This window comes from Cupressus sempervirens, chromosome 2 (assembly GCF_028749045.1).
Source record: "Cupressus sempervirens isolate cs-2001-9-10 chromosome 2, ASM2874904v1, whole genome shotgun sequence".
Lineage (NCBI taxonomy): Eukaryota > Viridiplantae > Streptophyta > Pinopsida > Cupressales > Cupressaceae > Cupressus > Cupressus sempervirens.
Genome location: NC_143119.1, coordinates 635,655,064 through 635,727,152, shown reverse-complemented (window position 1 = coordinate 635,727,152; position 72,089 = coordinate 635,655,064). Strand labels below are relative to the sequence as shown.

The following is a 72,089-nucleotide window of genomic DNA, read 5'->3' as shown; positions in this document are numbered from 1 at the left end:
GAAAAAAATTAGAACAAGAAGTCAGAAGTGTTTCATTAATTACAAATGAATAGATTTACAATATAGAAAGCAGGCACATAAACTTACCAAGGCTGTCTCCAATTTCAAAGGTGTTATTGCCCACCCAGCTAGTGTAGAGAGTATTGCGCGAGGGAATAGTCCACCCGGAAGCGCCTCCCACAGTATGACTGACCGCAGCAGCGCAATGGAGGGCGACCGCCATGGAAACCCCCAAAACCAGCAAAGCCCTTGTGCAAAGAAAGGCCATGTTCCCAGGTCGACCCACTTCACAAAACAAGTTTCATATGGCTAAAAAAACGCACTTCAGCCAGAACACACAAACGAAAATGTGGTTTTTTGGGAAACTGAAGAACAAATCTTGTGCTTATATCAAGAAAGCCTGGGGTTATAAATATAAACTTTGTGGAAGAGCTTGGTCAAGCAAAATTCGACTTTTGATGGCAAATTTCAGTCAGTGCATTGCCGTATATTTTCGTCTTTCATCCCCACTTCCCCTTCGGAATCGCAGGGGTCCCAAGTGCATTGACTTCAACGTATGCTTGTGGAAAACACAATCGGGCATGGTGACAATGGAATACCGCGGTAAGTGTATATTTATACACATATACTGCTTGCGATTTGAAGTTGCCGATTTGTAGAAGAATATGCATCAATTGATTTCGATACATACGTCTTAGATTCAGTCCATATTTTTATTACGCCGTAGGCGTTTCCTTATTTGAATTCAAAATCAAGGAGCTGTATTTTTCATCAGACGGTGGGCAATGGTGGGCAATGGTGGAGAGAGAGACTACTAATGAGAAGATTTGAAAGGTAGATCTATTATTAGCAATGGTACTTTGGGGTGCAACAGGTACGCTGAAGATATATTGAAATCAATGATGAAAAATATGTAAAGAGAAAAGGGTAAATAGAAAAGAATTGCATTATGATTTATGAATAACTTTATGAACCTTTATTTGAGTAACTCTTTGTAGTTCTATTTACCTCTCTTTAGTTCTCTTTATTCCTCTATCTCTAGCGACATCTTTGTAGCTTTTTCTACCTATATCTCTCTAGCTCTATCTACCTCTATCTATTTCCATCACTCTCTATTCATCTTCATCTCTTTATATCTCTATCTATTGATGTTATTTCCTCCTCCTTCTCTCATTCACTCCATCTCTACTATGTATATGTGTCTTTATTTCTCTTTGTATCTCCCTTGTACTCCTCTTTATATCTCCTTCTATATGAATCTTTGTCTGCAACTATTTCCTGATGTTTATATCTCTCTGTATAAATTTATGATCATTCATTTTAGAGACGTTGATGTGATCGAATGGAAACAATAGTATGAGATATGTGGTGAGAAAGGAGGTAAAGATTTTCCAAATTGATTCTTTTATTTTCTCAAAGGATGATCTTTGATCAATTTGTATTATGATTTTGATCAACTATTGTGTTGAACTTATCAATTGGTGTTCCTTTATTTGTTGATTTTGTGTATTTTGGTGACAATTCTTAGGGATTTAACATAGAGAACAAGGTAAATCATCTTGCTAGCTGAAAAACATTGGGGGTTTCATCAAGTTGTATGTGCTAGTATATTTCTTCAATGGGAGTTTTAATGGTGATATTTTGTCTATGTTCAAAAACTCACTTGGCTTCAAAGTATCTAATATGAAGTTCTTGCCACGAGAAGTGAATTACATCAATGACTGAAATTTCTTGGCCAAGATCAATGATCTGCTATTCGATGATGGGGATTTGATGGAAGTGGTGTACACTAATCTATTGGTGACTAAATTATATCAATTTCAATGCTGGTTTCTTCCAATTCCGACACCAATCTTAATTCAACTATTAGTTGAAAAAAAATCTATTATTAATAATAAAATTAAAAATTATAGAAATATTAATTATTATTTACATTATATTTATAATATAATATAATTATTATTAAAATTTTATAAAAACGATTTTAAAAAATTGAAATATATAGCTATCACATATCATAATGAAAAAACTAAAAGTCTAATTCTTAAATAATTTTATAAAAAATTATACATATTAAAAATATCAATACTCAATAATAAGTAAAACTTTAAGTATACACTATAATATGATAACTCAAATTTAAAATTCTAGAGTTTAAAAGTTTAAAATAAATAAATTTCAAAATTTATAATTTGATAAAATATAGTAAGTAAAATCTCATGTTGCTATTTTTTAGTTTTTCTAAATGTTTTTTTTTTTCCCAATCTAACTCTCTAGACATAAATTTCCACCTTTTCATTCCTTTAGTCAACCTTTGAATATATAATACCATAAAATTATTGATTATAATTTTTTAAGTAGGAGAAAATTCTAGAGAGAGGAGGGGGGAATAAGAAACAATGAGTTAGAGAGGTTGAGGGATATAAAGTGAGTGGAACAGTGGAGGAGTTGTTTAAAGACAAATAGAAAAAGAGAATAAGGTAGTTTTGTCTTAAGCATGAATCTTCAAGCATAGAAGTCATCCTTAAATTGTTAGAAATTATATTTTCCTTTCCATATATCTATTATTTCATTTACAAAGACATTACAAGAGACTCATTGTCTTCAATATTGGGAATATTAGTTGTTTAGAATATTAGATGTTTAGAGATATAAAGCAAGAAGCGAGAGAGCCTATTTGCACTCCCATGAGAGTGTTGCAAACTTTATGTTCTTGAGCATCATCCTCAATCTTAAATTTTACTCTTGTGTTACTTTATAATGAATTAAGATTCATTGTTTTTTTTTTCCAATCTATTAATCTACATTAAAGATAAAATATTTTGTTGCTTTAATTTTAGTTCATTCATATTATTTTATTGTTACAAAAATATTATATATTGAAACATATACACTATATAGATAGATAGATAGATAGAGCTTTGTTTCTTTCACTATTTTAAATGTGTTATCATAAGCTAAGTGTCTACATGAATTGGAGACCCACCAAAAAAAATACTTACTATTGAATTGCATAGAATGAACATTATTTCTCTTTCAATAGGTTGTGTATGTCTAATATTGAAAATAAGAAGAGCTTTGTGAGAGCAAGAGTCCCAATATTGTGATGAAGGAGATAAATTATGTTTAAAATATATTTATTAAGAGTATATAAAGATTAAATTTTATAATAATGTGGGGGTAAAAATACATTAGGAAGTATTGGTATATATTAGGAGAATGTGTAATTTGGAATGAAGAAAACATGATGGAGAATTATTAAGGAATCAAACAAATAGTAAGCCAATATGAATAGAACAATAATATTTTGACTACTCAATTAACCAAATTGTTGCAAATTTTACTTATTTTGGCGGTAAAAATATAGTTTTAATTATTTACTCATAATCACGATTACCAACTTCTGAAGAAGGCATTATAAGGATAATTAATAATCTAATTTGTTCACATTAGATTATATTTGTTAGATACATTGTTGTTTTTTCATATTATTCTTTTGTATTTCTCTTATTAAATTTTCATAATAGAATTTTTTATGGGTTTTTTAAAATGATTATTTTTTCCATATTTGATAAATTGAATTTAAATAAATAATATTTAATAATCTATTTAAAAGATTTTAGCAAATAGTATATTATTTAAATTGAAAATGATTAATAATCTAATTTGTTCACATTAGATTATATTTTGAATCTTCACCTTTTATTATTATTTTTCTTTTTCTATTTATTTTTAAAAAAGTACTTGTCATCTCCACATTGGCTCACCTTGTGATCTCTATTTATTTAACTTTTAATTTTTAAAATTGATTTAGGTTTTAGCTTTTTCTTTAAATATTATTTTTTAGTATCTATAATTTATTTAGTCAATCGAATATTTGATAAGTAGGAGATGATTTCCACAGCTAGTCAAATTGTGATGTGAATATCAGGATTTAACTGTGTGATTTTTGAGTCAAACTCGATGACCCATGTTTCATGAGTAGTGATTCAACATGAATCCATCTCTCATGAGAATAAATGGAACACTTAGCACTCATTGGATCTAGGTGATGCTCACAGGGGTGAAGCACCGAGACTTCTCGAGAGGTCACCCATCCCAGTACTACTCTAGCCTGAGTGTGCTTAACTACGGAGTTTCCTCCACAGTTAAACCCAAAGCTTGCAACCCCATTTGCAAAACCTTCACCAAGTGTTGTGCCTTATGAACCATTCATTAGAAAGCCCCTTAAGCTCATCAATTGATAAGTAGGAGATGATTTCCACAGCTAGTCAAATTGTGATGTGAATATCAGGATTTAACTATGTGATTTTTGAGTCAAACTCGATGACCCATGTTTCATGAGTAGTGATTCAACATGAATCCATCTCTCATGAGAATAAATGGAACACTTAGCACTCATTGGATCTAGGTGATGCTCACAGGGGTGAAGCACCGGGACTTCCCGGGAGGTCACCCATCCCAGTACTACTCCAGCCTGAGCGTGCTTAACTACGAAGTTTCCTCCACAGTTAAACCCAAAGCTTGCAACCCCATTTGCAAAACCTTCACCAAGTGTTGTGCCTTATGAACCATTCATTAGAAAGCCCCTTAAGCTCATCAATTGATAAGTAGGAGATGATTTTCACAGCTAGTCAAATTGTGATGTAAAAATCACACAGTTAAATCCTAATATTCACATCACAAATCAAATATTTGTTAGAGATGTTATTTTTTATATTATTATTTTTTATTTCACTTATTAATTTTTCATAATAGATTTTTTATGGGGTTTTTTTAAATGATATTTTTTGATGAATAGTCATTTTCTATTAATAAATAATATACTAAGATTAGAATTCACAAAAAAGGGTCGAGGATACAAGATCACCCTACGAAAGTTCACACGGCTGAAGCTAGAATCAATAATTATTCATTAAAAAAAAACATAAATTGAATTTAAATAAATAATATTTATTAATCTATTTAAAATATTAGTAAATATTATGTTATTTAAATAAAAAAATTATAAATACTCTAATTTGTTCACATAAGATTACATTTTAATAAAAAAAAGTTATCGTGCATCTATTAGCTTATCATTGCAAGCACAAAAGCATTTAACTGCTAGTGGTAGGTAAGGTGGAAATGACAATGTCTCATCTCCACTCATTTTTAGTACTACAAACCCTAACCATGAAGGGAACCCTAGGATCCCATGGCTTCTAGGTCTCTACAGTCTTCTCCCAACTAGTCATCACAGTGTGACTACCATTGTACGATTGACTCATCATTCTACTGGCTTGTCGACTGATAAAACAAGGTAGCTAAATCACAATATTCTAGAGAATTGGTATTAGCTACGACATTTCAACATTCTCAATGATAGTAGCGGGTTTTGTGAAAATAAAGAGACAAAATTTCATGCTAAGGAATAACATAGTGGACGATTCACATTGCTACAATAGTAGTCATTTCGTCTACATGATTTACCATCATTAGATTCAAATTTTAGCTTCTAACATTCAAATAGGGCAATGCCTTAGGCATAATTACCTTTTCATTGTTGCTCATACATCATGACAAGCTAAGGTCGACCCATTTGTGTTGTAGATTGTGCTTTGTTCATGTTGAGCACATCACCACCTGTATAGTAATTCCTTTTGACTATTAGGTGCTAGCTAATCTCTAGACAAAATGCAGTGAAGACCAAAAAAGAGTCTTAATTTTATTTTATTTTTAGATTCACAAAAACACAATATTTTTTCCCAAATTTTTTGTTGTTTTTTATCACAAAATATTAGATCATCAAAATCAAATGGTGAAAAATTAAAAAAAATCAATGTATTTTCAATATTTTGAAATTTGGTCAACGATACATTTTGTACAAAGGATAGCCGCATCCTTAAAAACATACCCAAAGTTTCCACACTACATGTTTGAAAATGGCACACATGCAATCTGAGCTTGATAATATAGACAACAACAACACCCATAGAATTGTAGAGGCCTCTATCGATCCACTTGAAGCAGTGAGAGTTTGACAATTTCCCTCAAACCAATGAAGTAGGGATTGGTCATTCACTATTGGTCAAATTGTTTCAATGGCTTGGTTAGTTTCATGAGGTGAGGCAAGGGAATAGGGCTACCCTTAAACATCACACACTAAGGAAAAAATCAATCTCGGAAAAAATAAGTCAACTTTGACTATTTAACACATTTAGCATAAGAATCAAACTTAATGTTTGATGTTTAAATCATCCTAAGAAATAGAAATGATTGAAATTTGGAAGTCTCTCACCATTTCCCCTACCTAAACCAATAAATTGATTTTCGACTCAACATCAACGGTGTCAATTCTAGCAATAAGAATTTATGCTCTAATGTAACATAAATAGAAGGAACCTCACTTTGATCTTCAAGCTTTCTTCCTTCTCTCGGTGTGGTGGAGGGCACCAAGGACAATCAGTCAAAACAAAAAGGAGAGTCAAAACCAACATGAATATCATAAAAGCCAATGAAGATCAATGGATGAAGAAACACCATAAATACTCTAAGGAGGTCAATTGGACCATATTGAAGCCTATAATGGCTTTTGATAATATGTAACAAGAAAAAGCTCTATAAGTTGGCAAAGTAACCTTCAAAGAATAAACATGATTTGTAATGGATCAATAGCATCCAATTGATAAATTTGAGTATTTAAAAGGTCTAGGAGTCTTTTGAGAAATTCAATAGGTTATTACATCAATAAAATAAGTAAGTGGTCATTGAATTAATAAATTATAAGGTTGCAAATTCAAATATTTGAAAAGCCATGGTTAGATTATAAATTTGGAATGAGTTAGATTTGTTAGTGTCTAAAGTCTTAAATAAACTTTCCAACCATTCAAATATGGTTGTGGAAGTTAGGAATGGTCTTGTTGGTAATATAAGAGGAGTAACTAAGAGGGGAGGGGTGAATCAGTTACTACTAAAATAAATCCTTGATCCCTTAGATGTCAATACAAAATGCAAACTAAAAATTGAATATTGTTGGAGCTCGGTAAACATATACAGAATGTTGTAACTTAGTAAATGCCTAACATATAAACTTTAGATGGTATCTGTGATTACCACTACTTTAACTTAATTGTAAACACATAAAAGAAAATAGCTTGAACACATTTGACACAAAGATTTAACATGGAAACCCAATTCGGGAAAAACCACCAATTGCAACTAGTTATTGTTTTTAGTCTTCTGAAGTGAGCCCTATTAGGAGCCAACCCTATTAAAGGTTACAAAAAAAACGGTTAGGTGTGACCTTGTTAAAAGATTTAATCACCCTGTTAGGAGTGGCCTTGTTAGAGGTCTTTAGACAATTCAATGGAACTACCACCTTGTTAGAGGATTTGCAAATAGTTGTTAAGCCAACTCTATTAGGAGATTTAGATCACTACTACAATGGTTAGAGAGTAACAATGAAATGACCTAATTTGAATGCAACTAAATTGTTGATTACAGATCTTTGTTCTGGCTTGTACTTGATCCTTCTTGATCGAATATAGCTTTTCTGCTCCACAAGGATATTCTGCTTATCCTTCAAATTCGCTTCCTCTTCTCATCATTAAATCTTCAATACATCTTCATACTTACATCCACCTCATATTTTGAAATCACAAACTTGACCTTATACTTATATCTTCTACTTTGTCAAGTTGGCTCAAATACAACTTAGAATAATTAATATTCATCACCTCAGTTGGTTGGAATCAATAGATAAATCAATTAAGCTTATTGTGCCAAAATAAGAAAATCCTTTGGTAGCTAACCCAACTCAGTAGAAATTAACTCAAAAACGATTTCCTTTGTTAACCAGTAGAAGCTTGGTTAACACTGCAACCTTGTGAAAATCCTTTGGCAACCAAGTGAGCTCGATTAGCACTGGTTCCATCCAACTTTCCTTCATTAACTGAGTGGGCTCGATTAACACTCACTTTCTACATGCTTTTCTTCGACACTTGAGTGAACTTGGTAGACACTACCTTTTGAACTAAGCAATCATAGGAATGCTTGGTAGACACAAAAAACTATCTTTACTGCCCAAATGAGCTCGACATACACTGATTGATAATGATATGACATTTGTGTAACATCAAAGACAACACACAATTAATCAATTGTATCCAACAATCTCCCTCTTTGGCATTGATAGCAACATAACATGCTTGAGTGGCTAGGCGAGAACCTCCACAATGCCATAGTATGTATAATCGCTCTAAATAGTGTGTCGTGACTGATTCGATAGTGTTGAATCCCAATAGTGGGAGATGCTCATAAATGTGTGGGAAACAAAGAAAACATAGTCTTCAATGGGAACCTCAAAATAGAAAGATGCATTAAGTTGTGCCGTGTGACTGATCTAGTGATGGCTTACGCTTCTAAATGTACTGAGAGCTATTAGAACATATTCGATTGAACAGGAGGCAAAAGGTACTATGATCAATATAAATATGGCATGCACAACAAATAAAGAGAGCAATACATGAAACCATGAAGATTTATGGACTATGAGTACATACCCAAAAGCTGAAACAAGCTCTAGTGGTATGTGCATGACAGTCCACTTAGACTTTCAAAATATTGGATCGTGCTTACAAAAAATTGGATCATGCTTGCACTCACGTTGAAGCTAAGAGCTATATGCTTACTAAAACAACCATTTAACCAACAAAAAGTGAAAAATATACAATATATAATACCTGCTCAATATGACCCTAGGGGAAGTAAAACACCCACTCTCCAATCCTTGGCACGGTAACAAGAGGACTAGCGTAGGCATGCCAAAGCTCTTCATAGAGAGTATCGTTGGCATCTATAACAAAAATTGAAGTAGCAAACAACAAAATAACATCAGAAGATCAAAAAGAAGCATTCTAAATGCATTGTGTAGAAACCCCATGTGTCCCTAGGCCTACCCTACTAAAAAATAGTAGTAGCAACAAAGATCTTGTAACACCAAACCTAGCTTTCTAAATGGGGTTACTACAACAACAACAACAAAGATCCTAACATACCTCAAAACCACCAATTGCAACTAGCTACTGTTTTCAATCTTCTGAAGTGAGACCTGTTAGGAGCCAACCCGATTAAAGGTTACAAAACACAATATTAGGTGTGACCCTATTAAAGGATTTAATCACCGTATTAGCAGTGGCCTTGTTAGAGGTCTTTAGACAATTTAATGGAATTACCACCTTGTTAGAGGATTTGCAAATAGTTGTTAAGCCAACTCTATTAGGAGATTTAGATCACTACTACAATGGTTAGAGAGTAATAATGAGATGACCTAATTTGAATGCAACTAAATTGTTGATTACAAATCTTTGTTCTGGCTTGTACTTGATCCTTCTTGATCGAATATAATTTTTCTACTCCACAAGGATATTCTGCTTATCCTTCAAATTCGCTTCCTCTTCTCATCATTAAATCTTCAATACATCTTCATACTTACATCCACCTCATATTTTGAAATCACAAACTTGACCTTATACTTATATCTTCTATTTTGTCAAATTGGCTCAAATACAAATTAGAATAATTAATATTCATCACCTCAGTTGGTTGGAATCAATAGATTATTCAATTAAGCTTATTGTGCCAAAATAAGAAAATCCTTCGATAGCTGACCCAGCTCAGTAGAAATTAACTCAGAAACGATTTCCTTTGTTAACCAGTAGAAGCTTGGTTAACATTGCAAACTTGTGAAAATACTTTGGCAACTGAGTGAGCTCAATTAGCACTGGTTCCATCCAACTTTCCTTCATTAACTGAGTGGGCTCGGTTAACACTCACTTTCTGCATGCTTTTCTTCAACACCGGAGTGAACTCAGTAGACACTACCTTTTGAACTAGGCAATCACACGAATGCTTGGTAGACACAGAAAACTATCTTTACTGCCCAAGTGAGCTCATCATACACTGATTGATAATGATATGACATTTGTGTAACATCAAAGACAACACAGAATTAATCAATTGTATCTAACAATCTCCCTCTTTGGCATTGATGGCAACACAACATGTCATAGCACAATGAAACAGACTACATGAAGAAGCACAATCTAGAAGGAAGTAAATGGTCGCTAGTTTTAATGTTTAGTATGACTGAATAGAAGCTTTTGAAGGAGCTCAAAGTTTTTGAATGGATTTATTTATCCTCATTTAAAATCATTCAAATTAACAAGAGAGCTCATCTCAGAACCTTCAATGCATCCTAGTGGCATTTGTGTAAAGAGGCAAGATCCCTAACAATGAGAGTCCATGATCAGAAAAAAAAAAAAACTCATTGCTAAACCCCTCCCTCTATCAAAACTAAACATATATAATAATATTTTGCACCCACCTTAGCAGAAATAAATTATATACAAAAAATTCATTATGGAACAATGCCATAAGAGAAGCAAAATGCTTAACAGTTACTAGATTATATAGAACCCTTATAAGGAAGCTCGTATTTTTAAAGGATTTATTTATCCTCATTGACATTTTTTGCATTAACGAGAAAAATCATCATACCAACATCAATACATCCATCAGACTTAAAATATATACAGTGGTCTAACTTTGATCGCACAAATCCCAAACTCAATACATATGTATCAAACTTCTAGTACCACATCCTAGGACTTTGTTTTAAACCATACAAGGATTTCTTTAACTTACAAACCAAATGACTTTTACCTTTTACCACATAGTGCTCTGGTTGTGTTATATAAATTTCTTCCTCCAAATCTCCATGAAGGAATGTTGTTTTCACATCCATCTGCTCAATCTCTAGATCATATGTGGCTACAATAGAAAGTAAGGATTGAATGGATGTCATTTTTGCTACAAGGGAAAAAATTTCACCATAATCAACTCCCGCAATCTAGGAGTAACCTTTTGCAACCAATCGTGCTTTATACTTCTCAATGCTTCCATCTAAAGCCATCTTCCTTTTGAACACCCATTTGCAACCAACAGGCTTTCATCCTTCTAGCAATGATACAAGATCCCATGTGTCATTTCTCTTAAGAGCTACCATCTCTTCATCCATGGCTACTTTCCAGGACTCTAAATCATTCATTCCAAGATCCTCTTCCACAGATCTCGGCTCATCAATATTAGCATTCAAAGCAAATATACACCTCCAATCATCAGGAGAATAACCATACCTTTCTAGTGCTTTCCTCTAACTACTAGACCCTCGAAAAAGATCTGGTTCAGGTTCAAGTTCATGTTCACCTTCTCCCTCTGATGATTCTAAACTTGTAGAGCTCTCCTCAGCTTCTTCTCTTTCTAAGGACCTCAATTCAACTTTCTCAGGTGTAGTAGACAGTTGAATCACATCTTTTTCTTTTGTTTGTTTTGGTTGTACTGAAGCAAAAGAAGACTTAGTTTCTCTAAATATAACATTTCTAGAATGAAATACCTTTTGTTCAATAGGATCCCAAAGCTTGTATCCTTTCACACCATTGAAGATACATTTGACAGCTTTTTTATCCAATTTTGTTCACTTCTCCTTTCGCACATGAGCATATGCCTCGCAACCAAACACTCTTAGATGTCTAAGTGAAGGCTTGTGGCTCGACCATGCTTCCATTAGTGTCTTATCAACAATAGCTGATGTAGGAGATCTATTTATCAAGTAACACGCAATAGCTATAGCTTCAACCTAGAAATTTTGTTCCAATCTAGGTCCACTCAACATACTCCTAGCTTTCTCCATCAAGATCATGTTCATTCTTTTTGCAACTCCATTCTGTTGTGGAGAATATAGAGTTGTCTTCTCTCATTTAATACCACAATCTTTACAAAATGAGTCAAAAACATTTGAGCAATATTCACCACCATTGTCAGTTCTCAAACATTTTATCTTCTTTCTAGTTTGCAACTCAACCATTGCTTTAAATTCTTTGAACCGACTAAAAATTTTAGCTTTACTTTTAAGAAAATAAACCCATGTTCTTCCACTAAAATCATCTATAAAAGAAACATAATAAACTGATCTACCAATAGAAGGAACATCAATTGTACTAAATACATTTGAATGAATTAGATCCAAAATGCATGAAGACTTATGAGAACTTGAGTAAAATTGAATGCGGTTTTCCTTGCCATAGATACAATGCTCACAAAAATCAAACTCAAGATTGCAGTCATTCAAACCATCAACAAGATTTTTTTTTTTCAAGGTCCTTAGACCCTTCTCACCTATGTGGCCAGGTCTCTGGTGCCATAACATCATCTTCTCCGCAAGTAGTTTTGATTCAATAGATAGAGCACCCTTGGGTACCCAAAAACCATGACCATCTATTGAAGGAGAGACCCTCTCCTTTTCCAACAAAGTGGTCCTTGTTACAAACTCATTAGAAGTGCTATTGCACTCAATAGTGCATGCATCAATCTGGTACAATGTACCCAATCTGCTTCCTCTAGCTATCACCATAGCACCTCTAACCATTTTCACACCTACTTCAGAAAATTGTACATGCGCACCTACATCTATTAGTTTGCTAATAGATAACAGACATCATGCTAGTCCTGGGATATGCAAGACACCATCAAATCTTCTAACTCTACCATCAGAAAATTTCACACGAATACTTCCACGACCAACTATATCAAGAACTGAATTATCACCCAAATACACCTTACCACCATTGAAATTTTCATACTTACTAAACCAATTTCTATTAGAAGTCATGTGGAAAGATGCACCTGAGTCTATCAACCATGCATTGTCCCCTGCACGAGTGGCCAAGGCTGCGATAAAAGCATCTCCATCTTCCTTCTTGAACTTAGAATTAGAATCTTGCTTCTTCTTCTTTTTCTTTTCCTCCTTATAGTCCTTTTGGAAGTGACTGACTTTTCCACAATTCTAATAGATCACCTTGGACTTGCCACGAGATTTTGATATCCCCTTATTCTTGGACTTAGAACGACCATGCTACTTTTTGTTCTTGCCTCTTTCTTTTGTTCTTCCTCAAACACTCAAAGCCTCTTTGGCATTTAGAGAGACCTTCCTTCTCATCTCTTCAGAAAGTAGAGAACCAACGACATCCTCCATCTTCAAGACAATTGAAGTGCTCCCTATAGCCATCACAAGGTTGTCCCATGAGTTTGGCAACAAACATTGCAATATTTGGCACCTTTCTTCTTCATCCATTGGAACACCTACCGAGGTCAACTAAGTTGCCAACATGTTAAAGCTTTCCAGATGCTCAAAAATTCATCCACCTCCTTCCATGCTCAAGGAATATAATTTCTTCCTCAAGAAAATTTTGTTCACAAGTGATTTTGCTTGATAAATCTCACTTAGCTTTTTCCAAAGCTTCTTTGCAGTAGGTTCTTCATGGACATTTATCATAATTGAGTCTACAAGACACAATTTGATGAGACCTTTAGCTTTTCTATCTATCACATCATATTGTGTTGCTAAAGCTGGATCTGCGGGCCTATGTGTTTTCTTGTCCACCGCATTCCACAAATCTCAATCATTCAATAGATCCTCCATCTTCAACTTCCACATTTCAAAATTGGTGCCAAAAAAATTCTCTACATCAATCCTCCCTGATATGCTTGCCATCTTTACAATCCTGCAATACACTAATGAAATATACTACACAAGCTCCCACTCAAAACTTTATTAGCTCAAAAAGCCTTGTACCCAACAATTAGAACCAAAATTGGCTAGGCTCTGATACCACTTGAAAGGAAGTAGAGGTAAGTGGAAACACTTCCTACACTAATCTTGAGAGGATGACTTGTGCAATTTTCAACTTAAGTATTACAAAGATGAAGTACATAAAAAAAATGAATCACATAACATAGTAATTACTGTGGGGAAACCTTTTCGGGAGGAAAACCCCACCCTCCAAAACCTGCACAATGTATTATCAAACCAAGAAGATTACAATACACTTGCAATGCAAGTTCTTACAGGAGCATCACCACAAATTTTGGTTAGAAAGTCTTCTTCTAGCACCCAGTCTTGCAAACAGAACTCAATATCTCATCTCCTCTCCAAGCCCTCATTATGTTAGAGTTGTATTGTGTTGTGTTTCAATGCAAGGTATGAACATCCTTATAAAGGATTTTACCCCCACACCAAAGTGGTATGATTCATCCACTCATAAGGTGGAGTGAGTCATCCACTCACAAGGTGGAGTAACTCATCCAACCACAAGGTGGAATGAGTCATCCACTCACACGATGGATTGACTCATCCACTCATAGAGTGGACACATTTAATAATGCAACTTGGCATTATTAAATGTTGAGGGAAACCCTTTCAGGAGAAAAACCTCACCCTCCAAAACTTGCACAATGTATTATCAAACCAAGAAGATTACAATACACTTACAATGCAAGTTCTTACAGGAGCATCACCACAACTTGAGCTTGGAGAGTCTCCTTCTAGCACCGAGTCTTGCAAACAGAACTCAATATCTCATCTCTTCTCCAAGCCCTCATTATGTTAGTGTTGTGTTGTATTGTAATGCAAGGTATGAAAATCCTTATAAAGGATTTCACCCCCACACCAAAGTGGTGTGATTCATCCACTCACAAGGTGGAGTGAGTCATCCACTCACAAGGTGGAAGGAGTCATCCACACATAGAGTGGACACATTTAATAATGCAACTTGGCATTATTAAATATTGAGTGACAATTCACTATGCAGATAGTGAAACCTTAAGAGGTAAAGGTGAAATAGCCTTTTACTTTACCATAAGGAAAAAGGTGGTAACACCTTTACCTTTAGTGGAGACTTGCAAGTATGAGACACATTTCTCAACAAAGATCTTGAAAATGAATCAAAACTATATATTACAAGGTTTACTTTAGAACTCTCATACTAGACTTTCTATTTGTGAATGAATCTTTTGTGCTTCACAGATCTTGTTTTCATTTTTCTTAGTGACTACCATTTCTTCCTTTTACAGTTTCTTTTAGAACAATCAAATTCCAATACCAATAATCAAAATTGCAGAGCTTGAATAGATTTGCTCTATATTACTGAGCTAAGATCCAAAGGTCTTCAGATCAATAACATATTTTGATAGAGGAATCTATTGCATGTGACATGGACCTCATTGACATATTTTGTACTGAGAGTAGATATAATTTATAATTTTAAAAGCACCATGCATTGTATTGTGATGGCATGTTCTTTGTTGTTTTGTAGATGTTTGTTGTCTTGCTGAATTCTTTTTTCTTTATCTTTTTTTGTGTACATGAATGCATACGCTTTAAAATTCCATGCTTCTCTAATAAAAATCATCATCTATAAAAAATTTCAATGCAGTTTACCTATAATAAGAAAGCTCCAAGCTGCTTTGATTAATGGATGATCTAATACCTGCCAGTCTTCATTTTTGCTATTTTGTGCATTTTTAGTTTGTAATTGTGGAATTTAGATGTTTCTATTTTTGGCTTGTTCTTTCCTTTTGTGGGATTATAGATGGCTTTTGGGGGAGAGTTTTTAATTTGGGAGTATCTTTGATTTGGAGAAAAAGTGTTGTGCAGAAGTTTGGGTTATAAACTGTTTTCCTAAAAATGAAAGAATGGACATTCTAGTGTTTATGTTTCTCTCTTGTTTATTATTTATCCATTTCTAATTCAATGAAATTGGGGTATTTTATTAATATAATATCTTATACTTTCTATAATGGTCAACTACTTGTCTGTAGTCCATCTTTTAGACTAGATAGGAATGTTTCCTATCATGTCTCTTTTGTCTTCAGTCCAGATAGGAATGTTTCCTATCACGTCTTCAGTTTTATTTCTAATTTCGTCTTCAGTCTATGTTGTTTCTTTTAGAAACAACGTCCTTGTAATTCTTTATAAGGAACACATTTGTTTCTCTATTAATCAATCAATCATCCAGAAATCCGTTAATCTGCCAAATTCTTGAATCTTGTAACATGGTATCTGAGCCATTATAAGAAATTTTTCGAAAAATTTATAATTTCTTTCAAAATTATCTGCTAAATTTTTTGAAATTATTTCTAAGGATTTCTCTATAGCTTGTCCAAGATTTCTTCTTCTTTGAGAAATTTATCTGTGCACATCTGAGTTTCGACTAGGGTTTATGAACCTGCAAATCGCGTCCATGCAAAATGAAAGTCATTTTTATCTGCTCACACTTGCGTCTAGGGTTCTAATCATGATCCTGTTATTATCATGACTTGTCTTCATTCTTGCCCACACTTGGCATTGTGTTTGCGCCTGCGCCTGGTTTTCATTTCTGCCCGCACCTGGTATTCTGCTCATGACTGGTATTTCCACCCGTGCCTAGTATCCTTTTTTCTCTACAAATCAAGACGGGAAGTTGCATATTTCCTTTTGTGTCTGCCTGCATCTGCAAATTGCTCCATATCCATCTATAAACTTGCGATTTTTGGAGGTCATTTTTGGCATTTTTTGTGCAAACGTATTTTTTTACGACCTACAACCTGTAATCTCGACCATTTGTGGAGTTAAACTCCAATCTTCAGTGCAACCTTTGCCTCTAATAGAACTCTATAACAAAAATGACCATTTATTTTCAAGAAATTGCCATTTTCTCTGCTTATTCAACTCCCTGGCCGCCAACTGTTATTCTACTCGAAACCCTAGTTTTTTGACCTCAAAAAAAAAATTTGATTTCAAATTCTTGGTGGGTTTTTCGAGACCTCATCTAGGTCTTCGTCAAAATTTTCTGGGTACCTCATTTTTTGTGCCTCAATATTTGAGCCAGTGAATTTACATTGTGACTGCAGATTCCTTCTGAGTTTTCCATCTACTCTTCTGATTTTTTTTAGGTCAGCCTCAACATTGCCTCAAACTTTGTGCAAATGGCATCTTTGACTAATCTGATGTTGGAGGGCAGTCTATGATTCAATGACCACAATTATAATCACTAGAAGCAACGCATGTTAACCATCTTCAAATATCGTCATTTGGATGAGCTTGTTCTAGGCACAAAGACTCGTCCGACCTTCGACCAAGCTGAACAGGACAAGTTTGATGATCACAATCGAGAGGCTGTTATGCTTCTTAAGCTCTTTGTTATTGATGATCAACTACCGCAGATTCCTTCTGGCAAGTCAACTGCAGAAATCTGGAAATATCTGAAGGAGTTGTATGAAACATCTAACAAAAGTCGGGCATTATTTCTGAAGAATCAACTATTCTCCATTATGATGGATGACCGTATGTCCTTGCAAGAGCATTTGACAAAGATTAAGGACATCCACAATCAGCTCAAAGTTATTGGTCAAAAAATGGAGGAAGAGGATATGGTAGTCATCACTCTGAAAAGTCTACCATCAGCCTATGAGCACTTTATAGAAACACTCAACATTAGGTCAACTAATGTTGATCTGAAGTTTCCAGAATTATGCACCAAACTTCTGCAGCAGGATCGTTGGAAACAACAGTTTGGCAGCAATGCTTCTATAGCCTCCTTAGAGCAGGCATTTGCTGCAAAATCCTTTCAACAAATCATTGGCAACCATTAGCCTTCTCAGCCTTCCCAACATCAACCTTCTGCTCAATCCTTGGATGGCTCTACAAAGCAAAATGTATAGTGTAATTACTGTCACAAGTTTGGCCATATGAAGTTCGAGTGTCGAAAACATTTGACTGCCCAAGCAAGGCAAAATGCTTCCCAGCCAACAACACAAGTTGTCGAACTTCCTGATCAAGGCGAAGCTACTTTTTTCACCTTCTGAATTTGGTTTTTTTTTTTTTGGGTTTGTTGATTTTCTCCTCAAAAATCATTTCATGTTGTCTGTAATACACAAGGTTGTGTGAGATTCTAGGTTTTACCATTTTTTCCACAAAAACGAAGTTTTGTAATTGTAACCTGTTTTGAGTCATAGCACTCTTCTGGCAAAGCTTCTTGGTTTTAGCATTCTGTAGATCTAGGGAGGGTCTCAATTATCCCATAATGTTCCGACATCCGTGTATTGACCATTAAGGGAGGGTATTAAGATAATATCTTATACTTTCTATAATGGTCAACTACTTGATTGTAGTCTATCTTTTAGTCTAGATAGGAATGTTTCCTATCTTGTCTCTTTTGTCTTCAGTCCAGATAGGAATGTTTTCTATCCTATCTTCAGTTTTGTTTCTAATTCCGTCTTTAGTTTACGTTGTTTCTTTTAGAAACAACGTCCTTGTAATTCTTTATATGAAACACATTTGTTCCTCTGTTAATCAATCAATCATCTAGAAATCTATTAATCTGCCAAATTCTTGAATCTTGTAACATATTTTTCATTTAGTTGAGATTACTTATTGTTTTTTGATGGATAAAGCATCTATGACTGTTTTCTTTTTCGAAATAGGGTCCTTCATAGGTCTTATGAATGCAAATTATTGAACAATTTTAATGAGAGAAGAGGTGATGAGGAGAGTAGAGGGTACTTGCTGCATCAACACTATTAACTAGATAGACTGAATTGCTTGGTAAATTAGAGAACATGCTAATTTGTGCACAATTCTAAGGGTTGAGGTCAGCATTCATTTAACCAGTAACATATGCCATGCGACATAGATGAGATGTAATGAATGATAGCATATGACCACACATCACTAGAGAGATGATGATTCAGTGGAGGCTTCTGTTTCAATTGATGTATTGAGAGGAAAGGGCTGAGGAGGCATGCCTATATCAACAGTTCAAATGTAATGAATGAGAGCATATAATTACACTTCACATGAGAGACGATGATTCAGTGGAGGCCTCTGTTTCAAATGATGTATTGACAGGAAAGGGCTGAGGAGGCATGGCTATATCAACAGTTCCTTCCAGCATTTGGATCACTCTACTCATAGAAGGCCTCTGCAAAGCATTGTACTGAATACACCACAGTCCTAACATGCTCAACTTCTTGGCTATAGTTTCATCTTCATCATCTACTATATTTTCTTCTCTCAACTTTTGAAATTCTCCCATTTCCACTCGTTTAAATGCCCACTCTGGGTAGTCAAATTTGCTGGACCTGCTTGCTTTCATATCAAAGTTCTTTCTTCCTCCAACCATTTCCATCACCAACATACCATAACTGTACACATCTGACCAGTCAGTCACGGGTCCATTGCTTCTAGACCACACCTCTAGAGCCACATAACCGAGGGTACCTCTAGCACCTGTAAGAGACACATGGCTTTCCTCTCTATCAGTTAATTTTGCCAAACCAAAATCTGCAACTTTTGGGGAGAAATTGACATCCAACAATACACTGTGGGGTTTTATGTCGCAGTGCAAAATCTTATTTTGGCAATCATCGTGTAGATATGCTAGGCCCCGAGCTGTACCCATGGCAATGAAATGCAGTTGTTTCCAGTTCAGAACATTTTGATCATCTCCATGGATATATTTTTCAAGGGAACCATTGACCATGTACTCATAAACCAAAGCTCTCTTAGAACCCTCGAAGCAATAGCCCAAAAGTTGCACAAGATGCAAGTGGTGGATTCTTCCAATGGTAGCTACTTCGTTCATGAATTGGATTCGACTATGTTTTGATTTGTCAAGAATTTTAATGGCTGCCATACACCCATTAGGAAGCGCACCCTTAATAACTGTACCAAAACCTCCTTGTCCAAGTTTCGTTGCAAAATTGTTAGTGTATCTTTTGGTCTGACAGAAAGAATATCTGATAGGAATTCCTGCATGTAAGAAGTTCTCAACTGAAGGATGTCTTAAGTCAAGAGGGTCCATATACCCTCTAATGTCTTCCTCCTCTTGCAGATCCCTTTTCTTTCTAATAATTCTAATGTAAATAATAATGATGGTTGAGATAATGAAGACACCAGATGCAACTCCTACAGCTGCAATAAAATCCATACCCAATTTTAATGCTGTTATCTAGTGTTAAAGGTCACCAGACAAAAAAGTTCGAACTCTGAATTTACCTGCTGGAGTCGGGGACATCCACTTCTTCTGACGGTTGATAAGTTTTCCTCCTTCATCAAAGACGAGAATTATTTTATAAAATTTATAATGAAAATAATGCTTATTTCCTAAATTTTCAATTCACATAATTTTTAAGTTTTAAACAAGCCATAAGCCTATTCTGATTACCAGAAACTGTGATTTTTAACTTCTGCCCAGCACTGCAGTGACTAGGAATGTAATGTCCCTTTACTATTTTTTTATGATATTTCCAGTCTCAAATCAGAACTTTAAAATCAAACAACCAATATTACAAAGATCTGCCAATTTCCCAATAAAACCCAAATCGGGTATGTCCAAATTAGTGCCAAAAACTTCACAACTTCAAAAATTATTAATAAATCTGAAAATGGACATTTTTACAGAAATTTCAGCAGCATAACAGCCTACAAAATGACATTTCCATATTTGTATAGCCTTTACACAACAACTCACAAATGTAGGGCAAAACTATGCTCAATCGGGCTCCCGAAATTAACACAAAAATGCCCGGAAACACCACAAAACACTCATAAACTATTTCAGAAGTTTAATCACGACCCAATACATATATTTAGCTCTATTTTAACATCATAAAGTCTGAAATACAGCAGCAAACCAAACTGATATGAAACAGTCAACTGAAAACCCAAACTCAAACAAAAAACAACCCCAAAAACACCCAAATCGGCACTATTCAGCACAAAGGCAAACTCTGTATGAGCATGCACATGGAATGGCTTCAAACTCCTGTCCTTAGCCTTCCTGGAAACCTGCAAACTCCTGTTCTTGGGTCTCCTTCTCCACAGGTTTGGCAGCCTCTGAAGAACAACAAGAAAATTAGCAAGAATCAAGATGTAGAATGAGCCCAAAATGCCTCCAAACCCCTTTTAAAGAGGGCATAACCCTAACTCACGTCCAAGAGGGGTTAATAAAATATAATTTAATAATAATTTTTATTTATTAGTCCATTGGTTTCCAAAGATTAGCCCCTTTTTCCGAAATTTCACCTTTTTGGAGCCTGCCTGCCTTAACAAAGTTTTTTTTTAAAAAAATTATTTGAATAGGGGACATGACAAGTCCTCCCCTCCCAAATATTGCTTGTCCTCAAGCAATGAAGGTTGGAATTCTCAAGAATATGTGCTCCTTCCCAAGTTGCATCCTCTAGTGGTAATCCTTTCCATTTGACCAAATGCTCTATGATGCTCCTATTTCTCAACCTTTTCTCTCTTATATCCAAAATCTCTTCTGGTATCAAAACTAATTTCCCTTCATCATCAAGAGGTGGTAATTCTGTAGATACTATGGTTTGCTGGCCTAGAACCTTCTTTAAGCAAGATACATGAAAAATATTATGTATTTTGCTGTTTGGTGGGAGCTCCAATTCATAAGCTACCTCTCCTACCTTCTTGATGATTTTATAAGGCCCATAGAACCTTGGCTTGAGTTTCTCTGCCCCACTTCTCTTTAAGGTGCTTTGCTTATATGGCTGCAACCTAACAAATACCAAATCTCCCACCTCAAAAGATCTTTCAATCCTTTTCCTGTCAGCATATATCTTTTGTTGGTTTTGTGCATGTTGTAGATTATCCTTGAGGGACCTTATTATGTCTTGGCTTTGCTTGATGAAATCACTTGTTGCGGGTACTCTGCTATCGAAAAGTATTAGATCAACAAATGAAAGGGCATCATAACCATAAAAGGAGGCATACCAATAGACATGTGATGAGATGTATTGTAACAATACTCCCCTAGGTGTAACCATTTCACCCAAGCATGTTGTTGATTTGAAACATAGTTCCTCAAATATCCTTCTATCCATTTATTAACTATCTCTATTTGTCCATCTGTTTGAGGGTGATAGCTAGTACTGGGAGTGAGTTCAGTTCCTGCCAAATGAAAGAGCTCCTTCCAAAAAGAGCTGAGGAATCTACTATCCCGGTCACTAACAATGTTTCTAGGCAAACCATGTAATCTAAAAATTTCCTTGAAGAACAATTTGGCCACTTGTGATGCCTTGAAATCAGATGTGATAGGAAAGAAATGTGCATACTTAGTTAGTCTATCTACCACCACATATATGCAATCCTTACCTTGAACCTTGGGCAACCCAGTGATGAAATCCATGGAAATACTTTCCCATTTTTGTTCGGGAATAGGAAGTGGCTGCAACAACCCTGCAGGAAAATTTTGCTCACTCTTGCTTTGTTGGCATACCATACATTCCTTAATGTGTTTAAGGACATCCTCCTTCATACCCTTCCATGAAAACCGCTCTCGAATTTGCTTGTATGTCTTGAAGTATCCTTGGTGACCAGCCAAAGGTGTGTCATGAAAGGCCCTCAATATCCTCTCCTTAGTTTTTGACCCTGGCACTAAGAAGATCCTGTTCTTGTAATAAATCAATTCATCAACAACCTTGTACCTGTTATCATCCACTAACTTATCCAAAATCTTGGTGGCAAATGAATCTTTAGCATACTCTAAAATTATGGAGACCTTCCAATTAGCAGAGATAGATGATAAGGAACACAAAGTGGGCTTTCTTGAGAGAGCATCAACAACCACATTATTCTTTCCTTTCATGTATTCAATATCAAAATCATAAGCTTGCAATTTGCTTACCCATTTTTGTTGACGATCATTCAAATCCCTTTGGTTCAAGAAGAACCTGAGGCTATTATGGTCTGTCTTTACAATGAATCTCCCACATACCAAATATTGTCTAAACTTATGAAGTGCATGCATGATTGCCAACATTTCCTTATCATAGATGGAGTACCCTTTCTCTGATTGATTTAATTTTCGACTTTCAAATGCTATTGGATGTCCCCTTTGAGTTAGGACAGCCCCTATACCTTCTCCAGAAGCATCACATTCAACAACAAAAGGTAAAGAGAAATCTGGAATTGCAAGCACAGGGCATGAACTCATTACCTTCTTAAGCTTATCAAATGTTTTTTGTGCCTCTTCTGTCCAAACAAAAGCTCTTTTCTTTGTCAAATCAGTCAAGGGGGCAGCAAGCTGAGAAAATCCCTTGGCAAATCTCCTATAGTAGCTACACAACTCGAAGAAACCTCTCAATTGTGTAAGATTAGTGGGTGGAGGCCAATCCAAAATTGCCTGAATTTTTTGTTGATCAACCTGTACTCCTTTAGAGCTTATAATATGTCCCAAATATAGGATCTCTGTCAAACCAAACTCACATTTAGATAGCTTAGCATAGAAGGATTGCTGCTCCAAGATTCCCAAAACAGTGTCTATGTGCTTAAGATGCTCTTCCCATGTTTTACTGTATATCAAGATATCATCAAAAAATACCAAAACAAATTTTCGAAGATGCTGACTGAATACCTTATTCATACAAGATTGGAATGTTGCAGGTGCATTAATGAGTCCAAATGGCATAACAAGAAATTCAAAGTGCCCATAGTGACATCTGAAAGCAGTCTTTTCCACATCTTCACTCCTCATTCGGATTTGATGGTAGCATGATCTTAAGTCAATTTTTGAGAAGTATACAGCACCATGTAACTCATCAATGAGTTCATCTATGCGTGGTATGGGATACCTATTTTTAATGGTCTTCTTGTTTAGAGCCCTGTAGTCTATACACATTCTCATTGTACCATCCTTTTTCTTGACAAGTACCACAGATGATGCAAATGGACTAGAGCTAGGCCTTATGAATCCCATGTCCAGGAGTTCTTTAATAGTTTTTTCAATTTCTTCCTTATAACCTCTTGGATGGCGGTATGGGGTTGTTATAACTGGTTTGGCACCCTGTTCTAACTCTATAACATGCTCAAAACCTCTATCTGGTGGTAATCCTGGAGGCAAATCATTGAAAACTATACTATGCTTATCAAGAATATTTTGAATTTCAAAATGGAAATTACCTTGATTCTTTGGAGAGCTTTTTGGTTGGATTATGACTCCTGCTGCCCATGTTACTTGTCCTCTTCGAAAAGTCCTCTCCATCCTCTTTGCAGAGACCGCCTTAGGTGCTCCATTCGATAACCCTCTCAATATGACTTCTTTCCCATTGGAATGAAATTTAAACTCCATAGTTTGATGGTTCATGTAATAGCCTCCGATAGAGTGCAACCATTGAACACCCAATACAAGATCTGTCTCCCCAATACCAACCATATAGAAGTCATCACATAACTCATAATCTCCTAAGGTCATCTTGAGTTGTTTCACCACCCGTGTGCAAGGCATAGTGAATCCATCAGCTACAGTAACATTGAATCCCTCAAAATCTTCTGCTTTAAGCCCTCTTTTCATGACAAATCCCTCATCAATAAAATTGTGAGTTGCCCCACTATCAAGAAGAACAGTCAACCTTTGCCCTGCTAGTACCCCTCGAATTCGGAAGGGATGGTATTTTGGGACTCCTGATAATGCTGCTAAAGTGCCATCCTTGCTGATTTCTTTTACTTTCTCTTCTTCTACCTCCTCCTTAGTATCATGAAATTCCTCATGCTCATCTGAATCAGATTCTGAAGCAACTTCAATATAGTGCACTTGACCTTTCCCCAAACATCTGTGTCCTGGAACCCATGGTTCTCTACAAGTAAAACAAAGCTTTTTCCTTCGTAATTCACTCCTAGTCTCTTCATCTACCTTCTTTTTTGCCACATTTGTCACATCTTTTGGTGGTAGTGTTGGGAAAGTCTTTTTCTGAAAATTTCCCTTATGTTGCCAGAGATTTGGGGGTTTTTGATTAGTGATTGATTTCATAGGCACGCAAGTTTCAAGTTGCAAGCTTCTTTTGATAGCTTCTTGTAAGGTTGAGGGTGAGAAAGCCTTAACCAAACCCTTAACAGAATCTTCTAAACCATCAAGAAAAAGATAAACGGTCCTCTTTTCACTCATATCAGATACCATAATAGCCACTTTTTGAAATTCTTCTATATACTCATTAACTGATTTGGTTTGCTTCAACTTTGACAATTCTTTAAAGTACTCTTCATCATCCTTGAGGTCAAATCTATCTATCACCCTTTGACTGAAATCTTCAAATGTAGTTACTTGATCGTGACCTTGAGTAGTCATTCCATGATACCACCAATCATAGGCTGCATCTTCCAAGTGTAGACTTGCAAATTGAATAGCATCACTCTCTTTCATGGGGTTAAGTGTGAAGAAAGTCTGTAATTTTTGTAGCCATGCTCTAGCTGAAATTTTATTTGTTCCATCAAAAGTAGGTGCTGTAAACTTGCTTATTTTATTTTTGAGCTCTCTTCCACTTGTGTCATGCTCCCTCCTGTTCTCTTTCTTGGGCATCAAAGCATTCATCATATCCACATATTCTCTAAAAGGAACTGAACTACGAAAGTCATCATCTAAGCCATTGTAAGTAGCTCTTAATGTAATCAAATTACCTGTAACCTCTTCCACTGGATTAATGGCTGGATTTGGTACTGGTGGCTCATCTGCAGGCAAGAAAATAGATTTGGTTGATTTATATGGTGTGGATCTCCCATTTCTTGGCTCCTCTGAAGTGCTCCCTTTCTCATTAATAGATGCAATTCCTTGTAATTTTTCTGTCAATATTCGTAAAGCCTCTCTAGTTTCCGCCAAACCATCCACTGTTTGCTTCTGAGTATTTTGGATGTCTTGGAAGAATTTCTTTGCCATCTCATCTGGATCAGCCATACTTTTTTCTTCCTTGGATTTTGTACTTTTGCTTTCAACTGGGGGTTTGATCAAAATTTTTTTATTCTTTTTTCGCTGCAAATATCTTTTTTCTCTTTCACTTAGTTGCATGCAATCATAAAATATGACATGCAAGATCTGGGTAGTTATCAAAACTTGACATGCAAGATCTGGGTAGTTGTTAAAACTGACATGCAACTTCTACAAACCCTCAGGCTGGCAAGATCACGGCTCTGATACCACTGTAATGTCCCTTTACTAATTTTTTATGATATTTCCAGTCTCAAATCAGAACTTTAAAATCAAACAACCAATATTACAAAGATCTGCCAATTTTCCAATAAAACCCAAATCGGGTATGTCCAAATTAGTGCCAAAAACTTCACAACTTCACAAATTATCAATAAATCTGAAAATTGACATTTTTACAGAAATTTCAGCAGCATAACAGCCTACAAAATGACATTTCCAGATTTGTATAGCCTTTACACAACAGCTCACAAATGTAGGGCAAAACTATGCTCAATCGGGCTCCCGAAATTAACACAAAAATGCCCGAAAACACCACAAAACACTCATAAACTATTTCAGAAGTTTAATCACAACCCAATACATATATTCAGCTCTATTTTAACATCATAAAGTCTGAAATACAGCAGCAAACCAAACTGATATGAAACACTCAACTGAAAACCCAAACTCAAACCAAAAACAATCTCGAAAAAACCCAAATCGGCACTATTCAGCACAAAGGCAAACTCTGTATGAGCATGCACATGGAATGGCTTCAAACTCCCGTCCTTAGCCTTCCTGGAAACCTGCAAACTCCCGTTCTTGGGTCTCCTTCTCCACAGGTTTGGCAGCCTCTGAAGAACAACAAGAAAATTAACAAGAATCAAGATGTAGAATGAGCCCAAAATGCCTCCAAACCCTTTTTAAAGAGGGCATAACCCTAACTCACGTCCAAGAGGGGTTAATAAAATATAATTTAATAATAATTTTTATTTATTAGTCCATTGGTTTCCAAAGATTAGCCCCTTTTTCCGAAATTTCACCTTTTTGGAGCCTGCCTGCCTTAACAAAGTTTTTTTTTTTTTTAAATTATTTGAATAGGGGACATGACAAAGAACACCACAGATGTAGTACTGAGCACCTGATTTTGTGAGATTAACAGTGGTAGGTCCAATTGTATAGCTTTCCAAGGGACTAGTTGCAGTACAGCTACTGTAATTTGCCCGAGTTACTTGAAGAACATTATGGACATTTGTAGTGAAGTCGAACACTGCAATAAGTATAAACAAAACCAATCATTTGAAAACATGCATATATTTATTGAATTAACAAAATGTTTCAGGTGAATTTCATGTAATTCAATCAAGCCAACAGACCATCCTAAATTTCAGAGAATATATCTCAAAATTGTCCATCTCTAATATTAATCTCCTCAACGAGCATACACATTTCAATTCATCAGACCCGTAAAATAATCCGCTAAACAAGAAGGAAATTTCGACACTTGGTCTGTACACCTGATGTAGGCAGATTAGCAAAGCATACAACAGAAACCCCTTGCTCTTACATAAAGGCCAATGCTACTTCCAAACTAAATGCATATTGTAAAGCAAACCAGATTTTGATAAAGAGAAACCCAGTGATGTTTAGGGAGACGATTCTAACATGATTGGAGAACTCTGTTTCAAAGTCAAATTTAATTTCACCAAAACAGGGAGCAAGGTGAACAAAAACTCAAATGAATGTAACAGATGTACTTCAAATCCAACCCCTCTCTACTCCCACCTAGAACTTTGTACTTAAGGCTTCGCCTAATCAAGGGCTCGTAAGGCAGAGTGGTCGCCAATATGATAATCTGCGGTGATTCGAAAACCTCCTAGGCAAACAACCCTCATCACTTACACAAGGAAGAAAATTTGATCTTCTGGGTTCTATTCCATTGATGGGACAAGCTTAAAAAGCCCGGACAAAACATAACCTCACTTCTCAACTCCATCTCTTCTGAATCCTAACAAAAGATAACCATCTCACATTTTGAAAAACAGGGACCTGAGGAAAATTCCCTGTTCAGATTATTAACCTAAACCCATGACTTCCTGTAACTGACATAAAAGTTGGGCACAGAAACTTACCTAGCGAGTCTCCAACTTTGAAGGTTATATTGGCAGCCCAGTTGTCGTATAGCTTATTGCTAGAGGGCACAATCCAACCGGTGCTGTCCCCCACAGTGTAATCCGTCGCAGCAACTGATGATAGCAATGGTGATGGGGTTTGGATTGTAATGGAGAAGCTACTGGTGCTTCTGAGACTGTGATTTCTAATTTCTGCCCACAGCTGCAGTGACCTTTCGTACCACAGATGTAGTGGTGAGGGCCTGATTCTGTGAGATTAACAATGGCAGGTCCAGTAGTATAGGTTTCCAAGGCACCAGTCCTAGTGCAACTGTTGTGTTTTGCCCGAGTCACTTGGAGAACATTGTGGGTACTTGCATTGAAGTTGAACACTGCAATAAGTGAAGTTAAAATCAGTCATGTGAATATTTACATCTATCTATGGAAATTGAGAGCAAAGTCAACAAAAACTCGAATCAATGCGTAATAGATATCCATAATCCTATGTGTACCCGTGACTAGATTTCTAATCCAAACCCTCCCCTGTTCCTTTCGAGCTTTGCATTAAGGGCTTTGCTTAATCAGGGGGTCAGAAGGCAGAGTGGTTGTCCACTACGATAGTCTGCGATGATTCAAGACATCCTTGGTTTTCACCTTTCGGCATTAACACAAGGAAGAAAATTGGGTTTTCTGGTCGAATTCCATTGGCATTAGAAGCTAGATTCTCAATCCCATCTCATCCGAACCCTCCAAAAAAAAAAAAATTCGTTCAAATCTCTCGAATCCTCCGAAAAGAAGCCACAAGAGTTCACATTTTGACATACAGTGGCCTTCACACATCCTTGACCATTAACACAAGGAAGAAAATGGTTCTTATGTCTCCTATTCCGTTGATGCTACAAGATAGAAAGCCCAGACAGAACAAAATTTTGACTGTCGATTCCATCTCATCTGAATCCTCCCACACTAAAACCCATCCTCATCAAAAGAAGCAAAAACAATTGACATTTAGAAAAACAGTGGCCTGATAATAATACCCGTTTCAAATATTTGCCCAGACCCATGACTGCCTATAACTGACACAAAAGCTGGGCACGGAAACTTACCAAGTAAGTCTCCAACATAGAAGGGGTTAATGTGAGCCCAGTCGTCGTAAAGCTGAGCATTGCTATTGGGTATGATCCACCCTGAGCTACCTCCTACAGTGTGACTCGCCGCAGCAACAGATTGAAGGGCGACCGCCATTAAAACACCAAAAACCAGCAAAGCCCTTGTGCTTAGGAAACGTCATGTTCCCAGGTCGACCCACTTCACAAAACAAGCTCAATTTGCTTGAAACGCACTTTCACCTTAACTCAGATCAAAATTTATGGCTTTCCAGGATATTGAGGTACAAAACATGTGTTTATAAGAGCTTGGTCAAGCAGAATGGGACTTTTCTAATATCCGAATATCAATCAATATGAACCCTTTTAACAATTCGTCTCTTCTCCCCCGCGCTCCACCCCACCGCCAGCCACACGAAAATCGAAGTCCAAAGTCGATTGACTTCATCACACAATTTTGCAGTGTAACATGCTGTGAAAGATTTAGAAACTTCCAGGCAAATGCAATCGGAAGTTGTAAGCCGAATTTTCCGCACCATATTTTCTACAGGCAGACAGGAATGCGGATTGTGAGAGCCGTGACAACTGATGAGCTTCCATGTAATGCTGCATTAATGGATTTCATGAGAACACCTCGTAAAAACATTGAAAGAAATGATAATTGAAGATTTGCATGCATTGCCAGATGATAAATATGGTCGTCTTCCATGAGCATATCTTGTGCAGAATACTGCTAAGTTTCTTCCTATCATCTCTCGTCGGTCTAAAGGTGTTTAGACTGAACAGACCTATCTCATGAGAAGTCAAATGTTAGTACCAAATTCTTAGATTCCAATCTGTACAAAGTGTGGCAATGAAGGAAATCAGGAATATGTCTAATTACGCCTCTTGGAAATCTCTTCGGTCCCGTTTGGTTGCGGAAGATGAATTTGTCTCATAAGTCTCGTTTAGTTGCGGAAGATGAATTTGTCTCATAACCAGGATATCTTATAACTAGGTTTTCGAAAACTTGGTTTTGTGATTTGGAAAGACAATGGTCCATTTGGTTGACACGGAAGATGAATATACCGCGGACCCCACAATATTATTAAAAAACATTCATAGGATATCTTATAACTAGGTTTTCGAAAACTTGGTTTTGTGATTTGGAAAGACAATGGTTCATTTGGTTGACACGGAAGATGAATATACCGCGGACCCCACAATATTATTAAAAAACATTCATAAAATTCAAAACCTGGTTTTAATTTCAAATTCCACCTTTTTATTGGAAGACACATCATCCAATTTTGGTCAAAAATTAGAAGTTGAAAGTGAAAACTAGGTTATAATTTTAACCAACCAAATGCCCATGTTTTTCTGCAAAACCTGGTTTTAACCCTGATAACCTAATTTTGGTTCTCGTCTCTAGCAACTAAACGGGGCCTTCATGCACAGCGGTTCCATGGAAATTTCATAAAGTAGGCATAGAATTATTTTTTCTGGAAGGAGGTTGGAATTGGTTCTGTCAAAGTTAATAATATTTATATTTTTGGAAAAGAGGTTAGGAGGAGTTAGGAGGTATAATGACCTTCAATTATCACTTTTAAAGTTTCAAATATGTACTATTAGTCATTCACACATGTACTAACAGTTGATCATTTTTATCTTTTTAGTTATTGATTGGTCCATTTGTGCCATAAGTAACATTTTTTTTTGTGAGCTACTATTGGGGGTGGGGGTGAACACGAGTATTGAGAGAGTGGTTTAAAATGGCACTTTTCGACCACTTCACACTCCACAGCCTCTACAAAGAGATTGTAAATGTGCAAACAATGAAACCTTAACTTTAAGCTCTCTAGTCACCTACAGAGGTACACCAAAAAAAAAGGCATAATTCAACTTATGGTTTAGGAGATCTTGATGCGTAAATTTAACTTGGGTGGCTATTGGGTCTCTTCCCCTAGATGACAAGATAGAAATTCTTATAGTGTTTGCATATGGAAAGCTTGCCAATCTAGGTTTTCTTTTCTTGAGTGGAACAACAAAATCTTAGTCATAGTACAAGTTTTCTTTTTTCTTTTTAAATTTTTTTTTGTTCTTTCTTTTTAATGAAAATTAACAAGTGTAGAAGATTGAGTAGAAGAGAAGAGCAAACATATATATTACAAAATTTATGTGAAAAACTTGGTCATGTATGCTAAAAATGCGAGCACGCTTCTATATACTCTTCTATCCAAGATATCTAATGAAGATGTAACCTTGAATGATAACTAATAGCTCTCTATCCATGACATGCAAGAATGCAAATGATATGATGGTGGCTCTCAAATGAACCTAAAGATAGAGACCCTTGCAAGGTGCACCATAGAATGATAAATTTCAAAGAGTACAAGCAATGAGGATGCAACTATCCAAGAATCAAATGATTGTCTAATGCAAGCAAGCTAGAATGAAATGCAAGATTAAGTGAAGAAGCAAGAACAAGGAAAATAGACTAAGTTAGAACAAGATGAAGATTAATATCCCCTAATTAAGCTATATGAGCAAAGTTAAATGTAATGAAAGGAAATACTAATCTAGAAAGCAAGAGTGCAAGTGAGTGCTCAAGTGCTCAAAAAATCAAGAATCAAAGCAACAAAATAACATCAGCATAAACAAGATGAATATGAGAAAGTAAGGAGAGAGAGTCTCATTTTAAAGATATTTGGACAGTCAAAATTAAAAGGCAAAAGCAATGATGGAGATTTATTTTTTAATTGGTCCACGTGCTCAAGATTTTCAAGATGCAAAAGAGATTGATGAGATTAAGAGGCAAAAGATGAGTGGTGGAGATGGAGAGGCAAAAACCTTTTTGAAAACTCAAAAGATTTCACTCATCTTGGAAAGTTTGCATTTAAGTTGTAAACAACTAACTTTTAATTTTTATTTTTAAATTAGAAAAATGTATTTTCATGTGCGCAGAGCATAAAGTGGATTTTTATTTAACTAAAAGGAAGCAAGTTCTTCTAAACTTAGGATAAGGTGGTCAAAATATAAGATAAAATAGAATATGGTTATTTGATTATTTGATCAAAGATTAATGATTAGTTTTTAATTATGCAAAATTGATTAAGCATAATGTGGTGTAGTGTAAGGATTTAAAATAGTGAAAAGGGGGGCTTGCAGTTTACTAGACCAAAATTGGGTGATTATAGGTAGAAAATACAAGTAAAAAACTATGGGCAAATGTCTCTCAACTTTATTTCTTAGGAAATTTCACAATTGCAACAATGTTTAGAACATATGAGCAATCATGACTTCGAGTTGCATTTAATAATCGAATTACAGAGTTGGCCCCTTTGACTCAGACAACTAAACATTAAAATGACTTTCTCTACACATGTGAATGCAATAAATATGAGAAATCACAAAAATGTAAACAAAACGAGGCATGCAAAACAGGTTGCCTTCTTTGTAAATACCAAATCTAGGAAGGCAATATTCAAAAGAAGGCCTCCCCTCCCCTGCTTTAACTGCTTTAGCACCCTGGCTAGGGTTTCTCCTGATAAACCAATAAGATCACAGGGGGAAATCCTTGATAAGAATGATGGAAGATCTCAACAACACCCTTTTCTTCGACCAAAGATAAAACCAAACTATCAAACATGAAATCCTCTGCCCAAGTCTTGAAATAATGAAGAAATAAAATAGGGTTGGATCGAACTAGATAGGCATTCCAAAAAGATGAGTGAATCCAGACATATGCGTAATATGAAAGAGAAAGCACTGAATTGGAATAAACTAAGGAATAAAAAACAACCACCACCTTTGCTATGCTGAAATCATTTTGAGGTACTCTCTAGACTCCATGGCCACCAATCTCTAAGACCTAGGCGACATCAACAAATTTTGCAAAGAAATGATGGGGATCCTATAGGAAAATCAGATATTCTCCCTTGGCAAATACCAATCAAGCCTAGACTGGACAATGCACAAATGGAGGAGGGTTGGACCAAAGTTACTAAGCTCATCAAGAAGAACACAAACTCTTAGCAAATAACTAGATCAAAAAGCATTACTTCCAGTTAGAACAATAAAAATAAGTAACCATGGATAAGTAGAGAAGATGTGTTAGCTTTGACCTCTTATAATATCTCTACTCAGAAGACTGGATCAAATGATTTTATTGGATTGCAAAATATTTTCTTTGCCAAAACAAAATATGCACTTCATGATCAGGCTATAAATCCTAGCCCATCTGAGAAAGTCATGATCATAAGCAATTATTTCTCAGAAAAATGGTGGTTTGAATGCAAACTCATAGGGATTTTTGTTGTTTGGAATAATCCAAATCCGACAAAATACACTCTGACATAATGGTTGACGGTAGGCTATTAGGGACAAGTAAGTATTCAATCTCTCTAATTCTTTAGCATACTTACATTGTAATAATAAGAAAATCAAATAATAAGAAAATCATAGATGTACTAGTAGATTCTCAATATTTTCTTAAAGGATATAGTGCAATCTTTAGTAATTGGTCTCTCAATTTTGATGATACTTACATTAGTAAAATGAATAAACCAACTCGGATTATAATTAAAAAAGTTCCAGTGGAACATACTCATATTCAAATCCTTAAAAGAATTGGTAATCCTATAGGTGGATTTCAAGGACTGGAACCTAGCTTTACAAGTTGCAGCGATATCAAAATCCTAATTAGTATGAAAATTAAATTTCAAGATTTAGACCCAATTAAAATTATCACCAATATACCACTCTACAAAATACAACTTCATTTATACCAAAAAAAAATTGAAGAAATAATAGAATCTAGATATAATGGTTACAAATTTTATTCAATTTTGCAACCAACATTAGATTTGAGGAAATTGTGTCTAAATCATAAAAATAAAATAAAAATAACTAGGGGTTATTTGTAAAAATTCAAGGGAAGATGGATATCAAATTTTAGGAGATCTAGAGAGCATAGGTAAATGCCTAGTAAGTATGATCCAAACTTTAGAACCAGATATTGAAGGAGAGATAGTGGAGGCAGACACAACCCTAAGACCTAAGATTAATCTAGATCAACATTATTTAGGCACAAGAAAACAAGAAGAGTACCCAAAAGAGAGAAGAGGAAAAGGGAACTATCAAGATAATAAAATGTGTGGTTTAATAGAGAAAGGGAAGGATACAATGGAGAATGAAAGATGTTGCCTAGATAACTCAGCCATAGCAAACAATATTATGATGTTGGAACAATGTGAACAATGTATAAAATGAAATATATTTATTGAAGACATAAGATAAAATATCATATTACACAACAAGTTGAAAAAGGACATAATATTGATACATAATGACTTTTGTGATCAACATATTCTATGTGAAAAGACTCATAACTGCACACAAACATAGATGATCAACTTGTGGAAAATGACATGAGGTTTGTTAGAGTAATAAAGTTTTTTCTTATTAATTAAATCATATTGATTTAATTATTAAGTCACTTATTATCTCTACTTTACTTAAGCTAAACTTTGGGCATATAATAATTATTCTTTTATTAATTATTATCATGTAGCATAGGTTTTACCTATTAGGGTTTTGATCTCCTTTTATAAGGATTGATCTCGTTATAATTTATTGATTCACTTTTGATAATAACAATTTCTCTTTTTTCTCATAAAGAATGTCTCATCCGTGGATTTGGGAATTCTAGCTTCTATAGCTTTTGCCTCTCTCTTTCTGTGACAAGTGTTTGAATGCAAGTGATTTTTGGGAGTTGTGGGGTTGATCTTTCATCAACTTCAACATGGTATTAGAGCTCCAGATCTTCAAGCCCCTATTCTATTTATGAGAGGTTTGGTTTGGTTTTTAGATGTGTTCTTTTTTTTTTTTTTCAGGGGGTTTTGGTTTTCAAAGTGTTTTGTATTGAATCTGGGGTTCATTTTTTTGGTGCATTTTGAGCCCAAATAGACCTCACCGTTGGATTTTTAGCACCTCAAAACAACTATTTTCATTAAAATTTATCCAATTTGGACACTATTGAAATCTAAGACAAAAAAAAAATGCTCCCAAATTGGGCACATTTCTCGAGGTAGTGATATCAAGATTTTTTGGCATAGAAATTGAGATTTTTTGGCATAGAAATTGAGATTGTTGTGACACACAAATCAATATTTTTGGCACATAAATCGAGGTTTTGATGTACAAAAATTGAGATTTTTTGCATGGAAATTGAGATGGTTTCTGGTATAGAACTTGCCTGCTTCTTGAATTGATTTTGGTATGGAAGTTGTACACTTCTCGAGATAGTTTCTGGTACAAAATTGTCACACTTCCTAAGGTAATTTTGGTGCTAGTTGACATGCTTCCTAAGGCATTTTGGCGTGAGTCTTAAGGTAGTAATTTTTTATTTTTCCCTTCCAGCTCTTTTTGACCCACCTGTGGTTTTTTGGTCATAACTTGCTCATCTAGACTCCATTTTTTACAAATGAGATATCGTCAGAAAGCTGATTTTGAGCCTGTAATGGTGGTACAATTTATTTGGACTTTTGATGTTGTTTGGTTGCCCATTTATACATTCAAATTTAGAGGTTCTATTTTGCACTCTGGGAGACATCTTGAGATGTTCTATTTTCTAGATTCTACTCCAGGTACATCCCGTTTAGTTTTTTGATTTTTTACATTATGGTGGATATCTTTGTTGTTTCAGGTCTAGAGATTGATTTTGTTGCTTCAAATAATTTTTCATGGGTTGTATAATCATTTGTATCATCCTTATGTCTCTTTTGATCTTTGTTGTCATCTTTTTGTAATATTTTTTTCAAACACACTAAGATAAAGTATCACTCTATTGCATTTCGGGATCTTGCACATATTTGCCTTTTTTTGTACTCATACTACACTATAAAGTTCCTTGGGGGATTTCATGTTGGCCATATTCACCATCTTCCTTTGTCAAGTGAATGTTCCTTCCACAACATTAGCCTCATGATGTGTCGATGACACATGCCATTATAAGTGTCTATACTTCTTTTACACTCTCGATGTTCTTGGCTCTTCTTTCTGTAGGAGATAGTGCATTCAATTTCAGTGTTCATGTCTTACCTCTCAACACTATAGGGGGGTTATGTTGGTTCTATTACTTTCTTGGTTCAATGGAGTGAGCTATGTATAGTGCCTACCCCTAGTTTACTTTTTAGTTATTATTGTTAAACTCTTTTAGGTCAGCTTTATGATTATGTTTGATAATTAGAAGTATATTTTTTTCCAAATTGTTGGATATTATTTTTTGCTCAATTGATTATATGATGAAATTCCTTGGTACTAGTTATTTCATGTATACATGATTATTCCTTGATGATAAGGATTGTTTACAGTTATTTCAATTAATTCATTATGTTAGTTAGATGGATTATTTATCTGTGTTTTCTATGGATACTTACCACATACTTGCATGTGTATGGTGTACCTGTATGTTTTATGTTATGTATGATATTTCTGCTATGGTTGAGGGAGGGAGTCATAGTCATCTTCTAGTTGAGATCTACATGATGCATCACTTCCTGCCATTGCCTATTTAGTTTAGAATATATGTGTATGTACATGCATGGATTTTATGCAAATTGGAGGTATTGACTTCCCTAAATTTCTAGGATGAGCGTACCCTATCACAATATCTCAATGGTGAGAGAGGGGAGATAACTGTTGAGTCCAAATCCTATCCTTAAACCATTTGTCCTAAAATGTAGGGCAAGAATCTGAGTTGTCTATTGTGATGTAAATTTGTGATTATAACCCTTGAGTTTGATCTAATTTTATGTTCTCTATTATGGGTTTTCTTTTTAGTCTTATGGGTTTGTGATTATTTTCTATTATAATTTAATCAAATTAAAAGAATTATAAATGATTTAATTTAATGAGAATTTTATAAAGAAAATTTAATATTTAATTATATTTAAGTAATTAAGAAATTAATTAAATAAAAGAATTAAATTTAAAGATAAAGTTATAGTTCTAATTTTGGAGCATAATAATATTTATTTAATTTAATAATAATATATTTAGGAGATCCATGTGCAAATATTTAGATTGAATTCTCATTTAGCTAGACACCGTAGCGAATTTGCTTTTGCACAAACATTTATCCACAAATAATCAATGGATATCTTAGAAGGGGAAGCCTTCGACATATTATTAAGTAAAAATCCCATTAGAATTCCCTTCTCTCTGTTAATCAAATGGAATGGCAAGAAGATTGTTGGACATTCAAAAATGAAAAAGAAAAGAGGAGTGAATTTCACAAGAAGGCAAATATTTGTAAGGAAATATCATTTTAAGCGCAATGGGACTGTAGCTGAGAAAATCAACTTTTTGATTCATAGGACAAAAGGGATTGTGTGGAGAATTGTGAGATATTTGAATTCCTTGGCTTGTAGATTGAAAAAATTTGAGCATTTGAAGACTGGATCTGTAGATTTATTTTCTACAAAAGAGCTTGTCAATCATACAATTTTAAATATTTTGAAAATATGAAAAGCATTGAGCAGGTTGCTCGTGCTCTTGTAAATCTATTCTTATCACTTCAGGAATTGATTCAAGGTAAGCAGCAGTGGCATCTTCCTTTGACATCACCTTGAAGCACTAAAGGGGAAACAAATAAGTCTGGGAGAATGTGCATCGATAAGCCTCCCTTCATTCAATCTCCGTTTGCAAATCTGAGGTATGTTGTGAAGACTACTAATTCTTTTTTGGCTCTAACTGAGACAAATATTTAGGAAAATGCAAATGTTCAGCAGAAGAATCTCAATCATAATATTTGTGATAAATATCTAGCACTACTAATTAAGATTTTTGAAAGAAATATTTAGAGAGATTAGGGTTTCAGTCAGTGGTAAATCCAAATGGGATTATCTGGGCCAAGGCTCAAAGGAATTCAAATAAGATCATTTCACTGCAAAATATCTTGGTTTGGAATAAGGCAAGTAAGCATAAGTTTTATCACCAAACCTTTAATAGTGATGATTGCCATCAATTTGTCAACACTGCTACTCGAAAAGGATTGAAACCTAATATAATTTTTTCCATTGAAAGTCTTGATAAACAATTTCACTTTTTTAATCACACCAAATATGCTGCATGTAAGAGATTTCCCTTGTATACCTAGTAGATAGGTTTTCTAGCCGATCCCTATGTGAATTCCCTCATAGAACATTGCAATAAGCCAGATAAGTCAAATTTCAAACCTACATATAACCCGCCTAAAACATATATCCCTCCTCACCATAGGATTATTTTGCCCAAGGCTACTTCTCAACCCCTCGTTATATCCTTGTCGACTCCTCACCCCAATGTTAAAACTGAGGAACATATTCTAATTATCAGCAATTAGGACAGTGAATATCGTTGGCAAGATTGCCAAAATGTCAGTGTATTTGCATTTTGGAATGGGCCAAAACAAGAAATGTTCAATCTCATCAACTAGTTAACGAATTTCTATCAAAATCAGGTATGTATATCTCACCACTCGGATAGATTAGTTTACATTCATTGTAGCGATGAATATATCAAAAAAGATTTCCTCTTTATCTTTGTTTGTTATTTTAAAGGTCACATTATTAAATTATTGGAATGGACCCTAGATTGTAAGGAAGAACTATTAAATTTCATCATCCCAACTTGGGTCTCAATTCAATCTCTCCCTTCAGAAGTTATGCATTTAGAGATTCTCAGGAATATAGGTTCATCAATTGGTAATCTGATAGGAATAGATGCTTCTTATAAATATTGTAATAATATTAATTTTTTTATCAACTTAAAGACTAAAACTCATAAACTTCAACCTATTAAGGCAATAACAAATAGATCTCTTTATAACTTAAACTTTGAAAGGTTTGAAGGTAAATTTTTTGAAATAATCAAACTAAATAATGAAAGGAAAATTACATTTAAAACTTATCAACCAACCTCAGATCTTAAAGATACTTTCCCTATGATGACTATTAGAAATAAAAAGGAATTCCAAGGGAAGAGCAACCATGTCACAACAGGGAAAGAATTTTTAGATTTGGAAGATGGAGAAATAAGAAAAGAAAAGATAACAATCATAACTCCAATATCAGAAATCAGATACAAAGATCAAATAAAAGCTATAGAAATACTACTAGTAGTAAAAGAAAAAGAATATCAAAGCAAAGATAAAGGAAAATCTCTAATATTAGATTATAGTAAAGACATGATTGAATTGTCAGATATGAAAGAAAGTAAAGGCACTAGCTTACAATTAGCAATTGATCCCACCTGTGAAGACCATAGTCCTAAAGATTCAATAGAAGAGAAGGAGAAAAAATAGAACCTAATACAGTTGGTATTAAGATGCAAAAAATAGCAAACAAAGGCAAAAGGTTAAACAAGAAACTAAAAGAGCATAGAAAGCCAAGGATACAAAAGAAATTAGTGGAAAAGAAAAAACATCAAGAAAAGAATCTAGGTTTTAGTACAAAAATATCTTGGCTAATTCTAATAGCATTCTTGAAGAAATTGAAAACAAAGGTCTTTTCTCAGATACATCTTCAGAGTGAATTAAGGATAAATGCACAAAAGAATTATAAGAGACACCATTGCAACATAAAGAGGTTTCTATGAAGGAGATCATAGATCCTAATAAAGAGGGAGTCAAGAAGTGGTCCAAATTTTGGTAGAAACTAGATACAACACAAGAATCTCCTATTAATAATGTCAGTGGGCACACTGTAAGGGAGAAGGAATAGAATAAGAAAAAAGGAATACTAACACAGGATTTTCATAACTTCTTGAATTATGATATGTCAAAGATTGATGATATGGAAATTTTAATTTTAGATGAGGTCGAGAAAGAGAACCTAGAACTTCTAACAGATGAGATGATCCAAGTTTTTAACCAAGACAATATTGATAAAAGCAGTGACGAATAGAAAGAGGAATTAATATAGTGATTTCTAAAATTAGGTGGAGATAAATATACCTTTGAAGATTTAAGAAGAGATTTGTTAATCATTGAGGATGAAGATAAGAGAAGTAAAGATGTATAGACAATTGAAGATAAAACAATTACAAGACAAGGAGATGTTCCTAATTTGGGTAGAACATGGAGTACACTAGACTTAGTAGATAATATACGTATAGGTGCTCAGATGACTCTTGCAGATCAGATAATGAAAGAATTAGAAAATGAAGAAAAAGATGTGGAAGAAGGAAAACAATCAGAAAGTGTAGTTAATGCTTAGGAGGACATAGAGCTATTAGGTATTATGATGAATCAAGAAGGGATAAGTACTCCCAAATACGGCAGAAGGAAAGATAAGAGAGGAAGGAAGTCTCTTAAAGAACTTAGAGAAATAAATGGATAGGCAAAAGAACATCAAAAGATAAGTTAGCTACTTAATCCTGGGAAGGGGAAGAACCTTCCCATAGCAACATGAAGATCACCACCTGGAATGCTAGGGGCTTAAATGCACCTAGCAAGAAATGACTACTAAAACATAATTTAAAACAATTTGATTCCGAAATTATTATATTACAAGAAACAAAACTAAATAAGGAAGAAGGAATTAAGCTAGTAAATAAATTAGGAAGTTGGAATGTTAACTTACATGAATCTAGAGGAGCCTCAAGGGGATTAGGAATGATTTGGAATCCTAGGAAAGTAACCCTAAATATTCTAAAATCAAACAACTCATGGATGAGTAGCAAAATTAAAAGCATAAAGACTAACTTACATCTAATCTTAATAAACATCTATGGTCCAAGCCATAACACAAACAAAAAATTTCTATGGGAAGAAATAAGTCTATTGATTAAAAATCATAGCAATGAACTTATTCTTATAGGTGGAGATTTTAATACTATTACAAATATAGATGAAAACTTTGGAGGCATCCAGAAAATTTCACAAGCATCTGTGGAATTTTAAAAATGGATAGACCTTAACAACCTATTTGATATACCTATTAATAATGATAAGTTCACATGGAATAATAGAAGTAAAGACTTTTCCTTTATTGCCAAGAAATTGGATAGGTTCTTTCTCAAAGGAGAATTAAGTGAACTAGATGTTGATATTCAAGCTTCAATTCTACCTATAGCAGGATTAGACCACTATCCTATTAGGATTGAATTTTGTGAACCTAATAAACCTATTAGAAATCCTTTTAAATGTGAAAAAATGTGGTTTATAGACAAAAAATTGATGGAGCTCATTAGAGAATGGTGGAATCAAGGCAATTTTAAAGACTCCAAAATGTATATATTTGTCTCTAAGATGAAAGAAATTAAAGAAAATATACTTAAGTGGAATAAAGAACATTTCAACAATATATTTAAAGAAAAAATAGACATCAAAGAGAGCTTAAGAAAATTAAATACAAAAGTAATTAAAGAAGATATAAATAATGAGAACTTCTTCCTAGAAAAAGAACTTATTAACAGACAGGAAAACATTCTAGCAAAGGAAGAAGTCTTCTAGAGGCAAAAATCAAAAGAAAAATGGCTAGAAGAGGGAGACCGTAATACATAATTTTTTTATAATAGTACTTTACACAATAGAGCTAAAAGAAAAATTATTAAAACTAAAGACTTCTCAGGCTCTATCATTGAAAACCCTAACAATATATCAAAGATTTTTGTAGGTCATTTCTATAATTTATTAAATAATTTCAAAAGTTCGAATATGATAGCTCAAGAAAAAATGCTTGCAGATATAGAAAAAGTGGTTTCTATAGAAGATAATAAAGCATTAAATTCACTATGATATCTCTAGAAGAAGTCAGATCTGTGTTATTCAACATGAACCCTGATAGTTCTCCAGGTCTAGATGGATTCCAAGCTTTCTTCTTCCAAAAATGTTGGGATATTATTGGAATTGACCTTTGGAAATCCATTGAAGCATCAAGAAATGGTGGGTCATTACTATCAGAAATTAGTAATTCATTTCTTACTTTAGTACCTAAAAGAGATAATCTTGAAAACCTAGGGGATTTTAGAACCATAGCTCTTTGCAACACCATCTATAAAATTATAGCCAAAATTATAGCTAATCAAATGAAAGCACTTCTTCCTAAGCTTATATAAGAAGAACAAGAAAGTTTTGTACTGGGAAGATTGATTCTAGATGGGATACTCATTATACAATAAACATTATGCTCTACCAATAAAAATAAAATGGAAAGCATGTTCAGGAAACTGGATATTCAGAAAGCATATGATATGGTTGACTGGAGGTTTTTATGCAAAATCCTAGAAGCATTCGAATTCTCTCACCAGTGGATTAATCTTATCTATAAATATATTTCAACAACTAAAATTTCAATTCTTATTAATGGGACCCCCAAAGGCTTCTTTGACACATCAAGAGGTATAAGACAAGGAGTTCCCCTATTGCCTTTCCTTTACATTATCATGGTAGAAGCCTTCAGTAAAGCAATTACCAAAGCTCACTCTAATGACAAAATAAGGGGAATTACTGTAACAAAAAATGTTTCTAATATAACCCACTAGTAATATGTAGATGATACCATTTAATCAGGAGAAAGTACAATCAATGAGGCCCAAAACCTCAAGACGATCATACAACAATATATAGAAGCTTCAGGTCAAAGAGTGAATGCTAAAAAATTAGGAATTTTTTTCATTAACACCAAACCTAAAATAGAAAGACAAATCTGTAATTTTATGGGATAGAAAAGAGGTGCATTCCCATGTAAATACTTAGGAATAGAGTTAGCAAAATCTAATAAAACTAACAAAGCATGGCATAGTATACTTGATAGAATGGATAAAAGAATAAGAGGTTGGAAAGATAAATGGCTTAGAAAAGAAAGTAAAGTTACTAAGATCAAAGTAGTTTTATCTACCCAGCCAACATACCCCCTATCTTGCTTACCTCTATCTAAAAGTATCAATAAGAAGCTTGAGGCAAAACTCATAAGCTTCCTGTGAAATGACACTGATGAACAGAAAAAAAATAGCTCTTATAAAATGGGAAAACTTATGTAAACCAAAGGAATTAGGAGGCCTAGGTATCAAAAACTTAAGCTGGCAAACTGAAGCATTAGGGGTTAAACTGACATGGTGTCATTTTTCAGAAAGAGAATAACAATGGTCTAAAATGTTGTATAACAAGTACCTTAATGCAGTCGATCCCTACTCATTTTTTGGAATGAGGAACCTTCCTAAAGGATTCGAAAGCTAGAACTTTATAATTAAAAGCAGAGCCTTGATTAGTAAATATCTCATGTGGGATGTTGGTAATAGAGATGAAGCTCTCTTCTAGAAGGATTCATGGGATGGTCATCCACCAATAGATAACATGGACATCCTAGCTATCCTTAAAGAGAAATTAGTTAAACTTTGGGGGTATAAGGTCAGCAATTATAAAATTAAAAAAGATATTAATGACAGTATAAGATGGGAATGAAATTCTTTTGATAATATTGACTTAGAACCAGTAGTAAAAAAGGTTTATGAAAAAATCATTCATAAGAGGAAATTAAAGCAATTAAAGAGAAATGACAAACTCATATGGGCAACATTAAAAGATGGTAGATATAGTGTCAAAAATGAATATAAAGTAATCATTCATTCCCAAAGGTGGGAAGAAGTGAATATTCCCCTTAAAATTTTTTGGGACTCTTCCTATCTACCAAAGGTAGGTTTCTTTTTGTGGATTGTCTCCCAAAATAGGATTTTAATTGTTGATAGACTTAGAAGGATGGGCATTGAGGGACCATCAAGATGTGTGTTATGTAAGCAAGATAGTGAAAATATTGATCATCTCTTATATAAATGTCCATATAAACAATATTGTTGGGAGTGGCTCAAACATATGTTATATTGGACCACACCTTTACCAGAATCTTTGGATGATCTTCTTAAGGGATGGCCAACTGATAGTTATAGCGGTATATATAGCAAACTATGGAATATTTTCCCATCTATCCTTGTTTGGGAATTATGAAAAGAAAGGAACAAAAGAATATTTCATGACCAAGATATGACTGTAGGTGAGATTACTAATAAAATCAAGGCATGTATTGTTGAAACTTTAAATTCTCACCTTAGGAAAAGCCAAAAAGAGGAAGGATCATTTTCAGAATGGGATGGTCTAGTAAAAAAGAGATGGAAAAACTAACTAATCCCCTGCTCATGTATAATAAAAAAAAGAATAAACAGGTGAGGGAAGAATGTAGATGGTCTTTGGACCAAATTAAATTTTGATGGAGCCTCAAGAGGCAATCCTAGTATTTCTAGAATAGGATGCATCATTAATAATGATTCTGGCAATTGGATTGCAAAAATGGCTAATTTTATAGGATCTACCACTAACAAACTCGCTCAATTAGAAGCCCTTCAAGAAGGTCTCTGAATTTGTCTAAATCTAGGTATCTCTAAACTTATGATTGAAGGAGATTCATAGATTTTCCTAAATGCCATTAGAAAAAGGGAGATACCAAATTGGGTTTTAAATTCTATATTGGAAGAAGCTCTAAATCTCCTAGATCACTTCGAAGAGACTTAGATTCTACATATTTTCTGGGAAGGGAATAAAGAGGCAGATGAGCTAGAAAATAAAAGTGTTGATGGCGTAAATATCTTAATCTATAATTATTAGTAAGATAACTAGAAATTGAATAGTCATCTTGATCAAAATTGGATTATGTAAGTCTCATTCTTTTGAGCAAAATTAGTTCAAATAGATAAGTCAGTAAATTATAAGAATACTAATAGATATAATATCTTAATAACTTTTAGATATCTAGGTATATTTATGTATACAATATTGTACATGTATATATATACACAAAAATCTATATATTTATGTGATTGTAGAAATGTATAAACTTTGGAGTGTAAGCCCCCGTAGCAAACAAAGGAGCAGTTGGAGAAAAATTTATAATTACTAATTATGATTCTACAAGATGCAAAAATGTAATTAAAAAAATAATAATAATAAAGGTTTTTAATGTAAAAATAAAAATAATTAGACAATAGTAACTCCATATACGAAATTAAATTAGTGTAAGAATTAGGATGATTGAAAGAGATTGATAGATTGTCCTAAATGCCATTAGAAAAAGGGAGACACCAAATTGGGTTTTAAATTCTATACTAGAAGAAGCTCTAAATCTCCTAGATTGCTTCGAAGAGACTCAGATTCTACATATTTTCTAGGAAGGGAATAAAGAGGCAGATGAGCTAGCAAATAAAGGTGTTGATGGCATAAATATCTTAATCTATAATTATTAGTAAGATAACCAAAAATTGAATAGTCATCTTGATCAAAATTAGATTATGTAACTCTCATTCTTTTGAGCAAAATTAGTTCAAATAGATAAGTCAGAAAATAAGAATACTAACAAATATAATATCTTAATAACTTTTAGATATCTTGGTATATTTATGTATACAATATTGTACATGTATATATATACACAAAAATCTATATATCTATGTGATTGTAGAAATGTATAAACTTTGGAGTCTAAGCCCCCGTAGCAAACAAAGGGGCAGTTGGAGAAGAATTAATAATTACTAATTATAATTTTGCAAGATTCAAAAATGTAATTTTAAAAATAATAATAATAAATGTTTTTAATGTAAAAATAAAAACAATTAGACAATAGTAACTCCATATACGAAAGCAAATTAGTGTAAGAATTAGGATATTAGTAAGTTTATGTGGGTACATATTATTGATCCCTATTAGTTTATATGTTATGCATAGCTACATTTTTGAAATTTCATTTTGTTACATCAAATATGCTTTTTTATTAGCATGAACTTCTCATCTTTGCAAGACACTAGGTTTCATCCTATATCACTAACCTTATTTGGAAGTGAGTAGTGTTTTTTATGCAGTTTCTAGCCAAACGAAATTTGGAAAGGAAGGTGTAGTGGTGGACTAGAGTTTCTTTTTTTCTCATCTTCTCAAGGAAATATTTTGATTAAAATAGTTTTATATAAATTAAATGAGATGATGTAAACTGGGGTATGCCCCTTTTATTCTATATAGCATAGGACTTTGGTCCTGGGCTAGACTGGAAGTTTTCTTACTCCATTCTTTCCTACCACTACCTATTTGAACAGAGAATCCATGTTATTTTATTTATAAAATTATAATACAAGGCTTCGATCATTTATTGATAATAAAAATATATATATTTAGGAGATCATTTTTAAATAAATGCTAAATAATATTATTACTTAAGTTAATAAATATTTCTATCAAAAAATCCTTCGAAAATTAAATTAAAGAGAGAGAAAAAAAATTTAATAAAGATATTTCAAATTGCAAAAAGTGTGCATGAAAATGTAAAAGATAATAAAATATTAAAAGAAATTGATCAGTGACTTCCCTCGCATGATTGCACAATCAGAGCCCCAAATTAGGGTAGAAATCTTTATTAGAGATTTGAAACTCATTTTTTAATAACTGAGATTTGGAGATGGATTTTCAGAGAAGGAAGTTTTCAAAAGAAAGGGGTTTTCTCGTGTTCTTCATGGGATTGTGTGTTTGTAGGTTAGCATCAGATTCAAGTAGAATCTTGTGATTAATTTACACAATAAGATTTCCATTTTCCAATCTTCTATCTGCTTCATGTTTCGATAGACCCATTTTCGGATATTTGTAGATTTTTTTGATATTATTGATGTAATCCTATTGTGAATCTTAATTTATCTTCCTATTGAAGTTATCTGTGTTTGAGGAATGGACATTTTGAAACCCTCATTCGTTTAAATTTCAAACAGAGTTTTTGGATTAAAAGTCAAATTCTAGATTGTAATTTTGAATTTTTTTCTAGGTTTCCCTACTAGAGTATTTGATCATGTTTTTACTTTAAAAAAATTATAAAAAAGAAATTTAATGGGTGGGGGAATTTTTATTTTTATTTTTTATAAAACAAAAAAATTAATTAAAAATATATATATTGGGGGCCACCAACCCCCCACCCACCCCTTACCTTTTTCTTTTTCCCCATGTATGATAGAGAGGTTGTTGTCAATAGCCATTATGGTCACCACACCACAGACTCAACTATCATGATAGCAGGTACTGCTATAGGCAATACTCTGCTATAGGCCACTAGGCCTTTAAACATGCCATAATTTAGTTTAATATTTTTAAATTTTTTTTATTAAATTAATTTTTATTAATGATTTTGTTTTTGATTAAGTAAAATAGGTTTTGAAGGGTGCCTAAAACCCTTTACACATCAAAATATTTTCAATGGAGCCCAAACACAAGATACAATAGACCAGAGGTGAAACAAGTCACCAACCAAAATAAAGTTACTAGGGTGGCCTCACAGATAACATAGTTCATTTCTACTACTAAATTACAACTTAATAAAACCATTTAGGACCCTTTAGTCCCAAAAGAGTGAGATCTAAGAATTCGACCAGAAGACTGTTGGGATTGTTTGTCTTTTTTAAAAAAAAACCTTTGTCCAACCTTCCTCCACCAAAGAAGCCTCCTTCTCCCAAACCAAAGCATCAACATCAGACCCAACTGGAGAAATAGGCACAACCATACTAGAAAGATTGCCCACAAGATCCTAACTCATAGAGGGAGGGGAAGCCACTACATCCATATATGACAATGGACTAGAAGCTTGATCAGATGCAAAAGAGCTACATGCACCCAAAGCAACCACAGATGCGGGGGAAACCAAAGGAGCAGAGTCTTTAAGGATAGAGTAATGTTGAACCAAAGCCCAACCCACCAAGAAGGTCTTTTCTTTAATTTCCTTAGCTCCACAGGGCAGTGCACAACCACATGTCTAGTTCCAGAGTAGACCCTACAATGGAAAGGAACTCCTTCATAGTCTAGAGTCTGAATCTAGGAACCATTAGGGACCTCAAGTTTGATCTTCTCAAGGAGGCCCTTCGAAATATGAACTACCACAAGAATGCAAGCATAAGTTGTATGAAGAATATCTGAAGATTTAGAATCCACCATTTGGAAATCTCTAATGGCATCTCCCACAACTTCAAGAACCAAATCCAGCCATAGGTGAAGGGGAAGATTTGAGAACTTGACCCAAAGAGGCATATGAGAAAAAGATTCAGATGTAGGGTCAAAACCCTCATGCTAGGGTTTGGCCAAAAAAGGGTAATGGTCCTCCCAGCTGAAGTGGCTACACAAAATAGCACTCCTATCTTCAGCAATATCAAATTTTACTATGAAAAAGCCCCTAGCCATAGGGTAAATCTAGACAGCTTCAGAAATCAATAGATCCTAGTGCTTAGAAATCCAAGCATGAAGAGTTAAAAGGGAAGGCCAAAAGCCACAAAATCTGAAAATAGTTGCCTTCACTGAGAATTCCTCAATCTTTTGAGCAATTTCTTCTGCAACATCATCCTCCAACTCCAACCGGATTGGATTGTAGGTTGTTACAACAGTCACATCTAAGGAGAAAACTAGACAATCCATAACTGGAACCCCCAATCCATGGACCTTAGCTTCAAAAGTGGTCATAATCACAAAGGAAGTAGCACAACTACCAATAGCCAAGGTAGGAACCCTATCCCCCTACTAACCACTAGAGATAGGCTAAGAAGACGTGACCCTAATAACTATCCATGGGCTAGGCAGAAGTACTGAGAGTAGCAAGCACTGAAAAAATTTATTAAACTTTTGGGGGAAATGTCTAGTCCTATACCCTAGGCCAACGAAGCAGGTACTTGATGCAAAAGTTTCATAATGGAAACTTGCTTACAACCCTTCTCCACTATGAAGGGGCATCGAACCTATGACCTTAAGGAAGTAAACCTCAAGGCACAGACCAACTCACCTACAAGTGGTGGCTAAAATTTGGGGGAAAAGTCCAGTCCTATAATCAAGGCTAGAAGAGTAGGTACTTGGCACAAAAGTCCCCTAAGGGAAACTAGCCTACAACCCTTCTCCACTATGAAGGGGAGTCAAACCTATGACCTCAAGGAAGTAAACCTCAAGGCACAGACCAACTCACCTACAAGTGGCGGCTTATTAATATTTTTTGTTATTATTAACAGTATATTATTCTTAATTATTAAATTTATTAATAATTAATAATTCAATTATTATAGTTTAGTATTTTATTGATTAATTTAGTTTAATTAAGTTTTATTAATAAGTAAATATGATTTTATATGTTTAAGTTACAATGTTATTATTTAATATTTTGATTATAAATAATCTTATGACTATTTTACTAAAATAATTGATAATTATTATTTAATAATTTAGAAATAATTATTTAAATTAATTTATGATATTTAATCAAGATGTGATTTTGTGAGTTAATGGTAATTGTGTAATTGGTTATTAAAAGGTGAAAATGGGTTCAATTATATAGGGATTTTATAAACTTTATCAAATAAAAAACTTACATCAAAATGAAAACTTGAACCTTACTGTAAACTCAAACTATGTGTTTTCAAAATCAAACAAAACTATGAAACTACACTATTAGTTGTACGTTTTCTTGCATGTTGGGTTTGGGGTTGGCTTAGAGTGTTGACCAGTTTTAGGATGTCTACTAGTGGTTGAGAGTATATTATTTTGATGATGTCATATTTTTGTTGTAAGTATGTACTTTATGTTGAATTAGTCCTATTAGGATGATTGTATGGATAAAATATGTGATTTTGATCAATGATGCCTTTTCAATAATTTTATAGCTACTTTCTTAAGGATTGAAGAGTATTTATGGTTGTATGAGACTTTCTACTTTTGTTGAAGCCTAGGGTAGGTTATCTATATGTTATGTTGGGAAGTGGCTTTCAATGGAGGTCGAGGCCCTAAAGAGGCTAACGGGTAACCCATTGTAAGTTATTTTACATTAAATGAGATTAAAATGAACTAATAAGAGTCTTTGTCTTTCCTCACCCATGCCTTGAGTGCTAATACAAACTAGGATAGGAGTAGAGAGGACACTTGGTTGTGACCTTGCTACATTAGTATTCCTTGTTAGTACAAAAGGATATTGATGCCACATAGAGACACTAGGGGGCTAGAGTATTAAAAGACTACCAAGGTAACCTTAGAGTTGGCCCATGTGATGGAACTTGCCCACTTTCATAGTAGATGCCCTATGTGTCTTTTTTTTCCTCTGGGTTTAGATGTCACATGTGTCTTGGTACCTTGAGTTAGATTGCTTTCAAGTTTTCCTTGACCTAGATATTACTTTTGACTTTTGAGATTGTTATCCTATTTGGGACTTGAGACTATCTCCTTATTGCGGTGGGATTGGACCCCTTTTGGGTTACCATGAGGTCAAGTGGTAGTGCTTTTTACTTTTACCATTGAGATCTGTCAGTTTGATGTCATGGTTGGAGTTCTATGTTCTGCATTTCCTTTCATTCTATTCTTGTGTACTATGATGGATGGTTATACCTATTCTAGTGTATTTTATTTCATGGATCTTAAAGAGATGATGTAATCCATTTTATGATGTATATTCTTTCAACCTTTCATACCCTGTGACCTATAAAGTGGATGATTGTGCATTCCGATTATTGCCAAGTGGCATTTGGGATAATTGTATATTATTAAAATGGATTTCAACTTGTAGTTATTCTTTAATATGGATGTTAGTTATATATATATATATATATATATATATATATATATATATATATATATATATATATATATATATATATATATATATATATATATATATATATATATATAGGTTTTAGTATTAATTAAACTTAAATGTGATTCAACATCATGGGACCCTTAAGAATTGTAATCTATTCTATGGTGTGTGTTTATGTGTATGTTATTGCTTCCACAATTTTATATCTGTTGTTGTTATGTTATTATCTTTCAAAAAAAATGTTTGAAAAACTTAGTGAAACTTTAGGTTAACTTCTTTTGGGTTCCCTAGTGGGGCATTACACTATGTATTCAATATTTGATCTTATGTACTAGGCAATTGTAATGGCTGAATACCTATGTGTTTTCGTGAGATAGATCATTTACCATATATACATTCTTGCATTCCTATTTTTGGAAGCCATGAAGATACCTTCCATCTTCAATTGATCAACTCTTCAGACTTAATCTTTTCTACTCAATCGTGTTCTATATAGTGAAGGTTCTTCAAAATAGTAGTTTGGCAGTGTTTGCAGCTTCATGCTTTAGTAGTGTTCTTCATGATCATCTTTTGTTCCTATCTTCTAGGACATTCCCTAGTTTGGAGACTTCTTCAATCCTTCACTAGTTCTTTTAATACTATTTCCATCTCTTTTTGGAGTAGGGTTTTTCCTACGTGGTTTTCTCTATTTCTCCTATTTTTAGAGATTTGGTTGTGCTTGGGTACCTCATCGGGCCTTGTTTTCGAAACCCAAATTTAGACTCAATAGTTTTTTCTTATTAATTAAATCATATTGATTTAATTATTAAGTCACTTATTATCTCTAGTTTACTTAAGCTAAACTTTGGGCATATAATAATTAATTCTTTTATTAATTATTATCATACAACCTAGGTTTTACCTGTTAGGGTTTTGATCTTCTTTTATAAGGATTGATCTCTTTGTAATTTATTAATAGCGATTTCTCTTTTTGTTCATCAAGAATCTCTCATCCGTGGATCTAGGAATTTCAAGCTCCATAGCTTTTGCTTCTCTCTTCCTATGACAGGTGTTTACATGCAGGTGAATCTTGGGAGATGTGGGGTTGATCTTTCATCAACTTCAACAAGGTTAAATCTAGAAACATCACCATTGGAGGCTACAATTTGTGAAATTCAAAAAATAGGTGATGATCGATCAAACATAAATCTAATCCTAAGGCAAAATAACCACTTTCTACTTTTTAATAACTAGATGTACAAAGAGAATTTGATAGAGCCTATGAAATAAACATTATATAATAATACTGAAACTAATTTAGAGCCAAGAATGGATAAGGCTCCACCTTTATATTCACTAGAACAAGAGGAAGTTATTAATAGAGATGTCAGAAAAACCAAACATCTAACAACCCAAGAAAGCACAAAAGAATACAATTTAAAGGGGGATAAAATCAAAAATTCATCAAAAATAGAGATGATAACAGGGGAAAGAGTAAGACACAAAAAGCCAAAAAAGAGAAAACAACCTAGGGTATTAGAATAGGAGATCAAAATAGAAGATATTTGGGTTAATCATATAATATTGAGAATTATTAAATATTATTTAATTAAAAAGAAAATATTAAAATATATAAATATTTAATTAATTAAAAACTAATTAAATATGTGCTTTAATTTAAAATACTTAATTTGGAAGTCTAACTTGGAAAATTAGTTAAAGAGAAATTAAAATAAGATGATATTTAATTAATTAGAAATTAATTAAATATGTACTTTAGTTTAAAGATTTAATATAAAAGTCTAATTTAAGAAGTTGGATAGAAAGAGAATTCAAATATTAAAAGGTTAAAGATTTAATAAATTTTTTTATTTTTTTGATCAGTAAACGGCCAAGGCCTTGACACTTTTATTAATTAAAATAGAAACTACAAAAGCTTTCTTTGTTCAAACGAGCATTGGTAGGAAAGAACGAAGAAGAAAACCTCCAGTCTAGCCCAGGACAAACATCCTTTATTATTACAACTTAAAAGGGGCATACCCCAGTCAAATCTCATCATACTTAATAATATTTAATTACATCGAATAAGGAGAATATCCCATATAATTACATCAAATTAAATTACAATTGAACTGCTTATTTGTCTAAAACTGATATACTTGCTTAATAGAAGCAAAGCCTTGCAGAGAACCTATGTTCCAATTGATCAAAACAAACACCCTACTTTTTTCTTGATAAGCAACATGGTTAGCTAAATATAACATAGATACAGATAAAAGGCTACCATAAGAGATCACTAAACCCTACTCTATCGATCAACCAAAAATACGAACATCCAAAAAATAACAACTAACTAATTAGTATCCAAATGGGATTGGAAAATCTAAGGACAGAACCTACTTCAAAAGAAATCAAACATAATCCCACCATAATGTATATAATGCTAGAGATAAGGAGAACAAACAAGTTTTAGATGGTAGGAAAACTTGCAGACCAAGAGACATACTTTGATGCAAATTCCTATAATAGTACTTAAACCTACTCACCAAATGTCAAATAATATTAGTAGCTGCTTAACACACAGACCTTCAAAAATCCCATACAACAAAATAATTCTAAAGACATCACACCGACAAAGAAGGAATGAAGAAATATAAACAAGAATGACATCCCAACCAAGACTAATCACAATTAAGGAAGGATATAAAGAATAAAGATAAAAACATGAAATAAAAGAAATTGGAAAAAAAGGATAAGAATAGAAAAATAATGAAAGGCCCAAAAGAAATAGAATGAATTGGTGGGCACATACATTACACAACATTATAATCATGAAAATTTTCCCCTCAGCACCTTTCTTAGCTCAATAGTCCTCCATATAATAGCCTTCTTGGAAAATATGACAAATTTGAATATCAACTAACTGATCTAGCCATATTAACACTTCACCTAATTTAGAATTCAGAACCCAATTAGGGGTGACTCACTTCCTAACTACATTTAGGATGATTTGAGCGTCACCTTCAATGATAACCCTAGTCAACCTTAGCTCATGACACAACTGTAGACCTTTGTCCAAGGCTTCTAGTTCAACTAGATTATTAGATGTTGGTGGAATGGACACAGCTTTCTTTACTATCCACTTACGAGTGTCATAATTAATGATACAACCAATTCCCACTATACTAGGATTACCTCTAGCTACACCATAAAAGTTGAGTTTAAACCATCCTTTCAGAGGAGGAGCCCATTTGCACCTATCCCATGCTTCCTTGCTTTTCTTAAGATACACTAGAGGCGAATTAATCAAGTTTGTCCAATTTTTCTTCATGTGACCATCCCAAATAGAGAAGGTTCCTTCCTCTTTCATGGAATTCTTGAGATGGGATTTTGTTGCTTCCACAATACTAGCCTCAATTTTTAATAATAACTCTTCTAATTTCATGTTTGAATTGCGAAAGATGCGTCTATTTATTTCCTTCCAAATCTCCCATGATACGATAGAAGGACCAATGTTCCACAACTTATTGTAGAAACCCTTAACCATGTTGGTAGGCCACACCATAAGAAAATTTATGAAAGATATTGGTAAGGGTGTTGACCACCCCAACCAGGATCTAAGCCATTCCCAACAAGTCTAGGAGAAAGGAAATCTATATAAAAGATGATCCATATCTTCACTATTCTGCTTACATAATACACACCAAGATGGACCAGAGATGCCAAACTTGGATAATCTATCGGCTATCAAGATCCTATTTTGAATAGTAAGCCACAAAAAGAAACTTGCCTTGGGAAGACATGCCACATCCTAGCAGAGCTTAAGAGGTATTTCAATTCTATCCCAACTATGTGATTATATTAATGCTTTGTATCCATATGTCACACTATACCTTTTGTCATTTGACCCAGCCCAAATAAGTTCATCTTTCCTTTATGATTGCTTAATCTTCCTATCTAACAATAAATTATTGTAGGCCTTAATTATCAAAGGATCTAGCCCCAACCCATCCAATGATTTCCACACCCATTTAATAGAACTTTCCTCAGAGATTTTGGTCTTATAATTACAGACTTTAGCACCCCAAAGAGAGACCAATTTATCTCTTAGATCCTCAGGAAAGGGACTCAATGTAATCAGAGGATGTCCATCCCAAGAGTCCTCCCAGAAGAAGGCTTCATCCCCTAGACCCACATCCCAACTGAGAAATTTGCAAATTAAATGATGACATTTAGACATAAAATTCCAACTTTTAGACCCTCTAGGAAGATTTTTCATTCTAAATAAAGATAGAGGATCATTTGGATTAAGATATTTGCTGTAAAATATATTAGCCCACTTATGGCCTCTTTCTTTATAAAGACACCAAATCAATTTCGCACCTAAAGCTTTATTTTGCCATTGAAGATACTTAATCCCTAATACTCCCATATCCTTTGGCCTACAAATATTCTCCCATTTGATAAGTGCCAATTTCTTATCTTCTTTATGATCTTTCCAAAGAAAATTTCTTATTTTGGTTACAAATTTTAAGAGGGAACTTTTGGAAAGAGGAAGATAGGATATAGGGAAGGTAGGGATAGCCAAAAGAACTAATCTAATTTTAGTAACCTTTCCTACCTTTGAAAGCCATTTATCTTTCCAACTTCCTATCCTAGAGTCTAGCTTGTTGAGAGTGTCAAGCCAAACCTTACTAGTTTTCAAACCTTTTTCTAAAGTGATACCCAAGTATTTACAAGGAAATTGACCTTTTTTGTAGCCCATAATCTTACAAATCTGATCTTCCATTATTGTATTCATGTTTAAAAAATAGATCTCTGATTTGCATTCATTCACTTTTTGACCTGAAGCATCCATGTATGATTTAATGATAGCTTTAAATCCTATAGCCTCTGCCACTATATGTTTACTAGGAAAAATCGTGTCATCAGTGTATTGTTGATGCCTAATATTAGAAATGTTCCTAGATACAGTAATGCCAGATATTCTCTAGTTATAATAAGCATTATATATAGCTCTCCCAAAAGCTTCCACCATTATAATAAAGAGGGAATGGGATAATGGGTCTCCTTGTCTAATACCCCTAGAAATTTCAAAAAAGCCTTCAAGCGTCCCATTGATAAGAGTGGAGATTTTGCAAGAAGAAATAAATTTAGATATGAGATTAATCCATTGATGAGAAAATCCAAGGCTTCAAGAAATTTATAGAGGAAACACCAATCAACCATATCATATGCTTTTTGTATATCTAGTTTCATAAACATGCAAGCCTCTTTATTTTTTGAAGCAGAATGAATGGTTTCTTGAATTGTAAGAATACCATCCAAAATAGAATGTCCCAAGACAAAACCAATTTGTTCCTCTGAGATTAACTTTAGGAGAAAACTCTTAAGCCTATTAGCTAGAATCTTGGAGAAGATCTTATATACTGTGTTACATAAAGCAATAGGCCTGAAATCCCCAAGTGTCTCGGGGTCATTCTTTTTAGAAATCAAAGAGAGAAAAGAATAATTGATTTCCAAAAGCAAGGCTCCACCACTCCTTGATGCTTCAATTTCTTTCCACATATCTACCCCGATAATATCCCAACACTTCTGAAAGAAGAAGACCTAAAAATTGTCAGGACTAGGAGATTTATCGAGATTCATTTTAAAAACAACCGTTTTCACTTCTTCTAAAGTAATGGGTTTGTTTAGATTCTTATTGTCTTAAGAAGAAATTAATTTTGGGATGAATCTAAGTATCTTTTCTTGAGCCACTCTATTAGATCATTTTTAATTAATTAAAACATTTTGGAAATGTGCTACAAAGGTATTCACAATTTCACTAGGCTTCTCAACTTTTGTACCCAAATAATTTTTGATACTTGTTATTTTATTCTTAGACCTATTATAGAGGGTGGAATTGAAATGTCTCTTTTCTGATTTTATATGATATTTCAAGCCTCTAATCAGATCTTTAAGATCAAACAACCAATCTTTCAAAGATCCACCAATTTCTCAATAAACCCTAAATCGGGTATACCGAAAATAGTGCCAAAAACTTCACAGCTTCATATATTATTAGTAAATCTGAAAGTGGAAATTTTCATAGAAATTTCAGCAGCATAATAGCCTAAAAAATGACAATTTCAGATCTATATAAAATTTACACAACAGCTCCCAAATGGAGGATAAAAACAATGCTCATTGGGCTCCCAAAAACAACATAGAATAGCCCGAAAACACCACAAAAACACTAATAATCTATCACAGAAGTATAATCATGACCAATATATATATTCATCTCTATTTTAACATCTAAAAGTATGAAATACAGCAAAAACCCAAATTGATATGAAATACTCAACCGAAAACACCAAACTCTTACAAAAAACACACTCGAAAAACCACAAATCTGCACTGTTCAGCACAAAGGAAAACTCTGCATGAGCATGCACATGGAATGGCTTCAAACTCCCATCCTTAGCCTTCCTAGAAACTTGAAAACTCCCATTCTTGGGTCTCCTTCTCCACAGGTTTGGTAGCCTCTAAAGAATAACAAAGAAATGAGCAAAAATCAAGTTCTAGAATCAGCCCAAAATGCCTCCAAACCCCTTAAAAGAGGGCATAACCCTAACTCACGTCTAAGAGGGGTTAATAAAACATATTTTAATAATAATTTTCATTTATTAGTCCTTTAGCTTCCAAATATTATCCCTTTTTTCCGAAACTTCACCTTTTTGGGCCTGCTTGCCTTAGTAAAGATTATTATTTTTAATTATTTGAAAATGGGACATGACAAGTCCTCCCCTTCCAAATATTGCTTGTCCTCAACCAATGGCTAAATAATAAACCAATCAATCCACCTGGATCCCAAATGTAGTCATGAACTACACTATTCTCAATTAACACAGGCTCCTGCAATATCCTCTGCAATATAACCAAGAGGAATCTATAATCAAACTGACAATTACAGCTCAACCAAACTCCAAAGTCACAACTTCCACAGTCAGAAACCCATGAGACACAAACTCTTAGAATATCAAAACCCAAGTAAAGTAGACAAATCAAACTGCCAAGATAGTAAATACCATCAACACATCCCACTGGCCTATACAGAATGTACAATCCAACTCTGCAACAATTGTAAATGCTCCCGAATGAAACTGTACCAAGTATGGAGAATCCACACACTATACAACTCCTGCACTCAACACAACTCTGCAAATCACTGGCCACTATCTCATAACCATAACTCCCATGCACCCTTGATGGTGAAAATCCATCACAAGATAAATAGCAAGAAATGGAACCCAAACCAAATTTGCCTGTCATCAACTCCTCAACACAAGGATCAAATGCTAACTGATGTACATACCTTGCAATATAATGTTGAGTCAACGGCTCACCATGAACAAGTGATACAACCCACTATGACTGATCACCAGCTAAGTCAGGTGATGTCATAGCTAAAGGAGTAGAATCAATAACAACACCCACTGAAGCATCACTCTAAAACTCCTACTCTAAGTCATGTATTATCAAGCTGTCAACTGTAGAACCTATCGCCATGTCGTGCCCATCACAACTCTCATCCCGAGGCGTCAAACTATCCCATAACTGATGATAAGCACTAGGAACCAAAGTACATCTCTGTATCATCATCTCATCAACATGGTCATCAAAGGTAAATTGATGAGCATACCTCACAATGTAATGCTGATAGAATGCGCCAATCTCAGTCAGTGGCTCAGACTGTAATCCAGATGTAACTAACTGCAATCGATCACTAACCAAGTTGGAACTGACTACTACCTTTAAAGACATTGCCAAGGGAGTAGTATTACTAGCAGGAACCATGCCAACTATCGGCTCACTAACATCACACATGGTCTTTGATACAACATCTCTAGTCTTCGTGCCATTAGTGCTAGAGGTCACCACCATGTCAGGCATACCACAACAATTTTCTATAGCACCCAACTCAACTGAACCTAACTCTAGTGGGGATGAACCTGATATGCCAATGTTAGTATCAAGGATGGATGCATCCCCATCTCCACTATCTTTGACAATCTCGTCCATGGACATCCTCAAATCATCAGACACCATAGCTTGTGATTGTACAAAATCTAGTAAAGACTGTAGTTGCTCTAACTCTATGGTCACCTTAGCCAAATGAAACTATGACTCCTTGAAAGCCAACTGTGTACTCTCAAGAATCTTAGAAGTCACCTCAAGCTGCTCAGTAAGCTCACTCACCTCATCTTCCTTGGCCAACAATGCATCATATGCTATACTGCCCCACTCCATAAGATAATCTCTGTTGGCTACCAACTGCATATAATCCTATCTCAGAATCTGGATAGCCTCCCATAAAGAGTGGAACTCTGTCAAGGAAAGATAACTGCCTCCCTGCTCATCAGTAGTAGGAGAACCCCATCCATAAACTACTAAAAATTGACGAGTAACATCGAAATGTTGGCAAGCGATAGCAATGTCTCGCTCACTAACTCTCAACTGATTAGACACATGATGGCACTGGCTTGACTGTCTCCTACAAATCTCCTCTGATGCATTGTTTAAAGGAGTATCCTCAAAGTTACTAGTCTCTAGAGTATTACCATCCATATCCTGTGAATCAACTCTAAAGCTCATATCAACAAACAGAGTATCAAAAACTATAGCACTGCTGTCCAACTCCTTTATACCCAAGGAAACTAAGTCTTCAAAACTGCCCACTGCATCCTCCTGGATGTCATCAATGCCAATATGATCCTAGGGCTCATCTGTACACACTGCCAAATATGAAAGATCATCAACACATTCTAGCAAGTATGGTCGACTACATATATGAATAAAGCCCAACACCGGTGTATAAAAACTAATACCAACATCAGACAAGCTGCTAGCACAAGAAAAGACAACACCATGCAATCTGCTAATAAAATCCATGATAGCACCCAAACAAACACTGCTACCAAAAAGTGTTAAAGATCTCCAGTCAACTAAATCCCAAATGCCAATATAACAATCTTGAGTCCATATCTGTAAACTAGAATCAACTGGTAACTCAAGAAAAATCCTCACTTGAGTAATATGACCAATACTAACTAACTCCACATACTTGTCATGATGAGATAATGAAGTCACAATACTATCTTTGTTCACTTTCAGCTGGCTGGACAAATCGTGTGAAGTACTACTAGCCTCAACCTCTTGTGACAAAGCATCTAACTATGCCTGGTACTCTTTCTCAGCAAAGTCATGAATGCTCAATGTCTGCTCATCTCTACTAGGTATCTCACCATCATGCACAACAACATCCTCATAATCATCATCTGAAACCACTACATTGTAGTCAATACCTGTTGTAACTATACCATCATGAATACCTGTGGTATCACCCTTTAATGACCTGTTTACAATTGTCTCAATTTGAGTATCAAGTTGACCATTACTATCAATCTGCGTAATATCCTTTCTCACTACCTCCTGTGGCAGAGTAGAATCTGAGACCTCTGCCTGGCTATAAGCTAGTTTCTCAAACTCCTCATGCAAGTTCTTGGTAATTGTGTCACCTGCCATGTGAGAAAATCTGCCAAATAGAAATCTGGTCAACTTATCCACCTTAGCTGGGTCAGACAACATGTCATTCATCATACGGTGGTGCTCAACCAACTGTTTAGACATGTCATGGCTTATTTTCCTAAGTTTATCTCGAATGTCTAAATAACCATCCTTTCTACTGTTCTAACTCTGGATATCAATTGTCCAAGATCGTGTCCTCTGAGACTCTGTACTATACCTATCCATTCTAGATAAAGTAGAGTGTAACCCCAATAGGTTATAACTTCTTCAAACACCAAGAACTAACATGCAAATGATTAGAAGTAGCATGCAACCATAGATTTTGACATGCAGCTGATTAGAAGCAACATGCAACCACCAAATTCACCAAGAACTAACATGCAAATGGTTAGAAGTAGCATGCAACCATAGATTTTGACATGCACCTAATTAGAAGCAACATGCAACCACAAATTATGACATGCAAGATTTGGGTACTCGTCAAAACTGACATACAAACTTCTACAAACCCTCAGGCTGGCAAGATCATAGCTCTGATACCACTAAAATGTCTCTTTTCTGATTTTATATGATATTTCAAGCCTCTAATCAGATCTTTAAGATCAAAAAACCAATCTTTCAAAGATCCACCAATTTCTCAATAAACCCCAAATCGGGTATGTCGGAAATAGTGCCAAAAACTTCACAGCTTCACATATTATTAGTAAATCTAAAAGTGGAAATTTTTATAGAAATTTCAGTAGCATAATAGCCTACAAAATGACAATTTCAAATCTGTATAACATTTACACAACAGCTCCCAAATGGAGGATAAAAACAATGTTCATCGGGCTCCCGAAAACAACATAGAATAGCCTGGAAACACCACAAAAACACTAATAATCTATCACAGAAGTATAATCATGATCAATACATATATTCAGCTCTATTTTAACATCTAAAAGTCTGAAATACAGCAGCAACCCAAACTGATATGAAATACTCAACCGAAAACACCAAACTCTTACAAAAAACACACCTGAAAAATCACAAATCTGCACTGTTTAGCACAAAGGCAAACTCTGCATGAGCATGCACATGGAATGGCTTCAAAATCCCATTCTTAGCCTTCTTGGAAACCTGCAAACTCCTGTTCTTGGGTCTCCTTCTTCACAGGTTTGGTAGCCTCTGAAGAATAATAAAGAAATGAGCAAAAATCAAGTTCTAGAATCAGCCCAAAATGCCTCCAAACCCCTTAAAAGAGGGCATAACCCTAACTCACGTCCAAGAGGGGTTAATAAAACATATTTTAATAATAATTTTCATTTATTAGTCCATTAGCTTCCAAAGATTATCCCCTTTTTCCAAAATTTCACCTTTTTGGGCCTGCCTACCTTAGTAAAGATTATTATTTTTAATTATTTGAAAAGGGGACATGGCAGGAATTGTGAAAAAAATTGTGTTCTGATCCCCTTCATCTAACCATTTTTTGTGTGATTTCTATCTCCAAAAAATTTCCTCTTTGGATAAAATGTCCTCTTGTCTAGCGAGAAGTTATTTTTCTAACAAGAAACTCTCATTGTTCATACCTTTTTTAATAATTTCTAGATTTAGACTCCTTAATTTTTTTTCTATTTCTATTTTTTATTTAAAGATTTTATTAAAGTGATCATTATTCCTTCTCAAGATCCTTTCTTTTAGCATTTTCATTTTAGAAACAAAAATAAATATCTTGGACCCTTCAAACTTATCTTGTGCCCACCATTCTTTAATATTCTTGATAAAATGAGGATCTTGAAACCAATATTTTTTGCATTTAAATGGGTTCCTAGATGGTCTCGATGGCTCACTGAATTTGAATCCGATAGGGAAGTGGTTAGACCCAGCAATTGGCAAAATGGATCATTCAAAATTTACATTATAATCATCTATATCACCTATAATAAAAAACCTATCTAGTTTTTGAGCAATGAATGCAAAATCTTTCCTTCTATTATTCCATGTAAAATTCATGTTGTTGGTTGGAGTATCTATCATATTATGCTTGTCAAACCATGCTTTAAAATCTAATGACAATTGAGAAAGATGTTGGATACCGCCAACTTTCTCCTCTAGATTTAGAATAGTGTTAAAATCACCTCCTACTAAAAAGGTTTTATCTTGAAAACTATAAATGAAAGAGTTGATCTCATCCCAAATAGCTTTTTTCCCCATCTGACTAGTTAGACTGTAAACATTAAGAATGAAGTTCAAATTCGATTTAAGACTCTGAACACTAACACTCATTTAGTTGTTGCTACAATTTTAAAAATTAATGTCTACCTTCCTAGAGTTCCAAATTAAACCTAGCCCACCTGATGCACCTATAGACTCTTGAATAATGGACTCCCAAATACCTAGCATCTTATTTAATTTTAGACCTTCTGCCTTATTTAATTTTGTTTCCTAAATTAAAATAATTTTTGATTCAAAGGTTTTAAGATTTTGCTTTAACAATCTTTTTTTGCTAGGAGCATTTAAGCCCCTAGCATTCCACATAGTAATCATCAATTTTCTTTAGGAAGGTCATTCCCCTTCCCATTATTCAAAAGTTGATCTATTTTTATCTATTCTCTGCAAAGTCCATCTGCTTCCCTAAGTTCCTTCAACGATTTCCTACCTCTTTTACCTTTTACTCTACCAAAATTAGGGGAGTTCAGACCTTGTTGATTCATCTAAATCCCTAATTGTTCTTTATTCATCTAAATCCCTAAGTGTTCTAAATCATTCTCTACATTTTGGATAATAGGAGTCTTATTACCAATTTGTCCTTCCATTTCTTTAGATCCAAGTTCTCTTATGATCTGATTGATTGTTCTTAACTGATCACCACCTTTTGAGTGTAAACCTCCCCTGTTATCTTCTCCAATCCCTTTATCTTTATGCTCTGCCACTGTAATCTTTTCACTTATCTTTAACTGGCCCTTAGTATTATCCTCTAATTCTATATTAAGATCTCTTCTTAAGACTTCAGCTGTATAGTCATTACCACCTAATTTCAAGATTCTCTAAATTAACTCTTCTTTCTTAGTCTTTGTACAACTATCAATATTTTCAAAGCAAAATATTTGGACTAACTCATCAACTAGTTGTTCTAGGTACTCATATTTTGATTTTAATGACTCTATTATTGGATCCATACTATTGTCCTTATTTAAAAAATTATCTACCTCTTCTGATAGGGTATTATCTATCCTCTTTGTGTTGCTACTCTTATCTGTTAGATTGTCTATTGGAGTGAAAGGAGAGCTTACAGTAGAAAATGAAGTCTACCAAAACTTAGATTTTTTGATAGATGCCTTTTCATTGGGAGTCATGTCTCTATCTTTTGTTGCCCATATATGGTCCTATTCCATATGAATGTCTTCATGCATTTCATTAATTCATCTCTATCTACACTTGAATTGAAAAGTAAATCATTCTCCAACTCCTCTATATTGTCTTTTCCTAGAATCTATGATACCTTGTTTGGATTTGGAGCTAATACCTCTTTGTTTAGGTCTTCCATTCCCTTTAGATTTAACTGAATATCTGTAGCACTGTTAGGAGTAGATTTTTTTGGAAATGATTGAAAAGATCTTTGAATGAAAAATGATGGAATTGGTAAACAATGCTTTCAATCATTGTTTTGTCATTGATGTCAAACTTGCTAACTATAGGAATGACAATTGCTTAAGTGATCCGAATACTATCACTTAGTTGATTGACAAAGAGGAGTTAATCAACAAGATGTAACTAGAACACCTAGAGAAAGGCTAAAGTTATGATGTTGTAATGAAGTATAAGGATCAGCTAAGACAATGACTAAATAATGTATTGATGACATACTCTAAGACACAGGGAATGGACACACTCAGATACACTCAAAATGCAAGGTTTAACTAAGTCATTTGTAAAGCATAAATAAGTTCATTTATGAGAGCCGAGCAAGCTAGTTAGATTTGAGAAAATTCTTAGGTGAAGCCAAGTAAGTTCAACTTTAGTGCGTGTGCCGAACAAGATCCTTAAGTGTCGAGTAACTCAAAAAATCCTTCAGGTGCTGAGCATAAAAAAAAGGGTAATGGATGCTGAGAAAATTTCTTCAAGTGCCAAGCATCAGTAAATAGCAGTAGAAGCCGAGTAACCCAGTTAATGTCGAGCATCAGTAAACCAATGATGCCAAGTTGTTGCATTATTTATTAAGTCAAAAGAATTGCCAGATCAATAATGATAAGTTTTTTACATTGAATTTTGTGAACCAGTTGGATGATAAGGATGATGAGTAGATGTCATAGAATTTTATGTAAACCATGCAAACCAATTCAAGGCAAATACTGATGGATTTTCTAGAAGAAATAGTTTGGAGGGAAAATAATTTTGAAAATCAATTGAAATTGATAAGCAGGAAGACTTGAGCGAAAAATGAAGAACAAAACTTCTTTATAAGGAGTTATAGGTTAGAGATCAAGAGAGAGAGAATGAGTTGGTCATAAGTGTGGTCGTGTGAAGAAGCCAAGAGAAGGCTAGTGTGAAGTGTCAAGAAGAGGACACAGTGAGGAGTAAGCACAGAGCATCAAGACTCTGAGTTGATCAAGTGACCATAGAGTGCATTGGCATAATGAGTGGAAGAACTCAAGGAGATAGATCTTGAAGGGTGAACGAGCTATCAGCACTGCAAGGAAGAAAAGCCAAGCAAAGAAAAGAACTGAAGAGTGATCTAAAATCTGCAAGGTTAGAGTTGCAATATTTATTAGGTCAAAACCTTTCTAATACTTTCTTACCATTGTATTAGACATTGAAATCCTACATTGCTAGGTTAGCTTAACAGCTAGGTGGGTAAGCCTCAAGAAAAGGATAGATGATCCCCAGGAGAAGGATAAGAGATCCTTGGGAGAAGGATAGGAGATCCTTAGAGAGGGACAAAAGCTTCTTTTGAGAAGGTGACTATAAATCCCATGGACTTGGGTGGGCCTAACAGCTCTATGTAAATCCTTTAACAGGGTGGCATTCTAAGTTGAATGCTCTTAGGTCCTCTAACAGGGCACAGTCCTAACAATGTGTAGAAATCCTTTAACAAGGTCACATCTGACAGTGTGTAAAGCCTTTAATAGGAAAAACCATCGAAAGTGGTTGAAATCTATTGTGTAGTAATTTTGTGGGTGTTATCCCCACCCCAGTTTTACCTTCTTATTCTTGGAGGGTTTCTGTGTCACCAAAATCCTTTGTGTTATAAGGTGATGCATGTTTACTTTTCATGATTGTTTAATGTTCAATTGCATGCATGATAATTTCAATTATATGCCATTAAGGATTTGACAAGAAAGTAAAAAGGCTAGAACTTCTTATTCACCCTTGTTTTATTTTAAAAAAAATTGTATTGGACATTATTAGACCTTGAATAATTGATTCACCCCCCCCCCCCCCTCTCAGTTATTCTAAAAGTATTCTAACAGATTTTATGTCTTGCTATTCATTGTCTAAGGGACTTGAAGAGTTTAATCACCTAACATTGGAGGTTGACTATTCTTGAATCCTTTTGGTCTCTATCTCACTGAATCTCGTGTCTTTATCATCATCAACTGACATATTATGTCCCGAATTACTCTTCTTGGGTATGTGTAGGATCATGGTGTGCCAAAAAGTGGTGATGTCAAAAATGTAGAGTTTGAAGACGTCTAAAAGCGCTTCAAAATCCGCTCTGACTTTTTTTCACCTATCTAGGTACCAAACCTAGAAGGTAAGGTCGAGCCTTATCGAATATCCAATAATTAGCATAATAATATTATAACAATACAATAATTATAATTATTATACTATAATATAATATTATAATAATATAAAAATATTATATTATAATAGTATAATAAATTATTATTATAATTATTATTATACTATAATATATTATTATAATATTATAATCATATAATATTATACTATAATAATAATATTATATTATAATAATATAATATAATATTTAATATTATAATATATAGTAATGTAATATAATATATATAAAATATAATATAATAATAAAAAAGTAATATATTATAATATAATATATAATAAAAAAGTATAATATATTATAAATTATAATAATATAATATAATACATTATAATAATATAATTATATTATAATAATATAATATAATATTTTATATTATAATATATAGTAATGTAATATAATATATATATATAAAGTATAATATAATGTAATGTAATATAATATATATAAAATATAATATAATATAATATAATAATAAAAATGTAAGATATTATATGTTATCATTTATATATAATATTGCATGCATATCGGATATCTGATACCTGTGCAACATAAAAATAAAACCACAGACCTGGGGGCCCTCTTATTATGCTAATTTGGGGCAAGTATTGCGTGGGCAATCAGATATATGATTCAAGATTGGATATCAGATATTAAGGCAATTTTTTTCCAACTCATTTTCAACCTAAATTCAATGATTTTAGGATGATTTTGTTTGTTTTAGTTGAATCTAGGGTTTTTTTGAAAAAAATGGTTAAAATTAAAGTTTTTTAAAAATGTATATTACGTTTTGCAATTCAATAGGAATGGCTGATCAGAATGATGAAATTGAGGCAGGGAATAAAATTCCTTGTAACCCTCCACCAAATGATCTAATACTCCAACAAAACCATCGACCAAATGATCCTCTACCCCCTCAAAATCCTCCTCAAATTGAGGATTTGATAAATGAAAATATCACCGAGTTGAGAGGTTTGCATAGAACATATAATAATGTATTCACATTGGCTCCTATGTTATCCATGTTAAACACTATAGTGGATAACATTGAAACCCTTACAAACCAACAAAATGCCACTCTTCATTAGCGTGATGAAATGCACGAAATGTTTGATGATGGTTTGGATTATGATGAGGTTGCGGCCCTCAACATAAACAAAGATGATTTGGCTAGCCTTTTTGCGAACCCCAAAATGGGTTTACCAGTCAACCCAAAAAAATCCAAACTATCGATTAAATGGTGCACAAATGATGCCATACGTGCAAAATTTTGGGATCATTGGTGGATAGTCTTTGATATCCCTCCACATGGAAATTTAGACATACCATTTTATTTTCTTGGAAAATTATAAGCAGAATTTCTGTTGAAACTTAAAGTGAACTATTGGAGCATGAAGCCCAACATGGGTGTAGGACTAGGATCTCCTCAGGATAGACCCTCTTCCCAACAGAAGAAAGCTGGCACTTTTGTTCCCCCACTGATATCTCCTCCCCTCCTCGAGTGCAGCATCCAAATATTATGATAGAGGCTAGCTCTCAGACCATTAGAGCCATTCATAGGCTGAGTAGCCTAATGATATCTCAAGCTAGGTCAGTCTTGCCTCTTCGTGTTGATGATGCTGGTGCCAGTTCATCATCGACTAGCTCATCACATGTTTGTGTGCCTCACACTTGCATTACATGCAAGAATATTTTCCTGGGTCCCATAGGTGATCTTCCTAAGTATCATTTTGTATTAGACAAGGATACACTAGACACACACACAGAGGCTAGAGACCTTGATGCGAGAGAGGAGGGGAATGCAGAGGAATGGACTCCTTCGGTGTCAGTACATGTATATATATTTTTGTTATGACATATGCGATTTAAATCTAATTTTTACAATAGAGTAATTTTAATTTTTAATCCATATTGACTTTGATATGTATGTGATCTTCATTCATGTTTAGTTGATGACCGAGGAGGAGCTCAGATAGATTGATGATGCCATGCTCTCAACCATTTCATTTGGACTTGAGACATCTATGGTACATTATGTTGTGTTCATATTTTTTTTTCTATTTGATATTGTAACATATATAGTTGCTAATCTTTCTTTTATCTTGCAGGTACCACTTATCCCGGGGGGACAAAGTGTGGGGGGTGAGCCAGCACGCATTGACAAAGGAAAGGTAATTAGGTGCTTTCTATTTGATTAAATATCGATGCATTCTTGTAAAATATTTTTGGTAATCCCATTTAATTACATTCTTTATTGTATATAGGGCATGGCTACTAGCGATGAGCCTGTACAGATTTTGCATCGTAGACCATCAAGGATTTCCATTCGCACTGAGAGCCCCATTGTATGTGTAAGTATCATTTATTTTTTATTATCCTTATCTTCATAAATAAATTCAAAACTGATTTTTGTGATATTAACTACTACTATTTTGTATCTCATAGGAGACTTGTAGTGCACATGAGGTCCGACGAGAGAGTTATGTAGATTTGATGACGCGGCCACTCACTCCTGAGGAGGAGCCTACAATAGCAAGTTGTAGTTTGAATTCATGATTAAATATGTTATAAATTTAGCATGTGATGAATTATAATGTTATAGTTTAAATTGTAGATTCATCTGACAAACGTATTTGAACATATATAGCGCACAATCAGAGAGGTACTAACATTGCCAAGGGCATATGAGAGGACTCTTGACCAGCGCAGGAGGTCGACAAGAGAGGTATTTATTATGAAATTTTGATAGTATAAATATCCATTACAAAAAAAGATCATTATGCATTTGAGTAATTCAATGTTAGATACAAAGAATCATATAAATTTAGTAGTCTAACTTTGGGTTTTCCTTTTTTGTTTATGTAGGAGGCATCCAATCCACCTAGTGCAGCGAAGAGACTACATTTTGATCATCCACCAACACCCTAGGATAGTATAGTTGTCATAGGATGCATCATGAGACATTTTGAGATGGCATATGCCACATTGTATATAGAAACATTGATATTATACACATTTTGATGGCATGATCAGCCACATTTTGTATATGGATCTATGTATTTTGATATATATTTGAGTAATTTGTCTATGGATACATGATCTTTGATATATATTTGTGTAAAATTTTGTCTATGGGTACATGCATTTTGATATATATTTTTGTCATTTATGTGCACAATGATATACATATTAATTTAGTATCTAGTATTGTTCAATTTATCATGGATCATGTGTATTGTTCATGTTTATGGAATATCATTAATTTTGATTATGTTTGTTATATTCAATTCAAATGCAATCATTTTTTAATAATATTTTAATAACCTTTATTATCGAATTTGGATGCAATGTATAATTTAAAGTGCTATCATGACATAAACACACTTGTTAACCTCCTACACAAGGTTTAGATAACCCCAAATCTAATTTTAAACTCCACCTTCAACCTTGAAACTAACTCTTGGCTTCAAATCTTATCTCAACATAGTTAAGGACTCCACTCTTCAACCATGGATTCTATTCCCAACCACCAAGTCATTCATAGATTCATAATCTTTGATAACTAGCACTTCACTTTGTTACTATCCTCATACTACAACTTTTCAATTTCAACATAACTTCAAAATATCTCAACTTAAGAGACTTGATTGGATAGTTCATCAATAGCCCTCATGAGCTCTACGTTATTTTAGGCCTCAACATCACCGTCCTGTAGCATTCAATAGTTCATCAATAGCCCTCACCAGCTTTGAGTTATGACGCTTGGAAGATCGACCTCGAAAGTCACTTAGAGCACCTTGGAGACTCCTTGGTATGGGGTGGTCGTGGATGATGGATGGTCTTCATGGATGGAACAAGGGTGTGACTAGGGTTCACCCATCCACATTGAGCTAATGGTGTTAGCAATTCAATGCCAAGATTAGCGGTTTCAAAGTTATGTTGTGGTGCACCTATGAACTGAGGCACACTGTGAGTTTTGGCATCGAGCGAGATCGTTGTTTCAAATGCAAACACAATGTGATCTCTCAAAAATTAGATAGGTTATTTTAGGACTCAATACCATCGTCTTGTAGCATTCAATAGTTCATCAATAGCCCTCACGAGCTCTGAGTTATGACCCTTAGAATATCAACCTTGAAACACACTTAGAGCACCTTGGAGACTCCTCGATATGGCATGGCCGCGGACAATGGATGGTCTCTGTGGCCAAAAAAAGGGCATGACTAGGGTTCACCAGCCCACCCAGAGCTAATGGTGCTGATGATTCGATGCCAAGATCAACGGTTTCAAAGTTACATTGTGGTGCACCTATGAACTGAGGCACACTGCGAGTTTTGGCATCAAGCGAGATCGCTGTGCCGAATGCAAATTGAATGTGATCTCTCAAAAATGAGATAGGTTATTTTAGGCCTTAGCATCAACATCCTATAGAATTCAACAATTCATCAATAGCCCTCACGAGCTCTGAGTTATGACCCTCAGAATATCGACCTTGAAACGCACTTAGAGCACCTTAGAGATTCCTCAGTACGGGGTGGCCATGGAAGATGGATGGTCTCCATGGCCAGAACAAGGGTTTGACTAGGGTTCACCCACCCACCTAAAGCTAATGGTGCCGATGATTCGATGCCAAGATCAGCGGTTTCAAAGTTACCCTGTGGTGCACTTATGAACTAAGGCACACTGCAAATTTTGGCATCGAGCGAGATTGCTATGCCAAATGCAAACAGAATGTGATCTCTCAAAAATGAGATAGGTTATTTTAGGCCACAACATCACTATCATGTAGCATTTGATAGTTCATCAATAGCCCTCACGATCTCTGAGTTATGACCCTCAGAATATTGACCTCGAAATGCACTTAGAGCACCTTGGAGACTCCTTGATATGGGGTGGTTGTGGATGATGGATTGTCTTCGTGGCTAGAACAAGGGTGTGACTAGGGTTCACCCGCCCGCCCAGAGCTAATGACACTGATGATTTGATGCCAAGATTAGCAGTTTCAAAGTTACACTGTAGTGCGCCTATGAACTGAGGCACACTGTAAGTTTTGGCATCGAGCGAGATCGCTATGCTGAATGCAAATGGAATGTGATCTCTTGAAAATGAGATAGGTTATTTTAGGCCTCAATATCATTGTCTTGTAGTATTCAACAATTCATCAATAGCCCTCACGATCTCTGAGTTATGACCCTTGAAAAATTGACCTCGAAAGGCACTTAGAGCACTTTGGAGACTCATTGATATGGGGTGGCTGCAGACGATGGATGGTCTCCGTGGCTAGAACAAGGGTATGACTAGGGTTCACCCACCCACTCGAAGCTAATGGCACTAACAATTTGATGCTAAGATCAGCAGTTTCAAAGTTACGTTGTGGTGCACCTATGAACTAAGACACATTGTGAGTTTTGGCATCAAGCGAGATCACCGTGCCGAATTCAAACGAAATGTGATCTCTCAAAAATGAGATAGGTTATTTTAGGTCTCAGCATCACTATCCTGTAGCATTTGATAGTTCATTGATAGCCCTCATGAGCTCTAAGTTATGACCCTCGAAAGATCAACCTCAAAGTGCACTTAGAGCACCTTAGAGACTCCTCAGTATGGGGTGGCTGAAATGATGGATGGTCTCCATGGATGAAACAAGGGTGTGACTAGGGTTCACCAACCCACCTGAAGCTAATGGCAATGATGATTTGATACCAAGATTAGCAGTTTCAAAGTTACATTGTGGTGCACCTATGAACTGAGGCACACTGCGAGTTTTGGCATCGAGTGAGATCATTGTGCCAAATCCAAATGAAATGTGATCTCTCAAAAATGAGATAGGTTATTTTAGGCCTTAACATAATTCTCTTGTAGCATTTTACAATTCATCAATAGCCCTCATGAGCTCCAAGTTATGACCCTCGAAAGATCAACCTCAAAATGCCCTTAGAGCACCTTAGGGACTCCTCGGTACGGGGTGGCCACAAATGATGGATGGTCTCTGTGGCCAAAAAAAAGGTGTCACTAGGGTTCACCCACCCAACCAAAGTTAATGGCGCTGACGATTCAATGCCAAGATCAATGGTGTCAAAGTTACATTGTGGTGTAGCTATGAACTAAGGCACATTGCGAGTTTTGGCATCGAGTGAAATCACTGTGTCGAATGCAAACAGAATGTGATCTCTCAAAAATGAGATAGTTTATTTTAGGCCTCAACATCACTGTCCTATAGCATTTGATAGTTCATTGATAGCCCTCACGAGCTCCGAGTTATGACTCTTGGAAGATCGACCTCAAAACGCACTTAGAGAACTTTGGGGACTCCTCGATACGAGGTGGCTGCGGATGATGGA

At 34.6% G+C, this 72,089-nt stretch overlaps 1 protein-coding gene and 2 pseudogenes across 3 annotated transcripts in view; all 3 read right to left on the bottom strand.

Annotated features, from left to right (window-relative positions):
- Window positions 1-587, bottom strand: part of LOC149574979 (uncharacterized) — a 5,043-nt pseudogene extending 4,456 nt beyond the window's left edge. The window contains exon 1 of the transcript XR_016360116.1: window positions 88-587. The product of XR_016360116.1 is annotated as an uncharacterized LOC149574979 (transcript). The remainder of the gene's footprint in view (window positions 1-87) is intronic.
- Window positions 588-18,586: 17,999 nt separating this feature from the next.
- LOC149574978 (rust resistance kinase Lr10-like) lies at window positions 18,587-27,603 on the bottom strand (annotated as a pseudogene). Its single transcript, XR_016360274.1, has 4 exons — window positions 27,510-27,603; window positions 26,749-26,877; window positions 19,913-19,963; window positions 18,587-19,828 (listed from the first exon to the last, which is right to left on the bottom strand). The product of XR_016360274.1 is annotated as a rust resistance kinase Lr10-like (transcript).
- LOC149574977 (mavicyanin-like) lies at window positions 26,672-29,587 on the bottom strand. The gene is made up of 3 exons (XM_089814821.1): window positions 28,825-29,587; window positions 27,740-28,110; window positions 26,672-26,877 (listed from the first exon to the last, which is right to left on the bottom strand). Exons 1-2 carry the CDS (start codon window positions 28,961-28,963, stop codon window positions 27,764-27,766), a joined length of 486 nt encoding a protein of 161 aa, XP_089670947.1. The 5' UTR covers window positions 28,964-29,587; the 3' UTR covers window positions 26,672-26,877; window positions 27,740-27,763.
- Between the last annotated feature and the right edge of the window lie 42,502 nt (window positions 29,588-72,089).

What these genes read in the sequence shown, in the direction of transcription:
- LOC149574977 (XM_089814821.1), bottom strand. Translation starts at nt 28,963, where the DNA reads ATGGCGGTCGCCCTTCAATCTGTTGCTGCGGCGAGTCACACTGTAGGA. An exon ending in CTATGTTGGAGACTTACTTG is followed by an intron (nt 28,111 to 28,824) that starts GTAAGTTTCCGT and finishes CACTTATTGCAG; the next exon opens with TGTTCAACTTCAATGCAAGT.